The sequence below is a fragment of the Sinohyriopsis cumingii genome, chromosome 15 (genome assembly GCF_028554795.1).
Source record: "Sinohyriopsis cumingii isolate HCF-2022 chromosome 15, ASM2855479v2, whole genome shotgun sequence".
NCBI lineage: Eukaryota > Metazoa > Mollusca > Bivalvia > Unionida > Unionidae > Sinohyriopsis > Sinohyriopsis cumingii.
This window is the reverse complement of record NC_142975.1, coordinates 12499316-12571404: the sequence shown is the minus strand read 5'-3', so window position 1 is coordinate 12571404 and position 72089 is coordinate 12499316. Positions and strand designations below refer to the sequence as shown.

General features: G+C 34.9%; 1 protein-coding gene across 1 annotated transcript; it reads left to right on the top strand.

The window, feature by feature from the left end:
- The first annotated feature begins 16068 nt into the window (after nucleotides 1-16068).
- Nucleotides 16069-62863, top strand: LOC149781274 (uncharacterized). The gene is made up of 2 exons (XM_089935361.1): nucleotides 16069-16401; nucleotides 61643-62863. Exons 1-2 carry the CDS (start codon nucleotides 16246-16248, stop codon nucleotides 61808-61810), a joined length of 324 nt encoding a protein of 107 aa, XP_089791487.1. The 5' UTR covers nucleotides 16069-16245; the 3' UTR covers nucleotides 61811-62863.
- The last annotated feature ends 9226 nt before the right edge of the window (nucleotides 62864-72089 follow it).

Sequence of the window (72089 nt, the reverse complement as noted above, 5' to 3'; positions counted from 1 at the left end):
ATCTTCTATACTACGACCTGTTATGACGGTTGAAAGATATCATCAGTTGAGTGGACTTCATTAAACCGTGATTTCTTTACTCTATCACACATTTTTTTCTACTTAAAAATAAGGTGATCAAAGTGCATATACATAATACATATTTTTGTGCCAGGAAATGATTAACTTTCATGTCAGCTTTCTATTAACAGCAATGCCTTGCTATTACGAACTACGAAACTCAATCAAATAATTTAATTCACAATGACACAATATCGTTGTGGAAGCGATCATTTATTAGCAGATTGTCAGCGTTTAAAGATCTATCAATGAAAGTGTTGTGCATTGTAAGGTGGTGGAGAATAGTTTCCTAAATTGGACCCTGTTGAATGCCTTCACTTATGCAATTATTTGACTTTTCAGCTATCATTGCTTAATGTTTCAAGATATGGATATATTTTTGAATTTTGGTATTTCGGGTTTATATTGTTCTTGAAACAGATGTAAGGAGTGCACAATTCTCCATACTAACTTCGCAGTATGTCGACAGTGAAATACCAATTGTCAGCTAGTAAAATGAACAATACTCATATAGCAACAGACATGCAGATTCAAGACAGGTAGATTATCTAAAAAATGGCATGGATGGAGGCAATTTTGAATTGCATCAAGTTGTTTAGTTCACATAGTTTCTTAATATTATTACCTTGGAAAGGGGTTGTGTTTGTAATGTGATCATCAAGGTGTCAACAAATAACCGTCAGACGTGATATGTGCAGGTATAAATTTGGGATGCATACAATTCTTTTGCTTTGAACTGCCATTGATTTGTCAGGTCAAAAGAATAACTTTTATAAGCCTTGTGGTAATGTGGCTATCCAAATATATGAGTCTTTTTGTCCCCACTTGTGTATTATTTTTTTTATGAAATTTTATATTAGGCAGGCGAATTCATCTCTTGCACCGTAAAACTTGTTTAGCACGGCATTGGAAAACATGCATCAATTATCTGAAGTTGTCAGTATGTGTTGTCAATAACATTTTTAAAGTCAGCGTATGCTTTTAAAGGACTCATTCAATTTTCGATGCCGTACATTGTTTTTATTGTTTCAACCAAAATAATCTTAATATTTTTGCCGTATTATAAACTCGGAAACATATAATTTCATTTTCGCACTCTCCAATGAATAAATAAATAAATAAATAAATAAATAAATAAATAAATAAATAATGTGTAACTAAAATTACCATATATTGTATCTAAGATGAAGTAAGAAATCACAGGGTAATGTTCTTTTTGGATTAAGGCGTGTATACATTACCTCCTGTGCGCCTGCATTACACGTTTTCTCCTTTGTACTCGGTTTTTGTTTTCGTTGAATTTTTTAATAAAAAAAAATATTTTATTGTCACAATAGGATACAATATAATGGGATTAGGCACAAGTTCTAAGAACTTTAATTAGCCCCCTTCCATTATGACACAAGTATTGTAACATATTCAACATGACAACATGATAATGAAAAATAATTGGTTTAAGAGAGAGAGAGAGAGAGAGAGAGAGAGAAGTACTATTACAGTAATGGCGATATGTGTAATTTAAATGATCCAGTAGCGGTTATATATTTGCGTATATGATGTGAAATTCCGTATTGTTAATTTGCAACGCCCTTTCCCCAAAGCAGTATATCTAAGCTAACAGTTGCATATGACATTGAAAGTAAATTTCTTATCAACTTGTATACTGTACCGTGGACTGAACATGAAAAAGTACATGGTTGTTTCGATACCACAGCATGAACCAAAAGGAGTGTCACACGGACACGGTAAAGATCTTTTAACTTGACAGCTTTCAGTGAACTTACATTTGTAATGGTAAATCATGGTATGTCCATGGTACTGGTATTTATATTTATAACCATAAGACAGTTTAACCTATTAGCCTGACAAAATGAATGCATAATAATGTCAAATCGTTAAAGTAATCGTCATCGGCAACTTCTGAAATTCAGTCTCTGATCTATAATTTAATTACATTATAGATACACCTGCTCTGTGCGTTCTGTAATGCGTTCCAAAAATGGATCACAGTAGAAGGTAGACCAGACCCTTGGTAAGTTGTTGTTGTTGTTGTTGGGTTTAACACCATTTTTCAGCACATGATAGGCTATGTATGGCTGCCAGTATTAATGGTGGAGGAAGAACCCAGGAAAACCCCGGGAAGAACCACCGACCCACGAGAAGCTACTGCCAAGCTTTCTCACATACCCACATTGGCCGAATCCTAGACTCGAACCCACGCAGACAGAGGTGAGATGGCAGTGATCCGTAACGGAGAGCGCTTTAGACCACTCGGCCACTCGGGGCCCCACCCTTGGTAAGGAATGTATGCATTTGAAGCATAAGAAAACAACATAAAACAGTCACAATAACACAGTAGCTCTAGTCAAAATATCAATGTATTATGTATTTTTTTTTTCTAAGACAAAAATAGTCACAACTGCACAGTTCAATCATAGATACCTCACTTTCACTTGGCAAGTATGCTCTCAAAGCCTATTTGTTGAAATTAGGCCAGGGTCCGAAATTGCTGTATAACAGAGCTTACACAACTTACAAGCGCTCAATACAGTAATATTCGCAATGCTATATACTTATCAAAGATAAAAAGAAAAGGACTAAAGTACTAAAGCTTACCAGGTTACTGTTTCCTCCAATTATCCGCCGAGGGTAGAGAGCGGACGTTCGCAAAATAATTGCATACATTAATAACAATGAGAAGATTTGTCGTAGCATCATTATCTTTCACTCGATGGACAAGGTCTCTGTGACTTTCCTTGTTCTGTTAATCCTATAAAAATTTCTTTTCCTTAGTGAAGAGATTCTTATTTATACCTAAAATGAAAATGAAATAATTGTTTCGCTTGAGGTGGATTCTACATGAAAAACCCGAAGTAATACATTATATGCCAATTTGCTGCCAAAACTCTATCATCTTGAACAAAGTGTCATTCTGGATTCCTTCTCATTCAGTCGGGTTCTCTAATAACACGTTTTAATTTAAAAGACGCATGATGTATAGCCTAATAACCGCCATTGGTTACATTTGCAATTACTGTTTCTTCATGGAGAGAATGATTTAAATGCGCTCGGACCTTGTATAAAAATGTCAACAAAAGCGAGCAATTTGTCTTAGGCGTTTTGCAATACATTCCTAATTAAGAGCGTCTGGTGTAATTTCCCCAGAGGGTCGGAAAGTTACGAGACTTGAGTCAATGGCTAATCTGTACAGCTAAAGTAGCTAAAAATACATACAGGCATAAATGCAATATAGCCGAACTCATTACAACTATTGTTGTAAATCTATTAATTTGAATCATGTAAAATTGTAGTCATTACCGATGTACAGATTTGATGGGCTGTGCCCACATGCGTTTACAGGGTCTAATAATTTCCATAACATGGTCCTAATTTCCGAGGCATTGCATACACAGTTTGTCAAATGGGTAGTTAACCAATGCACACGTACGAGCAAACTCCTCTCTCTTCCATATGTGAGATTTGTTTATATAAAACGTTGTAACGTTATTTCTATTGTGTTATGAGACGCCATTTTCATTTTTCCCATAATTCCATTGGAGTCTGATTATTCCTGTTGTACCAAACGGTAATGGCATAGCGTTCTGTCAACGGGCAATGAGGCTTACTATTGCCACATGAGCAGGGATTAAATCTGAAGCCCCCAATTATAACACTGTTTCTTTTACAAGGTGGATGTGGTTACTGATTCCTTTCTTTGCATTAAGTGACAGTAAAATCAAATGTATTATCGTTATAAATATGTCTCGTTATCAGACGGCATCCTCTATGGCTCCAATGGACAGTGTTATAACGAGGGAAAGATGCATTTAATAACTGCCTTACAACAGTGAAACATGTACGTACCTTTACTTATTGGAATCCATTTTGAATCAGTTTGGTTTTTCCAAAAAAGAGTGATACGTAATATGTCCGGACGTTCATTGTTGATTAGTCTTGCTTGGATTTTCACTTCACCTGTAGGTTAAATAATTTTCATGCTTTTGCTTGTTTTCTTGGTTGGGTGTGTGTGTAGTGTTTTGTGTGTGTCTCGGTTGAATACACCGTATGGCGTTTTATATATATATATCTGTATTTAGTTTCGACAATATCATTTAAATATGTCAAAGTCAGACAGATTTACCAGATAATGTCTGATTGACTTTGTTTACATTTAGCCATTCTAATCTCAGATTTAATCCCTGCTCAACTTGAAGAAAAAGAAAACAAAAAACACCAAAATTTCACTATGCAAATACAGCACCAAGTTTTATACACTTCACTATGTAAAAGCTTGCTTTGGTGTTTTATGCGATACACTATACTCTGCAAAGGTTTGGTTTGGTGTGTTACGACATACACTATAATCTGTGAAGATTTGGTTTAGTGTTTTACGACATACACTATACTCTGCAAAGGTTTGGTTTGGTGTGTTACGACATACACTATAATCTGTGAAGATTTGGTTTAGTGTGTTACGACATACACTATAATCTGTGAAGATTTGGTTTAGTGTTTTACGACATACACTATACTCTGCAAAGGTTTGGTTTGGTGTTTTACGACGTACACTATACTCTGCAAAGGAGGGTTGGTTTGGTGCTTAACGATATAATCTATGCTATACAAAGGTTTGATTTGATGTTTTACAACATACATTATAGTCTGCAAAGGTTTGGTATTGTGTATTATTACATCATAGTAACACAAGTATGTTTTTTCAGACTCGAAGTAATTCGACCAAAATGCATTGCCCTGTGACATGCAATATAGCGGATCAAAGCTGATATTGGGAATTAATAATCTTTTAATCACAACCCGCTAATTTCAACAAGGGTAAAATAAAATAAATAAAAATACCATCTATATAATTGCAAATGTTAGCGTCCATTATTCAAAAAGACTGCAAAAACACTTGGTATATTTTACATTGATTAAGTAGTTAACTATTGCCGCAACATTTTATGACACATCTGATCAAAATAAATACATGATCAAATACACGCGCACATACACACGCGCGCACATACAAACATAAAAACAGTCATAATGTGATATTAGCATATCTGAAATTTCAACTGAACGATATGTTCTTTTCAGCTAACTTACAGTCAGTGGGATGACTCATTGTGTAAATAGTTCTAGAATCATTTTCGACCTTTACTTATTTTTCAGGAGTCGAGAAAACTAGCTTATCCAAAAATGAATTTTTGCTAAATTTGTAGTCTCTCTTAATGTACCTCAAATGTAGTTGCAGTCATGAACTATATAAATTATTGTTTTTTGCATTCTCTAATTGTATCTAAACGTTTAAATGACATTGAAAAACGTCGAGTGTGACTAAAGGACCAAGTCCCATTTCCACTGAAACATCCATAATTTGTCTTCATATCTTTGAGATATTGTACGTCTTTCTTGCCGATTGATTTGCTACAATTAAGTTTTCACCGAGCATTAGGTGTCATCCACTTCAAATAATCTTGTTTTGTCTCTGAGGAAAATATTGAGGATTTTATTTTACGGCTATTACACCTGCAACTGACAAAATATCACAAATAAAATAAACTTTCATTTTGAAGAAAGATTTAAAGAAAAGGAAATGTTTAACCAGTGCCGTGCCCCAAGTTCACTATACATCTCATATGTGTCTTCTACAATTTGAGATTTCTTCAAATATCATTCGTCTTGATTCCTCGAAAGTAAAAGAAATAATTTAATATGAAAATGGCACTAATAATTAGAAACAGTCATACTATCTTGAAATTTGCGGAATAGAATCTTGTTAATAGCCGCAGAACGTTTAAGAATTTGGATAATACGTATGGAATAGAATGTACAAATATAGTTAGGTATTTTCGTCTCCGCCATGTCTACTTCTTGTAAGAATAACGCTATTATCCGAAACATCATAAGGGATATACAATACCGATTTTAATACAGTATTAAATATCGATTTTAAGACAGCATAACATAATGTTATGATGACAGTATAATATATCGTTTTTAAACAGTATAAAACATACAATTTAGGAATGCATATTTTAGGACAGTATAAAATATCGTTTTCAAGACAGTGTAAATCATACAATTCATGATAGCATATTTTAAGACAGTATAAAATATCAGTTATAAGAGAAATTTAAAGAAATTTTGTGAAAATGTACAAGGCTGCATATTTATAACACATCTCAACTACATCACACATTCAGAGAAAATTTGGATTCTGTAGTATTTGTTTTATTTCGATAAAAGTATTATGTCAGTTTAATTTTGTTGCTTCAATTGAATACATCACAACTTTCATCTCTTAGCAAATATATAAATTCTGTTCACTATCGAGTGTTAAAATCTAAGTTAAAGTGAACACTCAAGTTGATGGGTGTTTTTATTTTCTTTTTACGGCAACCGGTACATTACCCAAGTAAATCAGAGACCATATATATTCATGCGCCCATGAAATGTCTTCATGCACAAGTTACGGTGTAAAAGAGGATAAGAACTATATTAGTAGCAGAAACATTAACATTTGGGTTATATATATACCTATGACCTCTGTATGCAAGATAAGACAACTGTCGCCTGCCTGCACGTTCCAGTACCCATGATGCTACTAGTCCTGCTACTATGATTGCTACTAATAGTGTTATTACTACTATTAATGCAACAGACCGCTCCGGTGGCCTAGTGGTTAGAGCCTCAAATACGGGAGGTCGTGGGTTCGATCCCCGGCCGAGTCATATCAAAGACTTACAAAAGTGGTACTAACAGCTGCCTCGCTTAGCGCTTGGCATTAAGAAGTTAGTGTTCGGACTGGTCAGCCAGGTGTCAGGATAATGTGACTGGGTGTGACATTGTGATACTTGTCTGCAGCATGATGCCCCATGGCTAGACATCACTACAGACATCGTAGTGATATGGCTGAAAAATTGTTAAAGCTACGTTAAAAATCCAAATCTCTCTTTCACACACACACACACACACACACACACACACACACATGCAACAACTACAACTAATCCTGTTAATACTAGTAGTAGTAGTAGTAGTGGTAATAGCAATGTTAGTAAACAGTAGTAGTGGTAGCAGTAATAATAGTAGTAGTAGTTGTAGTAGTAGTAACAATATTAACAGTAGTAGTTGTAGTAGTAGCAATAGTAATAGTAGTATTGGCAATAGTAGTAGTAGTTGTTGTAGTAATATTAATAGTAGCAGTGATAATAGTGGTAGTATTAATCGTATTAGTTGTACTATTAGTACAATCACGTAGTCCCAACATGACCGCGACAACAACCGATCATTTTAAAATAAAAATAGAAGTTATTTACGTGGCAGACTAATTTTGAATCAAGGTCAGGATCTAGGTCAAAATTTGGCTGTTTACGAAGGAATGATTCAGGTCAGCGGATGTTCTGGAAAAAATATCATCTCCCGTTAATACCTTTACATTACATCTAATGTAAAATGATAAAAAAAATTAAACTGATAAACAAACAATTAAATTACAATAAATATATATTAAATCAGATGCAATTAAATCAAATATACATAACAGCAGTAGTTGTAGTAGTAGCACTAGTAGTACTTATATTAGTAGTAGTAGTTGTAGTAGTAACATTAGTAGTAGTAATAGTCGTAATAATAGTAGTAATATTACTTGTAGTAGTAGTAATGATAGTGGTAGTTATAGTACTAGTAGTAGTATGAATATTATTAGTAGTAGTAGCAGCAGCTGTAGTAGTAGAAATAGTGGTAGTAGTTGTAGTAGTAGTACAACTAGAAGTAAAAGTAGTAGTAGTAGTAGTAATAGTAATAGTATTAGTAGTACTAATAGTAGTAAATGTAATAGTGTGTGTAGCATCTGTAGTAGTAGAATAATACTATTAGTGATAGTAGTTGTAGTAGTAGTACTAGTAGTATGAAGAGTAGTAGTGTTAATAGTAGTAATATTATTTGCAGTAGTAGTAGCAGTAGTAAACGTTTGGTTACTGGTGGCTGCCAAGAAGGAAGTAGTAACTGTCCATAATACTAATACTAATAATAATAATAATAAATCGTATATACATGCTTCGAATAAAACAGTCTCATATTATTTTTGACACGGTGATAAATTCTCTGTTGAGAGGCTTTATCTATCAATCTAGATGGTCAAAAAAGAATTTCTTAAATGAGGTTTTAAACTAAGTATCCTCCGGGGGTAAGGAACACATCGTACAAGCTGATATAGTAAATGAGCTTTCGAAACGGTTGGTTTTAGACTGCGGTTTGTCAGTTGTTGATCGGAGATTACGCACAGTAATTGCTGAGCTTACTTCATAATCTGAAGAAAGATTGTTGAAACACTTATTGATTCCTGTAAAATAAAGAATACGTTTCGTATGGGTAGCCATTAAATATCACTGGACAACAAATTTTTACGAAAGTCATGTTACTGAAATAAAATTAGTCAATTCTTATCAATTGTTATGTGCTGAACACGAATATGACAGTCAAATTGCAAAATTGGCTCTAGTTTTTTTGTAATCTGCAAGAAATTAATGTTTACATAACGAAATGCATTCCAATAGTAAAAGGTCAACTGTAATAGCCTACCTATAAAAAATCAAGTCATTGACTACATCTTAGATTTCTTCGCCTGTCTCTTGTACAGCTGTTCGGGAGCATCTCTGAGGAGTGTCCAGCAGTAGTCAGCCAGCATTGTAGTGGACCATTTTCCCTGCTATCTTTGTTCCATTGTTGCGATATCTTGATGAAAACGTTCGCCGTGTTCATCACTAACAATACCACAGTTGCTAGGAAAGAAATCCAAATGGGAATGAAGGAAGTGAATCTTTAGAGACATATTGCAGCCAAGTTTCTTATACTTCATCAACATGTCTTCTACTAGTTCCTTATAGTTTTCTGCCCTAACATTTCCGAGGAAGTTTGTAGAAACTAGGCGAAAAGCATTCCATGCTTGTTTCGCGTCACCTTCCAGCAAGTTGTTGAACCGGTCATCTTTGAAAAGCTCTCGAATCTGAGGACCCACAAAAACTCCCTCTTTAATCTTTGCTTCACTGAGTCGAGGGAATTTTTCATGCAGGTATCGGAATGCTGGCAAAGTCCGGTCAATGGCTTTCACGAAGTTCTTCATCAAACCTAGTTTGATGTGAAGGGGTGGTAGCAAGATTTTCTGAGCCTCAACCAGAGCTGGGTGTTGGATATTCTTCTCTCCAATGGCTACATTCTGCCTGTGAGTCCATTCCTTCCTCATGTAGTGCATTTCCCTTGCTCGGCTATCCCACTCGCATAAGAAACACATGTATTTTGTATATCCTTGCTGCAGTCCCATTAAAAGGGCAACTACCTTCAAATCACCACAGAGGTGCCAGCTGTACTTGTTATACTCAATGGAATTCAGTAGCTGCCTTAAGTTATCGTATGTCTCTTTCATGTGGACAGCATACGCTACTGGAATAGATGGAAGAATGTTTCCATTGTGCAAAAGCACAGCCTTGAGACTCAGTTTCGAAGAGTCCACAAATAGTCTCCATTCTTGTGGGTCATGAGTGATTTTTAAAGCATTCATGAGGCCCTCAATATCGGAACAGAATATCAGATTACTTTCCTTTCTGAAGAAAGGCTCCAATTGCTGGTGGCGCTTTCGATATGCAGTAATTGTGACATCTTCTAGAAGATTCCATTGTTGGAGTCTTGATCCTAGCAATTCTGCCTTGTTCTTTGATAAGTCCAAATCACGAATCAGGTCATTTAGTTCTTCCTGTGTTATTCTGTGTGGGGTTGATGATGCACCACAGTGAAAATCTGGATCACTGCATGCTGATGGACCAGGAGAAGAACAGGTCGACTCACCTTTGTCTTCGTCAGATGAATCAAGAGAATATTCTGCTGGAGGTTCTGGAATAGGAAGTCCCTCACCATGTGGAACTGGTCTCAATGCAGACGGAATGTTTGGGTAGACTATTCTCGACTTCTTTCGCTTCGTTATTCCGCCGGAAAGAGGAGGAACCAAGCAGAAGTAACAGTCATTTAGGTGGTTGCTTGGCTCTCTCCACACCATTGGGACTGCAAACGGCATTGATGACCTTTTGCAATTCAACCACTGTGAAAGCTGTGTTGTACATGTAGCACAGCATATATGCGGAGCCCAAGGCTTGTCTTGGTCACCAACCTTGCATCCGAAGTAAAGATGATATGCCTTCTTCACTTGAGAATTGATACTTTTCTTCTGGTTGGCAAATGTCACTTCCCCACAAATATAGCAAAAATTGTCCGCGGTATTAACACACTTTCGAGGCATTACTGTTCTTTATTGCACGTAAATGGATAAAATAATAAGTTTTATGTAACAGTAGCTTGAACTGTCTCGCACAACGTCTAAAATATTTTAAATGCTGAACCTATCTGATTGGGCTTTATATAGTACACTGCTTACGTCAGCTTCAGCAGCCGCCTGGCATTAGTATAATAGGCCTACACATGTATAGTACACTGCTGACGTCAGCTTACTTCAGCAGCCGCATGGCATTAGTATTGCATTGCATCAGAAAATGATGCAATCAACTGTGGATGATGTGAGCATGATGGTATTATGCAATGTTACATCATTATTCCGGATGTTGCTGCAGTCCTACTGGAGAAATTTACACAGTGAAACATAGAAAATGAGGTATATGAATATCTTCAAAACGAGAGCCAATACAAATTTTTCACGGTTATATTCGTGTTCGGCACACCAAAATACTACAGATTAGGGCCTTTTCAAGTCAGTAATGATTTCACTGTTGACCAGTGTATTCAAGGAACTCGTAATAGAAAGTTTCAGAATTATTCGGGCGGCCCTTTCCTGGAGTGTGTCAGTTTTTTATAGACTATAATTGCATGCGTTTCCCCATAATGGTACAGCCGTAGTCTGTCAATGGTAGTATATATCCAGATAAATAAAAGTTCAACTGACAGGGGAGGTAGAAAATTTGACAATAAGTTTATTAGGGTTATTCTTTTGACTATCGTTGCACATATGTGATCGTATGTGTATTCCAACTGAGATGTTGATCGATGTAGATATCTAGCCGTTTTTTGAATTTTAACACTAGACAAGTCCAAGTCATTTTGAGTTAGAAGTAAATCCATTTTATTAGATAGGCACGGCTTTGTATAGATTGTGATACATGTAGTTTTAGAGGCATTAATATGCATTCTGCTTTGTTTTGACAACAAAACTGACATATTAATGAGATCTATTTGAAGTTTATTATAAAACAAATCAAAAGATTTATTAGATGAATTCAGTGTAGAATCGTCAGCGAAATGATCTGTGTTACAGTACACTGGCTGGATGCAAGGCGAAGTCGTTGATAAACAGAAAAAACAAAGAAAAAAGAGGCCTTACAATAGATTCTGGACGAACACAACCTAAATTATGATTTGACTCTGAAGTATATTTACCCGTGAAAACAACCGGGCGTATATTAGTTGTTGTTGTTGCAGAGTTTAATGCCATTTTAAGCACAATATATTCTATACATGGCGGCCGGCTAGTATAAATGGTGGAAGAAGAACCCGGAAAAGACCCGGAAAGCACTAGCGACGCACGAGTAACAAATAGCAAAGCTTTCTCACGTACCCATATTGACTGAATCCGAGGTTCGAACCCATGCAGCCATGCAGACAGGTGAGATGGCAGGGATCCTAACGGAGAGCGCTTTAGACCACTCGCCATTCGAGTCCCCTGCCTCTGTTAGTAAGAAACGACGTGAAAAAGTAACTAAGTTTGAAGAAATCTTAAAACATGATAGTGTTTTTAATGAACACAGAATGGTCAACCAAATCGAATACCTCATTGTATTTGTTTTTATTTTAAAATTCAATAAAGATTGATTCAGTAAGTTCGCCCGACTGTATCGCAAGTTGTTGTTGTTGTTGTTGTAGGGTTTAGCGCCATTTTTCAGCACACGATAGGCTATACATGGCGGCCAGTATTAATAGTGGAGGAAGAACCCGGGAAACTCCGGAAAGAACCACCGACCCACGAGAAGCTACTGGCAAGCTTTCTCACATACCCACATTGGCTGAATCCGAGACTTCGATCGCAAGTAACCAGCGGGCTATACGTTTAATCAAAATAGTCTGACATGAATGTTTTTTTTCTGAACCTTATTGTGATTTAGGGAGGTGTTGGTACTTGTTTAGATGTACTAGTGATGTCATGTGTTATGTGTTTATGCTCTAATAAACAGTAACACATAAAGAGTGAAAACAACAAGCTTTTTTTTAAAAAAATTTAACAAATAATTTATTTCCCTAGAAAAATTCTGTAAAAAAAAGAACTTAAGGTTTCAAGAATCAAATCCAAAAATAACCCAAGAATAATCCAAACATAATCCAAGAATAATCCACAAATTAAATTGCAAAAGTCCTAGTAATAAATGTTCTAATAATTTCAAGTTCGAATCCTGGTGGAAAATCCAAGATGGATGACGATGACGTATGTTGTAGTCTAACTTGTAGAAATATAAATAATGACATTCCGATGCTGGAAATCCAAATTAAATTTGTAAGCAATGTCTTTCCAAAATTTCTGTGTGAGCACTCCTTAAAATATTTCCAGAGAAAAAAGAATTAATCCTTTGAAATCCAACGGATCTGAAGAAAATTATAACTCAAAATATGGCAACAAAAAATAACTTAACATCAGTGTAAAAAGCCCAAAACTGAGAAATCTCTTGCGAAACACAGGGCCACGTGACCGTGTTTACATATATAAAAAATCACGTACACAGATTATGGCCTTGATTAGACCACTGATTTTACTCTGAGAATAAATATTAAAACAATTGTTTACATCTTAAATAATGACATCGACAACAACCGATCATTTTAAGATAAAAATAGAACTTATTTACGTGGTTGCTACTAATTTTGAATCAATGTCAGGATCTAGGTCAACACCTGGTGTTTACGAAAGAATGATTCACGTCAATTGATTTTCTGGAAAAATATCATCTCCAGTGAATAAATTTACATTATAATATCACGTAATAGAATACATTTTTTTAAAACTGACAATAAATTAAATTAAAATAAATATGAATTAGATCAGACATACGTGACACATGTTTTTCAACAATTTTCGAAAGTACAGATTTTGGGTCGATAGTTCGATTTAGCATTCTTTTCGTTTCCATTATGAATTGCGAAGACATTTCTAATCTCAATGATTCGAAAAATTGTACAGGAAGTACTACTACAGTTATTTACTTCTTTCAATGACTGCAGAGACTGATAATGCCGACATCTTCAGAGTTTCGATGTGAATTCGATCTAGAACAGCTGATTGGTTAGTACCTATTTTATTGATAATATGAATAGTGTCTATTATTGCAATTTGGGGATATTGAAACTAATATAATCAGGTACCTTTTATTTCCAGAAGGCAGTAAGTTTGTCTACATTAAGCTCTGTAAAATTAGACTTGTCAAGTTTTTGGGAAATATTAATGAAAATGAGGTTTAGTTAGTTTGCATTATCGTGCTCAACCGTACAACTAGAGCCATTAACAATAATTTTGCATGGAGTCAGAAGTACTGGTTTCGTAGAAGTTAGTTCTCGAAAGTCATACCAGATGGATATATTAGTAGCGTTAGAGGCGATGTAATGTTTGAAAGAGGAGCACGTGCGTTTTACAACAAGAGTGACAGACTGATATGATTAAAGTTTCGTTTACGTCGAGCCTCGGAGATTGCATTAATGTACCTTTCTGGTTGCTATGATCGTTTAACTCTTTTGATATTTAATGTGAGCGTGTTTAATTAGTACAGCAAGAAAGCAGTGTTTCCAGACAGTTAAGCCGTAATCTTTGACTGAATCTGTGTTAGAGAAAGTAAATGAGTCGATATTTTGAGATCAATTTCAACAAAATTTTTGAAGGCATCGGTATTGCATATAGATATGTTAATTATTTTTTTCTTTGCCTTCTGCTGCTTACGAGTTACACATATGAAATAGTGATCACTTATTGAGAAACAGGTTACGTTTATTTCGTAGATGTTGTCAGGGTGGGTAGTGGAAATGTGGTCGATCGGTGTAGAAGTACCTGCTGTTTACTCTCGACGTAGCATTAATTACCCGTGTTAGATTGTCTATTTGTATACTCAGTTTCCGTGCATGTGTTCAGTAGATTACTCTGTTTCAAGATTTCGATTCGTCTCAAATTCATAATTAAGCGGATTTACTTTTTTCAAGATATTACTGTATATACATGTGTGCGTGTGTGCGTGCGTGCGTGTGTGCACGTTACATGCACATCTCAGATACACAGTAATTTAAGTTTAGAACAGATGCTGACATGTGCTTAAATTAACTAGATTTTCGATGTAACGTTTCTTTGTAGGCGCTCGGCATTAAGAGGTTAGTGTTAGGACTGGTCAGCCTAGTGTCAGGATAAAGCGAATCGGTGGGACATGATGCTACATACCTGCGGCATGATGTCACAGTACAAGACATCACTATAAAGTGCCACACTGCAGACATCGTAGTGAAATGACTGAAAAATTGTTAAAGCTACGTTACAAATCCGAATCACCCACCCACACTCACCCACGCACACACACAAGCAAGCACGCACGCACGCACGCACACACACACACACACACACACACACACACAAGCAATACACCTTTTTCACGCTATAAGTCTTTGTATGCTATACGTCTTTGTACGCTATACATCAACGACCTTCCACCTTACCCCGCAAAGAACATTATTCATCATTAGCGCATCCACACCCACCCCTCGGTAATCCCACCGCCCACTTGGGGAACCACTATTATACATCATTTCACGTTATAGATCATAGAATGCCATATCGTTATAGATCATAGAATGCCATATCGTTATAGATCATAGAATGCCATATCGTTAAAATCAAAGTTTATGATACCATTATTGCCACATTCAATATCATCTACACGATAGTCTGGTCCGATTTTAAAAGGTAACATAAATTCTTCTTTCATTGCTACAAAATCGATACAATCTATTTGAAAATTGGTAACTAGTTTTCATCCAAAATGCAAGTACATGTGCAACTAACTGATCCCTTGATAATCGCTCTCGTTAATCTACGCTAAATATTAAGAGATTAGTACTAAATTTGCTTGCCTACTGTTAGTTATTTGTTTGTCTTCTTACTTAACATTTTCCATTATTGATGAAGACATTTCATCACCGTTATCAATATCCATTAAATATGGTTCCTTATATAATGGAATATACACAAGGTATGTTAATATGCTGCGCAATATGTTAAAAAATAGTTTTTATTTTAGAGAAGGAAATATAGGTTTCATTTTCGCTTCTGACCCAAAAGCCATCAGAAAACTCCGAATGTACGTCTTTAGCTGAATATATCAAATACATTATCAGTCTGGTACTGGGAACCCGTCGAATGCTTTCTCCGCAATGCAATCAAAGAATTAAAACCATGCTTAGACATGAGACATTTAACACCATGATAACCATGCTTAGACATGAGACATTTAACACCATGCTTAGACATGAGACATTTAACACCATGATACACCATGCTTAGACATGAGACATTTAACACCATGCTTAGACATGAGACATTTAACACCATGCTTAGACATGAGACATGCGATCAGCGAGATGAACAAAAGACATTAGTTCAAAAAAGCCAAGCTGTTCAAATGCCCACGCGCTTGAAATAAAAATGTATAACGATTTCGTCCTGTAATGGAATTGATCCAATTACATTTTTCTTTTGAATGTATGAAGGACTGCGACCATTTGCACATTTTATACTATATTCTGTATTATGGCACATTAAATCACTATCTTCATTTGTATTGGCCGGACCCATAAAAGGCAAAGCCCACCACTGATCAATAGACAAGTCAAAAGTGACTATGTGGCATCAGAATTAGTGCAACTAATCCCTCCTACATCCAACTTCCTATAAATATATACTTACGTGATTTGCCGACACCTGCATACAAGAGTTCATCATCGGAAATCGCTGAAGTCATAGCGTTGTTGGGAATGCATTTCAAGTGACGTTGACAGCTTTTCTTGAAATTTTAGAAACAAGTTTGAAGAAAGTTCAGGTCAAAATTGTTAAGGAATTTTTTAAACCAGCCTGACCATTTATACGTATTGTCTTTGTAAAGAATGGAAACAGTTTTGCTACAGTCTAAACAATTTTTACTGATAATTTGTTTTGCTACGATAATGACGTTATCCACTGCCACTGCAGAAGGCGTTGACCACCTCGACATTGACGCACTTAGCGTTCCTATAGGCAAAGATGATTTTCCAGCATCTGACGTAAGTACAATTTATTTTTATTTAGGGTAATGAGCAGTTTTTCAATTTCATCTTAGCATTGCAAACCGGATGTAAATAGGAAAAGACATTATATTTACCAAGTAAAAACAAGATCTTGTCACATGCGACCTAATTTTTACCCTACCCCAATCAGGATTTATTTCTCTACACATTATGCATACATAAACACACACATGTATATTGTGATTACCTCGTACCCCAGTTCCCAAAATTTTGAAATGATCATTCAGAAATATTGGCATCAGATTGAATCTCCAGAACGTTTGCATGTTTCAAGAAGTTCCTATGCTAGCGTACCGTAAATCTAGAATTCTCATTGACCATATGCTAAGTGCCAAGGTAACTTCAAATAAAACAATAGATTCGGGCACATATTGCAGCAAAGAGAAGTGCTGCCAAATATGTGACAGGTGCCTTATCGTTCAAAAGCTGATCGACAGATGCTCATTTATTCTATTAATCAGCAGTAAGGATACTTGCAACAAAAATCTTAATTTCTCCCTCGACACGTAAGATCTGTCAATCAGTGTGTTGGACAGATATACAGACAGACAGGCAGGCACACACACACACACACACACACACACACACACACACACACACAAACGAGGGCGCGTTATCAAGATCGCAAGTATTTTATTCCTAAAATTAAGAATGAAAAGACTTTATCTTAATTCTTACCCATTAAGTTAAATACCTAGAAGAGCTATTTTGTAAAAGTTTAGTCAATTAGCTCTTGTTTCATCCTTTTGAAATCACCAAAGAAACTTATTAATATATAATCTGCGGTTTATCTTGGAGATTTGCTGAACAATGGCGAATGTTACTTGCAGTCAGTAGAAGGTAGTATTAAATCCTTCAAAAACGCTTTTTTATCGAGGTCGTTTTTTTTAAGGTGACAAAGCAAGCATGTGTTAAGAAAAGTGCACAAAGTATTACCCTAACACCATTCAGATGAAATTGTTTGCTTTGTCATTCAAAAGCAATCGCATGCATTGCCATTAAAATGTAACTGCAAGCATTGCCATTTAATGCAAAGGTACGTATTATCATTCATATGGGACTCTATGTATCTCCAGAAAATGTAGCTGCATGTATTTGTCTTTCAAATCTAACTGAATGCATTGCCTTTTCAATGTAATTTTATGTATTTCATTTTAACTGTAACTGCATGCATTGCCTTTTCAGTGTAATTGTATGTATTTCATTTTAACTGTAACTGCATGCATTACCAGTTAATGTATCTGAACTGTATGCATCGTCTTTCAAATGTGACTATGTATTGCCATAACATGTAACTGAATGTTTTGCCATATAATGTAACTGCATGGATTGTCACTCAGATGTAGCTGCATGTATTGTCACTCAAATGTAACTGCATGTATTGTCACTCAAGTATAACTACATGCATTGTAATTCAGATGTAACTGCATGTGTTGTCATTCCATTTTAACTGCACGCATTACATGTACTTTAAAAATGTATTTGTATGCATTGCCTTCTAAATGTAGCTGCATATATTGCCATTCGAATGCATAGTCAAAATGTAGCTTAATCTATGCTGAATTTTTAACATTATTGTGTCCACGTTAATGCACAATGCAGCTACACTAGTTTTGGTACATCTAAGATTATTTACAATTAGTGCAGAGAATTCATAAATGTTTAGACAACGTGCGGAAAATATATCAATAATGCAGTCAATACTAATGTCTCCTAAAGTAAACGAGTCAGTGATTGTATTATCATCAAACATGTTAATGAAAACTTAGATCAAAAAGCAAGTACTAAAAGGTTGACAGTGTATCAGATGATATATGTAATACATTCCAGTAACAGACAATACGTGTAGCACATTCCAGTATGAGATAATACATATAAAACATGCCAATGTCAGGCTTTATGTGTATAGTACATTACAGGAACAGACAATACGTATAGTACACTCCAATATCAGACAACATGTGTAGCACATTCCAGCATCAGACAGTACGTGTAGCACATTTCAGTATCTGGATATACATGTAGCACATTTCAGTATCAAACAGCATGTGTAACACATATCAGTATCAAACTATACGTGTAGCACATTTCAGTATCAAACAGCATGTGTAACACATTTCAGTATCAAAAAGCATGTGTAATACATTTCAGTATCAAACAGCATGTGTAGCACATATCAGTATCAGACTATACGTGTAGCACATTTCAGAATAGGACAACACGTGCAGCACATTCCAGCAACAAACAATACACGTAGCACATGTCACTGTTATGCAATAAGTGTAGCACATGTAAATATAAAACAATTCGTGTAGCACATGTAAATATAATACAATATTTGTTGATGATGTATATATCAGACAGTACGTGTAGCACATGCCAGTATCAGAAATTACATGTAAATAGGACACTTTGTATGGACATGCAATGCAAATATAAAGAAATGAAAATTTCGGGACAAATTAATCTTTTTTCTTGGAATTTTCTAGTGTACATAAAGTTTTTCATTGACGGGAATAATGTAATCTTTGAATTTGCAAATTTGTTTCTGGTCTATATAGATGAGATGGAAATAAAAATTGAACGTCTGATATCTCTGAAAGTGATGTCACGTGCATTTGACCTTGTTTACTGGGATTCCACATTTAATCATTTCATTAAAATGTCAAAAACAAGTAGTCGGGATATAAATTTTTTTGAACATACACACACATACACAGATATATATATATATATATATATATATATATATATATATATATATATATATATATATATATATATATATATATATATATATATATATATATATATATATATAATGATTCCTTTTAGAGATCATCGAATTCGGAGACCCTGATGGAGATTAACCTTATGAATATTTTTAAGACCAATAACGTTGAAAAAGGCATCAGGCTGCAGCTGTTCGTAATGCATCACCCTGATCCCTTTTACAGTAAGCGTTATGTCTTTTCAGTTGATATACCTCTTATGGCAGAATAAAACTCACATACCTTGTGTTAAATATTTCACGACAGGGATATGGAACTTATGAACTTATAACACAATATTAAATTACCCTTTGTTTGCATGGAATAATGTGTACATTGCTTAAAAACAAGATGTAAGTGTAGCAAATTCAATCGTTTAGGGATTCTCCGAAAAATGACAGTATTATTGACACGATTTACGATTTATGCAGTGTAGTGTCAGATTTATGAACCATTTTAACTAATGCCACCACGGTACATAATGGCTTGTATTAAGATGGAAATAAAGCAGCATTTGTGTCGATGATAGTAATACGTCAGCGTTTAACTAGATGGCATGAGTATAGTGATTTCTCGACTGGTTTTCTGTTTAGCAACGCTTTGCTCATGAACAAACCTTTTCAAGCAGGATATATATATATATATATATATATATATATATATATATATATATATATATATATATATATATATATATATATATATTCTTCTGGAAAGTGCTTAATTCAAGTTCTTTAATAATAATATACATCCAAAGACTAATACATAATTCATTTTTTCTTCACACAACCATTTATCGAGAAAATCCGTGGGTCAGTCGCCTAGATCTTACTAAAAGAGAAGAGAAGTCTTTTAGTGTTCAGTCTAAATCTTGCTGTCATCGAGGAAAACTACTCCGTATCGAGATCTGATTGGCTGGCTCATGACTGAGAGGCGTAACCTGTCACCTGATGCATCACAAATTAGTGTCAATCACTTTTAGAAAGGTTACTTTCTTTACGAATCGGAGCACCGCAAGTTCGACCAAAAACTTAGATTTCGCAAACTTCTTATATTACAGGTAGATATCTTCGAATTTCATGCAAAGGACGCAGCTACGGTGCAGCATAACTAACCGCGCTGGCTCGACCGGTTTAGAAACTATACATTCAAACATTTTGTTTCACCGGATTTGTTTTAACAAAAAATGGTTTGAGAGAATTTTATGTCACGTAACCATTAGCTTGCATTTAGTGCTAAGAGATATAGGCTACTGTAGCTTGGACCCCATCCCCCCCACTTTCTTACAAAAATATTTCTTCCATGCTGCCAAACAAAAAAAATCTGTCAGGCACAATTTATAACCTGTAGTACAAAGTTTGCGTGCGTGCGTGTATGTTTGTTTTTGTGTGTGTGATTTGGATTTTTAATGTAGCTTTAAATAAAATTCAGTCAAATCGCTACGATGCCTGCTTTGTGGCAGTTTATAGTGATGTCTAGGATTTGGGCATCATGCCGCAGACATGTAGCATCATGTCTCACCCAGCCACATTATTTTGACACCAGGCCGACCAGTTTTAACACTAACCTCTTAATGCCGAGCACATTGCAAGGCAGTTGTTAGTATCATTTTTATATGCTTTTATTATGACTCGGCCGGAGTTCGCATCCAAGGCGAACGCTCTAACCACTAGGCGTCTGGAGCGGTCACCGAGTTTGCAATCAGGCTGTAGAAATGAAATGAAAAATAGTCCCTCAGCAAATTCAGTATTCTCCATGGATATTAACTGAGTCTATGGCAACGCTTTTGCCGCTCGATGTCATTTATGTAGACCAATTTATTATTACTTTAGATGGACATTTGGGTTTGTCTTTCGCGTTTTTAATGCCTTTGAGTGACTATTTATCTGATAAGAAAATTGGTAAACACTTTCTTAAAGACCGTTATAAAATGCATTTTGTTATGTGTTTAGATGGAGTGGGTTGGGTGAACTTAATACTTAAGGCAGTGGGTTCCAACCTTAGGTAGCTAGGATAGTTCTGGAGGGTGGCGGATGGTTGCCAGTATCGGGTTCATTTTTGAGGGTGGCAAAACTTATCAAACTGTGGAAACGGGTTCGTGAGGCAAAGAGCGAAGACCTTACGCACGAAATGTGAACAAAATTTTGTTTACCGTAATTCGATGAGATCGTCAGATTTTTTCATAAAAATTCTGATAACATATTTCAAATATGTTGACTACTTTTTAAATAAATTCGTTAAACATCTGGCTGAATGTGATGTATTGTACAACATGGCAATGATCATTTGAATGTGGAAAGAAAAAAAGATAAATATCTAAGAAACAAATATGTAGTTTAATTTATACTGCCACAACATTCATAAATGATGTCAACGACATTAATCAACAGTGGAAAATGAGAAGATATGAAAAATTCCCCAAAAGACAGGTTTTATTACTATTGTGAAGTATACATGATACAAAACGCAAGTATGGTTCTTTACAATTAAACAGAATTCACTAGGTGTCACTGACTCCGGCTGGATTAGTTCATTGACACAGGTTATACTATCTCTGTTGTCAGAGACATATTTGTTTAGTATATCTCGAGACTAACACTATTTCGATATCACGTAACACAGGAATTAATCGAAAATATAAACGACCTATAATCCTACAACATAAGGCGTGTCACATGATATTTTTGTCTTGGTGGTTAAGGCATGAAGCGTGTTCCGATGTTGACTGACATCGGAACAAAAAAAAAACAACAAAATTTTCAAGAATATCTCACACATTTGGCAAACTAAAGTCATGTTACTTTAGGCGAACTTTTACTTACCTTGATATCTGTTCTCGAATAAATTCCAATTTACACACATTGGACGAATTTTCAAGTTCTGTTGACATATCATTTGGTTTGAGTGCGATGGAAGCCGAGAATGCCGAATTTTCTTAAAAGGATGACAAATATCGTGAACGAAACGAAGCTATAGTTTCCGTGTTTATTTAATTTTGTTATCTCTAAAAAAATTTAAATTATTTTATCTTTAATACATTTTTTCAAATGCAGTTATGGTAGAACGCTTGAACTTTCTAAATTTATGGTTTATAACACGTACATATTGGAATCTTCTTATTTAAAAACAAAGTGTTTGGAAAATAATCAAACCTTTAGAAAATTGTCAATTCACCGTCAAATGTAAAATGTATCATTTTCCAGGAAATAACAAGCAATAATTATTTTAAGTAACGGCTTTTGCTTTATCCCTTGATGCCTGCCGAATGTTAAGTGAAACATTCAAAGTTTCAAATCAAGCAATTTCAAATATTTTACTATCTCAATATTAAGAAGGAAATTTAAGACATGCATTGAAGTTGTGGCCTGTGATACAAAAATGTAATAAAAAGTTAGGTTAAGATCTTGAAGGAACGCTGCACAATTAAATACCAGCGATCAGTAACTGTATTCATATATTTGACCGAGAGCAAAGTTTTTGTTTCATTAGATGGGACGAAATATTTCTTGATTATAGACCGTTACAATAACATATTTCTTACTCACTGATTCAGCAACCATGCGCTCTCTCTAAAGAGGGAGTTAAAATATTTTTCATCACTCGCGCTGTTTGATACTAAGGAAATTGCGGTGTATCGGTAGTTAGTGTGCAGAACTCGTGACCGAATGAGTGCGGGTTCCAAGTCTTACCATCCGATCAACCCGAGCTGGCTACCGTGGCGTGCACCTTCATAAGACACTCTCTCAAACTGCACCCGCACTAAAGGATCATCTTGTGCCGTAGAAAACTAAAATCAAAACAAATTGTTTTATATTGGTTTTCGACTCTTAAATGTTAAGAAACGGCTATTAATATCCTGATAGCAAATTAAAGGCTAGCTACAGTATATAACAGACGCAAGAAGATGTCCTTTCAAATAACATACAAGTGACAAGTCATATACTGTCTTCTTTAGCTGGTGATAAGAATGGCAAAAAAATATACTTACAGTTTTTATGCTCATTTTGCCCCTTAACGTTACATTGTCAGAATCGTTCAATATTACCCGATACTGAACTCGTGCGCCAGTACACATATAGCATTCACGTGCATAAAGGAACTACGTTATATTGTAAACAAACAATGGACGCAGACGCCAGCACTTTTGATTTGAAAACAAATCATGTACACAAGCGTAAGAGGCGCTTTACGTTGTGGTTGTTTAAATTTGTTTCTGAATGAACTAACACAGACGTTTCGTGGACTGCCACATATCAGCTGATTTGGCACATTCCGCATTGATACAATGTTTCGGATTTAGGCTAGCTACAGTATATAACAGACGTGTGTATTTAGTTTGGAATACGGCATACAATCATTTACGTTGTTTCTTGTAGTGTATTTTGTTTATATAATTAAGCCTGAGGTAGAATAAAAAAAATGAGCATATAATAAAAAGATTACTACATTTGTATGGGAAAATATGAACTCGTTTTGAAAACAAAGTCATATGGACAGCGTTCTTTTGCATACCAGGGCCCAGCAACGTGGAATGAATTGCCCACTGAACTTAGACACAAATACACAGTGATCACATTCAAGAGGGCTCTCAAAACTTACTTATTTCGACTGCAATAACAAACTTAAAGACCTAATTATGTTTCCTACATTAAATATTCTCAGCATGTTTTTTTTTTTTTTTTAATGTTTTCTAATTTCATGGTGTTTGTTTTTGTAATCATATCATTATATGTTTTTTTATCTTATATGTGTTGTCTAATGTTGTAAAGCGCTTAGAGCTTCTAAAGATTAGGCGCTATACAAAGTCCTCATTAATATTATTATTATTATTGTCATTATTATTTTGTCCGATGGATATACAACACTCCCAAAGTCGTGCAATATTCCATGAAAAAAACTCGTCATATTTTCCCTTACAGATGCAGTAATCAATAATTATACGATGATATGTTTCTTACTGTTGTTGCACAAAAAACGAACAATACCTACTTACAGGTTTGTGTGTGTGTATGTGTGTGTGTGTGGTGTGTGTGTGTGTGTGTGTGTGTGTGTGTGTGTGTGTGTGTGTGTGTGTGTGTGTGTGCGCGTGCGCGAAGCAAGAGAAAACGCACATATGAAATTACATTCTCTCGAATGTTCGGTTCTTATGTTCATTACAGGGAAAAAACTATCTGTCGCACTAGCAAAAATATTTAGAGCCACCGCGCCGTTGGTTATCCTCAGAGCCCACTACCTTACCATATAAAAAGCATTATTCAGCATTAGCCCCACTTTTGGGAGCCACTGTACTAGTGTGTTGAACAGCCCTATTGATAACGAATATCGTCTGAAGGTACTTGGGAATAAGAGGGGAAAAAACCCAAGCAAACTTAGGCAGTGTCTTTGGTGTATTTCCTCGCTCGGAAATAAGGGGAAAGAAAGCCAAGCAAACTTAGGCAGTGTCTTTGGTGTATTTCTTCGCTCGGAAATAAGGGGGAAAAAACCCCAAGCAAACTTAGGTGCTGTCTTTGGTGTATTTCTTCGCTCGGAAATAAGGGGGTAAAAACCCCAAGCAAACTTAGGCAGTGTCTTTGGTGTATTTCCTCGCTCGGTCTTCATGTGATCTTAAGCCTGTGTCGTTATTTTTAAGGTGCGTGTCCTTTTAGTTAACGACAGAGGACCTAACAAGCTAGTCCATTGTATGGTATCGACGAGAAACATTTAAATAATTACTTGTGTTTCCAGATAAATTATGTGCGTGTGTGGGTGTGTAGGTGCGTGCGTGCGTGCGTGCGTGCGTGTGTGTGTGTGTGTGTGTGTGTGGTCCAGACATCCAAGATCTTCAAGGTTATATTTGGACATAAATATTTGAACATTGTCACATCTATTAAGACTAAGATGAGTGGAAGGACTGAACAGTTGATTTCGCCTCGCGATTAGACAAGATCTGAATTTTAGCCCATTGTCGTTATTTTCATGATTGGAGAGAAATTAGAACATGAACGAAAAACCGAACTAAGCCAACATTCTCATCATTTGAATTAAACACTTGTTCTATATTTAATTAGTTAGGACTTTACCATAATCACCCATAAACACAGCAAAGCTGTCCTTTCCTTCGTGTATATGTTGGGGTGGGGAATCAGTAGATATACTGATAGACGATAAGCATGTTTTTCAAAGGAATTTAATATCAATAGACCTGGTAAAGTAAGGAATTAAAATACTAACTTTGTGCATGGAACCGGTGTTTAAAAAATAATGCATGTCATGCAGTCTTAGAATGTACAGTATTGCAATTTCATCTCTGTCTGTCTGTCTGTCTCTCTCTCTCTGACACACACACACGCGCGTTTGCGGCTATATATACAAAATACATATTTCCAAAGATGTTATCGATCAAAAATACATACATCTACATCACAATTGGGGATTTGTAGATTATATTTGTTCATGGCAAGAACATTATAAAAACCCTACTGTTGTGATTTTATTCCAAGATTCTTCATTGATACTAAACACATTTAGCCGTTCCGCCCCTTCCCTTTCGCCCCTCCCTTAAAGGAGATTTGCTACCAGCTGTATGAACCTGAATGAATTTATTTTGAGTGCTTTGATCACCTTGTGTATTAACAAGCCGCATAAACAATGGCGATTTTCCATTTCTCTGTCTCTGTTTTTCTCCGTGAAAAAGGTTAACATGTTAAATAGAACACATTTTCATTTTCAGCAAATGATAGATACTAGAAGTATTTAAACAAATCGAAATTAATATTGCAATATAGTCATGCGTATTTCTCCACCATGGATTTCCATTTGGGTACCCGGACTACACAGTTCAGTGGAGGTTAATCATATAATGATATAATGACCAGACTGGCAAAATGCAAATTTTGGATACTGGTTGCTTTTTTCATGCACGGTTAGACAAAGTTGGAATGGTCCATGTATTACAACTTTTTAAAGAATTGTAATTATTTTGTCTTTATTAGAAGTAATGTTTAAATATAATGACTGACTAATTTATGTATTTGTTTCTATTCACTGAAGTAATAGCCGATTTAAAAAATGTTGGCACAGCTTTTTATGGGTTCATTCTTCATGCAATTCATGCAGTTCAATGATCTCAACGACCAATTTCTAAACATCCGCGCCATCTCGAGTTCCGCATTTAAGGCCTGATGTGAAAAGAAAACATAGTCAGGTTAAAATAACGTAACTGTAACGATTTATCTAATTATTTTCGTTCCACCTCATATTTTTTTGTCATGGCCTAATGTTTTACAAAATTAAGATCGTAAACTTGGTGTAAAGCCAAATGTGGGTCCATCGACGCATGCGATACCATTAACGATTTCGTTTTAGGCATCATATGTGTTTACTCCAATGTATCAGTTTTGATAAATTTCCGTTCATTTCATTCTACCAGAATTGTAACGACTGTGTGCATTACATTACTCGTAATTACCTTCTCAAAAGGCCTATTTACCGCTACAACACATTATACTCTACGAATTAATCACGATTTACTAATCTGTTATGACATGCATTACTATATAAAATGCATTGATATTATATCGTCATTGATCTCTTAAACGTCTGGTCCAACTAATATAATATAGATTCCAAACAAATTGCATATACACAGATCTGCCAGCGCATTATGCGACAGCTGATCTGGATCTATGAAGGTTACACACGGTCGCGACTTAAAACGAGTAAACGAGGTGTAACATTGTTCAGCAACAATTTTCATTACAAACACGCGAATAAATGCGGTATAAGAGTTTCATCATGTACAATAATGCACAGCGGTCTTTTCATCCCCAAGACAGACCTGACTATCAAATTTGAGATATAATTGTGATATATGCATTTTTTAAATTACTTGTTTCATGGTGTTCTTCAAATGTTATCACTTCTTATCTCTTTACTTGTGACCATTCGGATCTTTCTTATCACTATTATGTCAGTCCGATATATCTTTCTTATCACTATTATGTCGGTCCGATATATCTTTCTTATCACTATTATATCTGTTCGATATGTCTTTCTTATCACTATTATATCTGTTCGATATGTCTTGCTGATATATATCATCTCTAATTGTTCGATATGGCTTACACGAAACAACCTAATATTTGTTCATTGATGTCATACAGAGAATTGTCTGAAAATCAATGCTATTCAACGCATAAGTTTAGCGGAGGAAAATATTTTTTACTGGACGATGGGAGAGAAATTTCAGCATATTTTGTACTGGAGAATGGGAGAAAAACTTCAACAGTACTCGAGTATGGGAGAGAACTCTAAAAGTCTACCACTATTTGTACAATAGTTTACAACCTATTATAAAAAGTGTCGAATTTTTCAATGTCGAACTTGTTGACCTTTGCCATCTAATTATCAGTCAAAAGACCAGTTATCACACTATGAATCTATCCGAATTACTGATTTATATCAATACTACTATAACACAATATTATAGTAATTTTATTACCGAGCGCCCAGTGCTGTACGAATTACATAATGAGATTCACACCATTTCTTCTTTTGTGTTTTGAATTCCAGGAGCATAACGAATGCCTCATGATGGAATTTTAAGACTGTTGTTTAAAAGTATCTGTATATTAAACAAATAAGGTGGAGGGTAGTAAAGATTCTGAAAGTTCTTTTTTTTCGGTTGAACGTAATTTCTCAACGCAAGATAGACTGGTGGATGATGAATTTTGAAAGTTGTTGAAATGTGACAAAATTATACATAGTAACTTCGTTAGATATTTATAACTATTTATAGACCTATATAACTATTTATGTTTCCGGTCAAAGTAACAGAATGTCATTTTGTTTTCCTGTTCCATATTCTGTTCTTCCCCCTCACACTGTCCATCTTTGTAGGTAAGTGGTTTGCACGAAGATGGGCAATCGCTACAACACTATAATTCTCAATAACAAGCGCCATTCTCTACTCATGGAGATGTAATTTGCATATCTCATACGAAACGCACTTTTTATATATATAAAACAAAAACAAAAACAAAACAAAACAAACTCAAATCGTATGTTGTTAACGCTTGTTAGAACACCAGTAATTGTCCACAGATGAACTTGATCATACAATAAAATTGCTTGTTCAATGGAGTCTGAGCTCAACCATCATTAAAAACATAAATTCAACATATAATGTATTTTTTTCAAGAATACAAACTAGACATTTAAAATGAAACTACGTATTGTGAACTAAATCCCAAATAGTCCGAAAAGTTATATCATAAGTCCAAAGGTATAGAGTATTCTGGAGGATTTCAGTGGTGTTCCGAATGAATTACAATCTTGAATGTGCTGATGTCACAATATTCTTGAATATTGTTGATATGCTAGCAGTCTTTTTGTATCACAATGATATAATCCAAAATGTCTTTAAGTAAATTCACAATAATCCCAAAATAGTAATTTAGTCCTAAAGTATTAATGAGTACTTTGTTATTCCAATGAATAATTTATATAAATGAATCTTCTCAAATTGAAATTGAACACAAATACAAGACTGATTCCACTTCAGATGTTTAAATAGGAATTAATATTTATGTGGTAACTTTAATGTTACGACTTAAGACTCAGTATCAGGACAAAGATGAGGGACAAAGACTCATTTCCAGAACATTCTAAGTTGTAAACTAATATCCTAAACTCAGATCCAAGTGAACATGTTTCTTACAAGTAATAATTATCTTAAAACTTAATCATAGAAAAAAATACCCACAGAATATGTTCTTTACCAAATGACCCAAACAATCTGTAATAATAGATAAAGTCCAAAATTAAAAATGGATATTGTAATGTCTGACGGGCACAAATTGTGTTAAAGCGAAGGCAATTATTGTAGAAATGATATTTCAAACATATTTTGGACTGACGGATAGAGGGAGACGAGAGCGGCGGTGTGACGTGGGAATAAAATATCATTGAAATCATATCTGTGCAGTTATTATTGCGACAAAGAGGATGACAGTTTACGGCATGTCGTTCTGAAGAATAGAGACTTTATATTTTGATATGGTTTATCTTTCAGCTGCACAGACATCTGATTTTTCAAAATGCCAAGCCAGGCATTGTTTAAATATTGCCAAACTCTTGCAACAAATAGGTGCTTAAACTGTTCTGCACTGGTAAATCAGGCAATAATTAGTAATGGGGTGAAATAAAAGTACTGGCGAAGAAGATAATCTTTTTCTTCCGACTCAAAGCATTTTTGGACGACTAAACCTAATATCGTTTTGACGGGGCGTCTTAAAGTGGAATGTGTTTTATACTTGATTAAAACTCGCTCAAGTGGAATTTAACCCGAAGGTGTACTATCAACTTCCTTTAAGCCATTTGAGACAATGATCAAGGCTGGTGTATCTTCGTTGAACGCCGATGGGTGTATCAATTGACTGAGAGGTGTCCATTCTACATGGATGTCTGCATTTGACGTGAATTAAGACAATCAATATATATCTATGTTTAATCAGAATGATTGAAGTATTAGAGTATCGTAATTTATTACAACTAGAAAATTGCTCTTTTGGAACTCAAATTATTTTCCATGATACTAAATTATATTTTGTCATACGTTGAACATATTTGCCAAACAACTTGACAGATATATAATGAAACCACATTGACAGATATAAATGAAAATACCTTGGCAGATATCATATGAAAGCACTTTGACAGATATCAAATAAAGGCACCTTGACGTATATCAAATGAAAGAACATTGACGGTGGTCAAATGAAAGCCCCATGTCAGATATCAAATGAAACCGTGACAGATAATAAATAAAAACACACTTTGTGATATTTAATCGCACATGATATGCAGGGTCTATCGACTCGATAATTTCTAAAATTCCATGAGAGGCACCATTGAAAGCATCGACTAGTAGTTAATATTTTCCATATCACTTCTAAAAGTAATACGTGTAGGCATGGAAAAAATGTCATGATGGTAAAATAATTTATTTTGATTTTTGTAGTGTCCACATTTGAATTACACAAGCATCTAAAAATGTAAATTACCAGGACTGGTGCGGTGTTGCCATTTTCCTTCTACATGTAATATGAATAATCGCTTTCTGCAATATTACGTCAAAAACATTTAACATTAACGCCATAAATTGGAGATATAATTGTTGGAGTATGTGAATTTGAGGAAGACAATGACATTAGTTATGTTTTCTCATCACAATTTTAGGAGAATAGCAAAACTACATTAATGTTTTGGGATTGCGTATTAGCGCCGCTGTGGGGACTGTTAAAACTGCAGACTCCGTTATACGATCTGGTACAAAAATTATAAAGCTGCATTCCACACCGAAACCCACTTTAAAGCTGATATAAAGAATGTGTTCCTAATTATTTACAATATCGGTCTTACCGCCCAAACCGCCCATAGCTTCATGTTCGATATTTTTTTTTTATTCCCAGTGTAACATGACCCCTATTTGAAACGAGAACTGCTTGTGGTATATGTGAGATTCAAAACGTGCACTACTTTCATCTAACGTTTGTAGATTTTGGATTTGGTCAGTCATATAATTTTACGTAGAATAGGTTTGAGGTTTGATCTGCAAATATAAAAATGTCTAATTGTTAAAAGTCTAATAGTGAACCTCAGACATCGAGGTGCATGTACTCCAGGACTCACGGTACTAATTCAGTTCCTACAGTATACCTATGCAAACACCATGATATTAAAAAATCAATGACTTAAAATTTCTGAGTGCTCATGATCAAACCTATATTCATCAGTATAGATGAAACCAGGATGCCAAATTCTGTTTAGATGAAAGGATATGAGCCGAGGCATTTTCTAGACCAGCATGAAACACGTGCTTTCTATTCCTCACCAAAGAGTCAGGTGCTAATTTTATTAATGAGTGTTCCGAACTAAAAACTGTTAAATGACTGAAATTCCATCAGTAAAAGAATGTCTCTATTTTTTTCCACTTATAACTAGGATAAGCTCTCAAAAGATTCGTTTTCCTAAAACATAACGAACATTATTAACCAATCCTAGTCAGCCTAACCCATATATACTCTATTTTATGTTCATCCATTTCCAGGCTGGTTCCCATTTTTCCACATATTTAGTACCGCGTGTCCCCCACAACCTTAGCTTTGCCGAACTTCCGGTTAATCAAGGAAGGACCGTATAAACTATTCCTGTAAACTGCTTACTATTTTGTCAGTTCGTTTACTTCGTGACTCACGCATGTTTGACTAACGTAGCCAACACCTTTTAATGCCTAATAGCCAATATTTTCATTCGCAAAATTATGTAACAATTAAATAATAAGAAACACAACAAACGTTGTAGTATGTAACAGGAGGACACACACACACACACACACAAGCACGGGCACGCACGCAGACACGCACGTGTACAAAAAGGCACAATAATGAATAGCATTTTACGATATTTCAGATACTAGGATGAAAAACAAGGTATTGGAAATCAATTACTTTCTTGTCGCAGATATTTATTTGTTCTAAAATGTATCCGTTTTTTCGTCATTAGCAGAGGCAAACAAATGTTTAACACATTTACATTTATGTCGCTTGAAAACTACCTTTGTAGGAGTAGCTGATGGAGGTTTCATCCGCTTAAAAGCACCAACCGTATATACTCACATATATATCAGATAAAGCGGGAAACAGTGCAATGTGCCGGTAGTTCTCTGTCTATACAGATTGTTAGGAATAATCGGTTGAACCAAGATGAACACACACACACACACACACACACACACACACAAACACACACACACGGTTTTTCAGACTGTCACGTTTGCTCAGCTCTGGTTAGCAAGTCGTGTATAAACAAAGGTATTAATACAAGCCATGGTTTGATGTGTGAACTTTGTCGCAGGCTAGAGTTAATATCTTACGCAAGATCTTATAAGATCCGGCAGGCGTTAGATCGAGCGACTTCCCACCTATGTGTTAAAGCTTTGTCCTAAGATCAGAGGAACCGCGAGGGGGATACGGGGCGTGTTCTAAATCCGTCCCCACGTTTACAGACAGCGTGAAGAACATTGTCCGCTAAGTTTGATTGGATCGGGTCAAAGCGACATCCCATCGGAATTGTCATAACAATTCGACCCGAATTATAACTTTTAGTTAGCAAATGAAAATTTAGTCTTGCCTAGGAAGATTGTTGAGCAAAATAGGGTTACTGCGAGGGGGCCACTCGTAATTTGGCAGTAAAACGTAGAGAGGAGATTCCAAGGAAAGACAACGCTTCATAAAGAACAGAAAGTTATTTGCTCGATGCTTGCAGAATATTACGGCATTGTAATTGTAATTATGTGTAGTATGTATACTTAATTACTAGGACCGTTCAGTACGTAGAATTACCTTTGTAGTGTTAAATTTACATGCGTATTTGAGAAAAGATTTTGAATCTTATGTAGAGAATTATGAAGATTTTTAGCTTGTGGTCAGAATTAATTTTCTTATTCGCTAATAGGCTGTTACTTCGTAGTAAACTAGTGCATTTATTAATGTGATATGTTAGAATTTACACATGCCTCAATTGTGAATTTGGAAAATGGTTGAAGTGTGTAAAAATAGTTACTATGGATGTATGGATATATCAGAGCATATATATTTGAATATTTGTGTACTTTGTTTGAATTGTAATGCAAAGAAATGCGACTGATTTTTGTGATATTGTTTAGTATTTATAGGTTACTGCATTTGTATGGGAAAATATGAACGAATTTTTGGATGGAATACTGCACGACCTTGGGAGTGAAGTATATCCTTCCGACAAAACGAGTTCATATTTTCCCATACAAATGCACTTACCTTTATATTATATGCTCATTTTCTATTCAACCTAAGGCTTAATTAGATAAACAAAATACACTACAAGAAACAACGTAAATGAATGTATGCCGCATGACAAACTAAATACACAAGCGCATATTCATCATTACACAAATCAACATTATTACTGCGCACTTAACTACGCCCAGATAAATTTGAACTTAGTCGCGCGCTTGACATAACTTTCGAAAGAAAATGTCGTGTCTAATTAAAATTACAGTACAATTTCGAAATGTGTAATCCAGATCGAGAACCTATGACATGGCTCATGTAATTCGGTTTTGCAGAATTAAGAAAATATATTTCGAGGAAATTCGGGATGTAAAACTGTAAGTATATTTTATTTTGCCATTCTTATCACCAGCTAAAGAAGAGAGTATATGACTTGTCACTTGTATGCTATTTGTAAGGACCTTATCTTGCGTCTGTTACATATTGAAGCTAGCCTAAATCCTGAACATTGTATCAACGCGGAATGTGCCAAACAGCTGGTATGTGGCAGTCCACGAAACATCGGCTTTTGTTCATTCAGAAACAAATTTAAACAACCACAGCGTAAAGAGCATCTTACGCGAGGGTGCATGATTTGTATACAAATCAAAAGTGTTGGCGTCTGCGTCCATTGTTTGTTTACAATAGAAAGTAGTTCCTTTATGCACGTGAATGCTATATGTGCATTGTCGCGCGGTTTCAGTATCAGCTAAAGTTAACGGGGGAAAAATGAGCATATAATAAAATGGGATTAGGAATATATACTGATGTTACTCGATTTATTGATGTATGTATGTATGAGAAGTAGTTGATAATGTGCTTTTATTACGACGTTGTTTTACAATACAAGTACGTATGCGTATTTCTTGGTGGATGAATGCGTTACCAAAGAAATTTAATAGCCGTTATCTGATGATAGGCTGGGTGTAGTGTGGGATGAGAGAGCTAAGGAAAATATTGTACCGTCCTTGTGTTTTTACAAGAAGCTTTTTGGGGGACAGAACTTCCGGTTCAGTTAATTCCCGAGTCTATGAGAGGGGAGACGGAAGTAAGACTAGCAGAGCAGTCTGAGTCGACAATTCTAGTCGGTGGAGAGAGCCCAGGAAGAGTAAGTGGAGAAGGAGGAGGAGCATAGAGAAGCCGAGGAGGGGAAGGAATTTGGAGAAAGTCGGGAGGAAGAGGGGAAGGAATTTGAGGAATAGGATATAAGAATACACAGATGAGTAGAATACAAGGATAGGTGGAAAGCAATCTCACACTATTAATCAAATGATGCAATCGGCTATCACTGGGTCGAGCGGAAGTAGAGTACTTGAGAAATTTGAAGCACATGACTATTGAATTACTATTAAATTGTTAGTCATTGAATTTCACTTTTTTGCATATTCAATCATTTAACCGTCGGCATTCCTCACTGGGGGCTCTGAGCCTTACATATATCTTTCACTAATTTAACTTCCAACCAAAATGGAGCCTGGGTGGGACTTATGTAATAATTTAAATAGAATATTGGGATCACCCCACTCCAACCAAAACAGACATACCGCAGTGGCGGCATAATAACCCGTCACGTCACACAGACACTGGCCCATGGTTGGTGACTTAAAGAAAGTAACAAGCCCGGACTCAAACCCCACAAGCTCGGACAATAATTTCCATGTGCCCAAAATTTGCCTTTTTTTCAGTGTTGCTTTTCATACATTGTTGCAATGGCTACACTTCAAGTATGACCAAACAAACTATAAAAAAATAATAAAAATATTAAAAATAAAAAAATAAAATAACAAACAACCAAAGGTCACCCCTTCAGATCATTTTAAATTGTTTATTTGAATCTCGACGAAGTTCATGCAAGCAATACTTTACTCCAGGTACTGAGGTCAGTCATTGTTTAATTGCTCTAACGATGTCTTTCGTATTCAGTGGATCAACCGTGTTTATGTCCATTAGCATTGGAAATTTGTCTTCATTTATATACAGTTTATGTTTACACAGTTGATGTCGTTCATAGATGCCACTTAATTTAGTATCCAGTATCCAGTGTTTGATTACGTTAGTGTAGCTTGAGCATCCGACCGCACAATTATTTTTCATTAATCTTTAACTTGAAAAATATCGACCAACGCAATAGCAATTAAACAAGTCTATAAAAAAAATCAGAATGCTTACACAAATGTTTTTGTTGAAATCATTTTTATTCGGTCTTTTCCTTTTATTTTCTCAACTTCGCCGAACGTTTGCCGATTTTTATGATCGAAGATTCAAAAGCCAACACGGCCGCATTTGATCACTATATAATACTGCTCCCCACAACCCATCCTGCATTTGGCCCAAACTCTCGATATTACAAGGATAACGTATTCAATCAACGGCTTGTCATGTATTCACGTTAGCCTTAATGGCATGATGCGTACCGGTTCCACCAATCGCTGAAACAGTTCCTGCCCCCGCTAGACTGGTTCTGGCTAGTTTCTGGCACATAAATATCCAAAAATTGTATATTAGAGTCGCATGTATTGTGAAAGCCACGTGAGCACTAATTGTAGTAACACGGGAAATCTGTTACCCTTTCATAGATGATATGCTTCCCGTTGTACTTAAAGTGTACAGCTTTCGATGAAAGTATGATCAATATAGATCTTCATAAGGGTGAGGGGTATACATGGGGATACATATTAGTAATTTACTAGTTTTCCAACATCTTGTAAATAAATGTGTGCATTACATCAGCGCGATCGATGTTTTCTCTGGCAAATCGGATTCTTTTAAGACCTGACCGACAGGAACCTCACGTAGAATACAGGAGGGGCACGATCTGAAACGATAGGGGTCCAATGCGTCGTGCTATCGGGTTTTCTTTATACGGTACAAATTTAGTCCTATGTACCCCAAAAATGCTGATTAGTATTAAAATGAGAAAATGCTTTCATTTTTAATCACATATTTTCCGCTCCATTTATAACATTATATTTACTTCAATTGAAGTTAATGTAATTCTAAATATTTTGGTCGCTTAGTACGTTTTCCGTATTGTTTAAGTATATAAAAAAAGTATCCGTGAAGAAAAACACAGCTCCTTGTTCTGTTTGTCTATTGGTCATTTATTGACTTTATAATACCTTACGTTCACAAATTCCTCGTCCCTTTTATGAGATCATATTTTATCATTGGTTCGTATAATTCACCCTCCCCCCCCCCCCAAATAATATTACATTAATTAATATATTGGTAAGGTTCTTTATCTATTTGCAGTGATTTCAAATTTAGCTTGTTCATTCGACAATTTTCAGTCAAATATCGGAAATATGGGCGTAATGAAGGTAGGTCATCTAATAAAATGCGGGATTTAATCTGTAAATATGTCTGACGAATTTACGAAACTAAGGCTGCAGATAGTCAGTATGTTATTCTAAATCGTTTGTTTGCTTGACAATAAATCTTGATAATCGTTTCAGTTGGCTTTCTGCCTTTTAAAAGAAGTTACCACTCCAACTAGAATGCAACAAATAACCAAAGCTAAACAAACAGACAAAAAAAAAAAAACCAAAAAAAAAAAACCAAAAGACAACACAAAACAAAACACCAAACAGACCCGTAGTTCATAAAAAACGAAATCATCTAAAAGTCTTTTAATTTAATTGACTACTAGTGTCCATTTCCAAAAACAGAAGCATGATTAAAATATACAATTTACCGTCGATTTAGGATTTTTGGATGAGAGATTTACCTACCTTTTTGATGGCATGCGTTTGCAAAGGTTTACATACGTTTAGTATGTATCCGCACAGAACATAGACGAAACAGGCTCAATGAAAACAATCGGTTCTAGAAGTGGCATACATAGAATGACCGACATGATGTAAGTTGCCAAGTGTTGACTAAGGATTCGGTATTAAACGACATGTGGAAGATTTGCGAATATATGAAACCGCAGATGACGGTTTGGGATGCTGACTAAAAAAAAGGCCATCTGGCAAAAGATTAATACTGGCTTCAACAGATATCTCTCTAAAAGTGAAAACGGATAATCAGGCAGCCTCTATTTTTTTTTTAAAATTTTGCTTCATAAATATAAGCAAGCCCTAGAAAAGTCTACCTTGCCATAGACAATAAGCAAAAGCAAAAATAGAAATGAAAACTCTCCCTTGTTATAGAAAGCAACCCCCCCCCCAAAAAAAAGAACCAATGAAAAACTCGGGCAAAATTCATTCTTCTCACATAATTTATGTGTATCGTTCTTTTCTTGGAAACGGACAATACTTGAAAAATAATTGAATGATATAATGTGTCCTATCTAAATTTTGTGCTGTCCTACTGGAATTATGTTTATGTCCTCTAACTTTCTTTTTTATAATTATTTTTATGCAAACTTGCTTTTAGTTTCTTATTTTATAAAATGTATAAAGCACGTATGTCTAAAAAATGCAATTAAACTAATGTTACCCATATTGTTTCCTTCTGGCTGGTGAGTGCATTATTTGTCATTAAATACTGTAGGTATATTTTTGATTCAACCGGGGCACAGTGGAGATGCTTAACAAAATTAAAAAAAGCATGTTTTATATAACACTTTTCTGGCTGTTACTAAGTTTTCCGTAGTTGTTAAGAGAGTTGGGAGGCTACGAAGTGTATAGGTATATAGTCTATATGCATGGATCAGTGTTTTCTGTCATAGTTCAATTCACACAACGTTGAGAATTTTATACTATCCGTAGAACAGTCATTTTCAGGTCAGCTTCATTAAATGTAGCTAACAGTAAATAATTTGTTTCACACAAGGTATTTCAAACTAGTCAGGTAGCATTAGCTACATTTAATGACGCTGACCTGAAAATGTACTGAGCTAGGCCTGCAGATAGCATACAATTGACCATATGATGTGTGTGATGTGAGTTGGATTTTTAACGTAGCTTTAACAATTTTTCTGTCATGTCGCTACGATGTCTGCAATACGTCAGTTTATAGTGATGTCTAGCACAAGGGCATCATGCCGCAGACATGTAGAATGATGTCCCACCCAGTCACATTATCCTGACACCAGGCCGACCAGTCATTACACAACACCAATGATACAAATTAAATATAGCCTGGGGAGACGAACAGGCCGAACGGTATATTCCTTCGATACACATATTGTAATATATATTTTTTGCACACAGTGTTTACAGTTATTTTTTCTTGTACGTCGAAACTCGTTTTCTCTTAATCTGATTGGATCAAATAAGCCCACGAGATCCTTGCGCAGTATTCTCATCAACGACGAGCTGCCACCTTGGGAACTTTCATAGCCTCGACAATTGGAACTGCTCTTTTGTGTGCAATTATTTACTTTCACACAATGGACACTGCACATCTAATAGGTGAGCGAGTGGACATAACGCAATACAAACGCAATATTCATGAAAACACACGGTAGAGTGAATTTGATTTTCTCCTAGCAAAGAAGCTATGGTTCTTGCAAACTTGAGTCGCATAATGGTTCATATAACCTCATCTAAGGCTTTGCTGAGACATCAGATGCAAATAAATCGCCAGCCTAGTACCTGATTTAGGCCTGTCGATTATCCTGACATAGTTGTTGTTGTAGGGTTTAACGCCATTTTTCAGGACAAGATAGGCTATACATGGCGGCCAGTGTAAATGGTGGAGAAAGAACCTGGGAAAACCCCGGAAAGAACCACCGACCCACGAGAAGCTACTGGCAAGCTTTCTCACATACCCACATTGGCCGAACACGAGACTCGAACCCACGCAGACAGAAGTGAGGTGGTAGTGATTCGTAACGGTGAGCGCTTTATACCACTTGGCCACTCGGGGCCCCATCCTGACATAGATGATATTATTGCCAAGCAGTTTTACAAGAATGATTTAGTAAAACATCGAATGATCTAAACCTGCAGAAGGCCTTCGTCAAATAACCAGGGAAAAATGAAAACGGAGAGATCTTATGTGCAAGTGCTTTATTATTGCCCAACAAAATCAGATTGACGAGTTAAACTTTGATCCGAATTCAGTCGGGGTTTCTTGTCAGGTTTTGAAAGACTACTTCGCAAATGTGATTACCCCACCAATGTTGCATTCTGGGTCTGAATTTGAGTCAGATTGTCAAAAGCAGACAGATGGAAGTAAAGTGCGAAAGGAAGGCATGGTTTAAATTTCATCCATTAGCAATAAAGTCACCTCTCTTATGAAGTAAATGACAACGAATGCTGGTCTCCAGCTGACAAGAAATTGTCCAACCGCATCGCCCGAAAACAAATAATCCAGAAATTTAATGATCACGGCATTTCTTTTATATATATATATATATATATATATATATATATATATATATATATATATATATATATATATATATATATATATATATATATATATATACACAAATATATGGTCCCAAAAACACAATTTATTTAATAACTGCTGACACCGGAAAATATCCTCAATCCTAAGCAACAATTCGAAACTTAGCACAACTTCTGCATCCGGTAATATTCATTTCAGAGACGTAGCCAAAACTGGAATGCCATTACTTCTGCCAAATCAAATAGCGCATATGTGGCGCATGTCCAAAGCGTAATCGGCACAAATTTCAAATGAACTTTCTAAACATCTGTTTGACGTAATTAATTACTCCAGCTAGCCTAACCTAGTGATCCATGTAACAACAGCCAGGAACTTACAGGTGCGGTCTAGTTTTGAAACGTTATCATGCTCGTGAAAATTGTTATATTGATTAGAATGAGTATTGTTATTTCAATTATTATTTAATAAAAATTAAATTTCTAAATTTTAATTAGTTATCATATTGTTTCATGCTGATTAAACTCGCGTAGATGGGACTATCTTTGTACGCACACGAATTGAAGGGTGTATCATCCCAAGACTGAAAATTAGTTGTTCTTTCTTCTAGTTACCTCCACTATAAATTAAAACTATAAGATAAACAGAAACTTACATGGGTAATTAATAAGTAGTGAATTTAAGAAACTCGTTGAATATTTTCCATCTTTAGCTCACCAAGGCGAGTAAAAAGCTGGGAATTATTTATCTAGTTTCATAAATGGAGTATTACGTCATTACTCTTTTTGAGAACTTCTACTTATGCTTTTTATTATTTCTTTGTTTTAAACAGAAAACAATTTCTAAAAGATATCATTTTTAACAATGCAAATGTCCGTATGCTTTTGTCCATCGATCTTTCTCTCACAGTCCGTGTCTCGTAATACGTCAGTATGTCACTTTTATTTGTCTGTCTCTATGTATGTATGATGGTAAAACTGGCAGACAGGCAAACACATATACGGACAGATGGACGATGTAAATAATGTTAGAGTCAGTATCCACCTGTTGACACCGTTGATGATTTCCGGATCTCGAAACAAGAGAGTAAGGTCGCGAGAAACATTGCGCAAGAATCAAGAGCTGGAAAGAAGTTAGGACGGTCGACGACACGTCTTTCCTGCATTCTATTACTTCTATAACTGAGAGGAAATAATAAGTTGTACAACCTGTTTACTATTGGCTTGTGTTAGCTACTTTATCTATGGATTTTTATTTAAAAAGGTTTAAGCAAAACAAAATCATCGATTTTAGGACAGAACAAACATTTCTCCTGTTGTATGAAATTTTATTGGAAATCAAGAATGGCAAAGTAATATATCATTAGAGAACTGGATACGTTAATATCAGTATTGTTGTTATTTAGTATGAAAATGAGCCGAATCAATACTTGCTTCAATCCAAAATAATCACTGTTTCAGTTAAAAGTGATACCTCCTTATGTCCGTTAATATTAAGATTCGGTCGCTGTCCGGAAGTTTATAACTTTATTTGACTGTGCCTAGAAATAATTAATTGATAAGCAATTGAGTCAACGTTTTCAATACGTTACAATATTTAATTTAGAGTTATATTTTGAAACATTGACCGACAGTAAAATGAAATGTTACATCGTCCTTAGATAACTAATAATAGAGATAAAAAGAAGTACAGGCGAGCATCGTTGTGCAGTCGTAAGTTTGTATAGATCGATGCATTAAAAAAGACCATCAAAAAAGGCCTACATACAACAAATATTAATGTCTGATGTAAAGGAATTAGATTAAATTTTCCTATGATTTCATTATAATCCGATTCTTATATATACACCGAGAAACTGTTTGAATTCTCAATGAACATCTTCAAAGGCAATTACCAAAGAGAGATAAATCAGAAGAAAAGAATACAAATGTAAATGGTTGATTTACATAACTTTATATAATTATAGCTTTAATCGAAGTATTATTTAAAAACCTTTTACTATCGTGTCTTACTATATACTCCTAAGTGAGATATTGAAGTATATCAATGGCAGTAAAATGATACCACTACTGTAGCTATATCACATTTGGGACTAATTTTCTTTCCCCATTTAGGAAGCATATATGCCCGTATGCATGTTATTCAAGCCTGTATATCCATAATTAGGCATATCTCGTTTTTATTCTTCTTCTTCCTATAATGAAAACGCGGAAATTTATTGGTTTGAATTTTTAAAATGACGAAATGGGAACTTGTTGGTACTGAAATGTTAGCTGCAACAATGTGGATAGCCTATGTTGTACTGGGTCCTGGAGAGGAAGATCTCTATAGTTAAGTTGAAGTGATGAAAAAAAAAAAAGATACGAAACACGACGGAAATGAATAATGCAAGAAAATGGTGAATTATGGAATTATGAATTAATGAACGGCAACCGTTGTACTATAGTAATGCACACTGGTCGAAACCGCTGTGTGTTGTAATAATGCACACTGGTCGAACCCGGTGCGATATAGTCAGTCGCACTGGTTGAAACCCTTATGCTATAGTAATGAACACTGGTCGAAACCGCTCTGCTATAGTAATGAACACTGGTCGAAACAGGTGTGTTCTAGTTAATCACACTGGTTGAAACCGTTGTACTATAGAAATGCATACTGGCCAAAACCGGTGTGCTATAGTTAATCACACTGGTTGAAACCGTTGTACTATAGAAATGCATACTGGCCAAAACCGGTGTGCTATAGTTAATCACACTGGTTGAAACCGTTGTACTATAGAAATGCATACTGGCCTAAACCGGTGTGCTATAGTTAATCACACTGGTTGAAACCGTTGTACTATAGAAATGCATACTGGCCTAAACCGGTATGCTATAGTTAATCACACTGGTTGAAACCGTTGTACTATAGAAATGCATACTGGCCAAAACCGGTGTGCTATAGTTAATCACACTGGTTGAAACCGTTGTACTATAGAAATGCACACAGGCCAAAACCGGTGTGCTATAGTTAATCACACTGGTTGAAACCGTTGTACTATAGAAATGCATACTGGCCAAAACCGGTGTGCTATAGTTAATCACACTGGTTGAAACCGTTGTACTATAGAAATGCATACTGGCCAAAACCGGTGTGTTCTAGTTGATCACACTGGTTGAAACCGTTGTACTATAGAAATGCATACTGGCCAAAACCGGTGTGCTATAGTTAATCACACTGGCGAAACCGGTGTGCTATTAAAATGCACACTAGTCGAAACATTTGTACTATATTAATGTACACTGGTAAAAAACGTGATGTAAAAGTAATGCACACTTGTCGAAACCGGTGTGCCACAGTTAAGCGCACTGTTTGAAACCTCTGTGCTCTTGATTAATGGCCCTTTTCCATTCCTCTCCCATCTCATCCACTGCCAAAGTAATATTATTCCGAAGGCGCTTAGAAGATCAAGTTACGAACATTTTACCTAACTTGTCTCTATATATGTTAGAATGCAGAAAACAGATTCCAGTCTATACTCTATATATGAATTAATCTGTTTTTCGCTGTCTATCTGTTGTCATGTCTCTCTGTCCAGTCACCTCTCTTTCTCCATCCCCTTCCATCCATCCAGCCAGCCATCTGTCTGTCTGTCTTTCTCTTTCTCTCTCTCAGAAATGCGCGTGTCCATATAGTAGACACTGACGTCTTTAGTGATATTTATTTTGAGTCTGTGTGGAAAAATATAGTATTTATTAAGTCGAAAACGACATATCTGTGTTTAAATGAATCGGAAAAGGAGACTGTTTTAAAATTATTTAAAATTCTTGTTATGTATATTAGTGACTTGAGCTATACCAGAAACCGCGTTATAACGAAGAGTCATCCCATTTATTACTTAGTAGGCTCCAGCCTTTCATACGTGATCGTCGTCTTCGAAGTTAATCAAGTCGTATTTTCAGCATAGTGCTCCATTTTTGTCACTCGGGCTGATATATCGGGACATGATTTTCGATCAAAGCTTCTGTGCCCTAGTGTTTGTGAGATATGTTGTTAAAACAAAAAAGAAAAGAGGCGAATGGGTTGTGTCAAATATGTTAGCCGTAGATGATTATAAATATTATTGATTTTCACCCAACCTTTTATATATAATGTGCTCTTCCTGTTTCTTAGATTAAACATCGGAATAAGAAAATAGATTATTTTGTTCGTTGCTTAATTAGGTTTCAATATCCAACACGTCTTGACAATGGTCCAACGAATAGATCTATTATCGTTATGAACGTTTACAATGATGCAGCGGTAGCCTGATTGTTATTGAACACCCATGAAACAAGGTGAACACTCTATGAAGGGAAATATCTCTATGTTTAATATCAAGCGATAAACAAACGATTGAAATCAAATGTGCATGAAAATACAGAATTAAGGAGTAATCAATCAACGAACGAGAACGGGTGATCATAGAAACGATCAAATACGACCTGATATTAAAATGCTAACGTCTTCTGTCTAATGTGTAGAGATAATGCGAATATAATTACACACCGACAGTCATTTAATCGCAAAATAATATACCCAAAGCAAACCATACAAATTAAAAATCTGCATGTTTCAGCATTTATATCCCAAACGGAAGATTCAAGAATAAATCATTCATATAATAATGACCATGTACAGATAATCCATTAAAACTATTTGCAAAAGGACAGAGTCTCACAGTCTCTAATGTTTCAGTTTTAGGATGGATTTTCGATCGGATCACAATATTTAAAATGTTAGAGCTCGTTATAAGAAATTTAAACTTATTATAAGCAAGACAAATCTCAAGCCCATAACTAAGATGCACGCGACGCGTTGATTTCATTACATTTAAATGTCCATTTCTGAATTTGATGATTCATGAGTATGACATTTTCCAAAGTCTTGTTATAATATTGTGTACCAAATTTTAGTCGGGTTTATTCATTATCTCCACGATTTTTCTCTGTTCCACAAGACAAACCAGTGCCAGATTAAACCCTGCGTAGGCCCTTAGGCAGTCGAAATCTTGGGGCCCTCCTCGCAAATTATCTCCTAATACTTTTTATCAATATTATTTTGATCCGTTGTCGCGGGGCCCCTAGGCCGGAGCCTACTCTGCCTATTTGGTAATCCGGCACTGAGACAAACCGAATACTAAAAAAGTACTAGTTGGGAATACAGTCTGTACTCTTCGTGATGAAAACGCAATGGGCTGATTCGAAGGTCATTTACCGTTAGTCGTGCCACTTTCTCAGTTCCAGAAGGCAACGAAAATAGTGAAACAGCTGGTCGGAATAACAGAGTTTAACGTTACATAGATTTTATGGTCCATTAATTACGTTTTTATTTCTTATCTGCATTTTTTTTTTCATTTTGCACATTTGCGTTTCTTATTGGCGCCATAAGCATACAAAGTTGATCTGAGCAAAGCTGGATTCAGCAATATCACACGAGAATTTCCCAATACAACGACTTATGGCTTCCTTTCCACTTAAAAACGCATACTGTCATTTAATCATTTAATATGTGGTAATTTTTATAAGCAATTTGTAAATTTTGAATTAAATCAGATTAGAAGCCAAAACAGTTAAGCTATTGACACAAACCATATTAAATATAACATTAAACGGTGCCAAAAATGACTGTGTGATATTAAATCAATTTACTTTAGTCTGCACTACTAAAACAATCAAAATGACATAATTAAGTCTCCATTTTTATAAAAATGTACATATGTGTAATGCATCCAATGTTCTTTCCCTCCCCTCAACTCTCTCTCTCTCTCTCTCATAAACATGCAAAACCTACCATATTCTATTTGCGTTAAAATAAAGTAGAATTACAAGTAAGAACTTTTTAACTAAATTGTCTATTTAGTTCATATTAATAAAGACATTATAATGTTGATTCATACATTCTGTGCTACGTTATATCAACCTATCAGCCTGTCAATCGGCATCTTACACGATGGGAACATTTACCTCATATCAGTAGGTTGAACTGCATCGATTCAATGTTGTCATATGCCGTGATCATAACATGATAAATATCTTTGGATATCGATCTCTCTTACGGTTGATTATTATTATTATTATTATTATTATTATTATTATTATTATTTCTACTCTGGCTGTATAACATCTACCGCACGTAAATCTACGGGCATAAGCATAGGTTTAAAAATGCCTCGACTATGTAAACCCGTACAGAACGCTAATTTAGAACTACATTTACAATCTAACCATGACAATTTGATTACTATCCAACACCAACTTTTTGATTACTAATCAATACCCGATGTTTCCAAACCAGATTTTTTAAATTACTGTCTAACACTATACTTTATCATTATTATCCATACACTCTTTTGACTAAAATGAAGAATACCCAGTAATCTGCTATCCAATTCCTCACACTATACCGTCAACTGACCTTGTATAGTTACGAACACTCACTCAGCTACTAATCTAACATCCCACGCCATACCATCAGCACGTGTAGTGTAGTGACTAAGATGCCACACTTATTATCCAACGTGACATGCATGGTGACCAATACCCCACACTGTATCATCAACACGCTGTGTAGTGACGAACATCAGGTCACTTCTAATCCTATACTTCGCATTTTGCGATCTTCAAGCTACATTGTAAAGACAAAACTAATTCGTTGGCCTCTATGCCTTGCATAATGTTCCTATATGGTAGCTATGACATTGCGGAAGAAAACACACACAATATTGTCGACATACCATGGAATCGGATTTAATGTAATCTTACATTATTGATTGAATTGATACAGCATTTTATACGTTCAGTGATATCCCCTTCTACAAAAAGCGCAATATTCCAGCCTGTGGTCGTTGGGAAAGTTGACAGCTACCCAGAAGAGGGGGTTCCTGTTCGATGACTTGTCGTCTATTGCATAAGCACGAACATCTTTATGTTCTTGATGAGGAAGTTCATCTTTAGCCCACACCATTGAATTCCATGAAGCTCTGTCCGAACTGTTAGTCGGGAGGTAATTAGGTTTGTAGGCAATTATTTGTTATACCATGTGATAAGTCATAAGTTGGCACTTGACATTTTCTTGAGAAAAAAATCTGTTGAACGAGAGGATGTCTTCGATGTGTTTCATATTGAACGGATTAGTCACGCAAGTCTTGATACCACTCCATGATCTTCTCTTCTGAGACGAGAGTTCATGCGTCTTCCACTCCATCATCCAACATGTCTTCTTGACTCGTCTACAAACATTTTGTCGCGCTGTGTCTAAGTAGGATGGTCAATGTGACAACAGTAACAACGTTTCCTGGTCAGTTGTGTGATTCTGTTGTGCTAAGCAAAACAGGAGACTAGGTGTTATTCTTGTTCTTTGCATCACTACGTAACTGGTGTATTTTTCTCTTGTTTTCTTTGTTACTTGTGATCTTTTTGACTGCTGTTGTTCTAGATAGAATACGATCATCTTCACCTATCTATATACATATGGGTTCCATCGTGATTAAAAGTATGCTGATTTATAAAAATTTGCATACAATATCACATTCACTGTTTTCGCGAGAGCTAGTGCAAACTGAAGTACCACACGATGCTGCTAAATTGCATACGATGGAAATGTCATTCAGCGCCGTCTTGGTATGGAGTTAAATAAAACCCAAAGAAACCATATATTCCTTGATAACTTTTGCACGAAATACCTTTGATACTGCTAGTGTCTAAATGCCATGTGGCTTCAAGAAGAATCAATTAAGTAACTATTCTGAGCAAAGTAAGGTTCTAAAAGTCTCGTACCAAATGTCTGGCTATCTCGGGAGACCATCTTTGAAGCATTGAATTCTTGGAACTAAGTATCAAAAACAATACGGGATAAAATCTTGCATCTTGATCATCGCCGGTTGCACGGCAGAGATATTTGGTTCTGACTTGGAATATTCGCAAGAATATCGGGGCCTCAAGTTTCCTTGTACTCGAAAACGTCAAATTCTATGCAACTGTTATATTTTTTACTTTTCATCTGGGCATGGTTATGAAGTTTGAATGATTTTCTATTTTTCTTACGGCTTGTCCTTGTTGTCTTATGCTGAGGAAGTAATGCCTTGACAAGAAGCGAGTAGCGAATTTAGGAGTGTTTTGGCGGTGCGGAAGTTTTCTTATCTGAGTTTTTTTTATGGCTTATTGGATGAGTATGTTTTGGAGGACGTCTTTTCCTTTAGTCAAACTTTCATCATTTAAATCATGCAATTCTCGAGTGACCATGCTTTAACATGGTACTAACGTACGAAAAACAATTGCTTTCAAATATCTCCCAAAGCATGGTCTGTTTGACGCCCTCACTATACAGAATATATTTGCTTCAATTACATGGAGATTCGTTTTTGAAAATGTAGTTTCACTGTAACGTTTCCTTTGGAGAATACAACATTTTTGTCAAGAATGGCTCCCAGCCATAGAACAGCTGCTTCCAAAGACTGTACTCAACGACAGCAGAGTACACAAACGTCAAAATACGGCCTCCCAATTAATTCAGAAGGGTTGCTAAAATACATGATGTTGTGAATGTACTTTGACTGTGGCGCTACATTTATTCATGTTTCAATTCTGAGTAGCAAACAAAATGGGTGAAACCCTGATCTACAGATTATTGGCGTCGAATATTCTAAGTCGTTTAGATCTTCATTGGTTTGCTAAACTGATAACTGAAAATGGATGAAATGGTTTTCACGAGATGTTGAGCATTGAAATAATATCCTGTAGGAATTTTCATGACATAGCTATTCCGTTGAGGATGTGATGGCGACGGTGTTTTAGGTCCGTAAATGAGAAGGTCATTTTTTGCCAACTGTTCTTGAATGTATTCGTTGAATATATTTCGAGCAGAAAAGTATTTTGATTCCCAGCCACATTCGTGACTAGAGTGGAATAAATGCTTTCTATCAATGTCACTGCCAAATGAGCTTCCTGATCTATTTGCACCACACCGATTTGGCAGCGAAAGACGCTTTGATTTTGAGGGACACATTATAAATACCACATATACAGCGGTTGTTTTGTAGTTTTTAATCAATTACTCTGAGAAAGGAATGCAAATGCAGCTGTGTTTAAAGGCATTTTGGTAATTCCTACTTCATTGTATAGTTGCTGGCTTGTCTAAGAATCGAAACAGCGAACCTTCATTTCTAGGAGTTGACCTTTACCACTGTACGTGTTATCTGATTGAGAATGCTTTCAATAGTGTACATTTACCTTCGTTTCTGGTCACGGTCACGCCAAGTAACTCGAACAAGTACAATTTATTTTAACAATCTCTGTTCATATCTTCCAGTTTAATAGACAAGAGGGTCACATTTACTTACTATTCTTGGAAAACGAAGTAATTCTGCCATCCAGTGAGATACATACTATTTGTCAAAAGTACGTCTAATTATTGCAATGTGAATCCAATCACAGGTATTTAACACGCTTTGTTTTTTTTTTTTTTTGGTATTTGATGTTCCTAAACAACTGATCAAACACAATGAGGTGTCACCTTTCTGGAGCAGATCTGATGTTACAATGGTCCGAATGATTGTACGTTTTGACTTGAAGTGGTATTTGATATATGTTCGTGCGGAAAATATTTCCACATGCAGTCTTTCAAAGTTCTTTGAAAACATTTCACTTGTATTTTGTCAGGAATTTCAGCAGCGAAGAAATGAATATGTCTTTTGAAAATTATTTCTGAAACGCCTGATTTAGAAATACGATGCATTTGTCATGTTAGAGGACGTTGGCCATTTTGTGTAAAACCAAGTTCTAAAGCTAGAAGGTTCTCAGAACTTGACAGAGTAGCCAGTCGACCCGTTTCTGAAAGTATATTACTTTTCCAACTCTTTGATCAGAAGCTAAGTAACAAAGAACAACAAAAATCAACACGTTTTGTAAACATAAACAAAGAATTTATTTCCCTGGAATAAAAAGTGAAAATTTAAAAATTATCCCACAGAGTCATTGAAGTTCTATCACAATTCCAAATGTACGACGTTCCAGTTGATTTTCAGCGGTATTCTTAATAAATTCCAATATTAGATGTGTTGATGCGTTTATATGCCTGTAGTCTCGAACTTGGTATCGTGCTAATGGCCTGGGTTGAGGTGATGTTCTAAAAGGTATTTTGATGTATCACAATAATATCATCCAAAATATGCTTGTCTGAATTCACTATAATTCCAAATTAATGTTTCTGTCTGAAACTATTATTGATGATAACTTTGTATTTCCAGCGAATAATGATTGGAATAAAAAATTCTACCCAAACATAAATCTGAACACTACAGTTCTGCTTCAAGATGTTAAGGCAAGATAAACAAGATTGTATACACATCTGCTTGACCTAGGTCGCAGTTATCATTTACTGGAAATACTCTGTCACTTAATGGAAACTTTTATTCTAGCCTCTGTCACTTAATTAAAATTTCCATTCTAGCCACTGTCACTTAATGGAAACTTCTATTCTAGCCTCTGTTACCTAATGGAAACTTCCATTCTAGCCTATGTCATTTAATGGAAACTTCCATTCTAGCCTCTGTCACTTAATGGAAACTTCCATTCAAAAACACTTCTATAATGGAAACTTCGATTCTAGAAGTTTAATGGGTCAGAATCAAGACTGTATCTTTTTAACTCGAATTCAGGTGAACGTGATTACATTAAAAATTATCTGAATATTTAATCCACAATCCCATAGAAAGTGTTAGCTATGTATTGTGTTGTTTACAAGATAAATGTACCTGGTTAAGTACACAACGAACTTGATGCTGGACAAGGTCAAGTACAAAATACAAATGTATATAACATATAATCATGAAGAAAATCGAAAATATATTATAAATTAAATTTCCATAACAATATTGATGATAAAAAACAAATGTTAGTAACCTAAATTGTACGACGCTAATTGTACAGTTATATGCTAGTATAGATAGATTATCATCGTGGACAGTTATATGCTAGTATTTAGTATCATAGTGTATATTTATATAATTGTATAGAGTATCATAGTGTATATTTAGATAATTGTATAGAGTATCATAGTGTACATTTATATCATTATATGGAGTATCATCGTGTACAGTTATTTGCTAATATAAATTATCATCGTGTACCGTTATATACTAGTGTAGAATATCATCGTGTACAGTTATGTACTAAATAGATAATCATCGTGTATAGTTATATCACTGTATATAGTAGCATCGTGTACAACTATTTGCTAATATAGCTTATCATCGTGTGCAGCTATATGTTAGTATATATTATCATCGTGTACAGTTATATGATAGTATAGAGTATCATCGTGTGCAGATATATGATTGTATAGAGTGGCATCATGTACAATTATTTACAATTATAACGTATCATCGTGTAGAGTTATATGACTATATAAAGTATCATCGTGTACAATGATATTATTATACAGAGTATCAAAATGTACGGGGCTATTATTATATAGAGTATCATCGTGTACAGAGTTATTATTATATAGAGTATCATCGTGTACAGGGTTATTATTATATAGGTATCATGGTGTACAGGGATATTATTATATAGAGTATCATCGTGTACAGTGATGTTATTATAGAGTACCATCGTGTACAGGGATATTATTATATAGAGTATCATCGTGTACAGGGATATTATTATATAGAATAACATCGTGTACAGGGATATTATTATACAGAGTAGCATCGTGTACAGGGATATTATTATATAGAGTATCATCGTGTACAGGGATATTATTATATAGAGTATCAACGTGTAGAATTATATGATTATATAGAGTAACATCATGTACAATTATATTATTATATAGTGTCATCGTGTACAGTTATATTATTATATAGAGTATCATCGTGTACAGTGATATTATTATACAGAGTATCATCGTGTACAGTGATATTATTATATAGATTATCATCGTGTACAGAGATATTATTATATAGATTATCATCGTGTACAGTGATATTATTATATAGATTATCATCATGTACAGAGATATTATTATATAATCATCGTGTACAGGGATATTATTATATAGATTATCATCATGTATAGAGATATTATTATATAGAGTATCATCATGTGCAGGGATATTATTATACAGAGTATCATCGTGTACAGGGATATTATTATATAGAGTATCATCCTGTAGATTTTACGAATTCTTTATATGCTGAACATACATCTGTCAGAACGAATATATCGTATGACTTGACGATTACCTTGTTTGATTATCGACAATATAAAGGGTTTGCGCGGGGAGTTTCTTTAATAGCAATTGATAGCTGTATGTATATATGTATGTATATATATATATATATATATATATATATATATATATATATATATATATATATATATATATATATATATATATATAATATTTCAACCTTGACAATGGTTATTAACCAACTTTGTTGTAGACATATGGCTTAATGCCCAGTCAAGAAGGGGACCCAAATTCTCACCTTTTTATGTGCGGGTGGGGACGGGGGTAATTTCGGAATTTTCGCAAGGGGTGTGGTGCAAGATTTGGGCTGACGTTTCCTTTTACAACATTGTTATAGTTTAGTGATTGTTTGCTTCATTATAACAAATCAGTGTAGGGAAGATATTTCTCAAAGTGAGTAATTTGCCAAGAACTAGGAGCAGACGTTCAGTGTACACAAGACTGGCATTGATTCTTTTCTGAAAATGGACCCTCCCTAAAGCTTTAATACAACGAATTCTTAATGTGTTCTGAAGTAAGCGATTAGGTCATTTGAAATATTAATAAATCTGTGTATTATGAACTTGGGTAGTAAGCCTGAAATACCGATCTACGGCTTAGAAATATTGACTGATAAATCATACGAATAGGAAGCAAGAAAACGTGCAAGTGTGAAATTAGAGTCTGGTGAATGTGTCTGTTAGCTAACAAAAAGAAAAGTATTTGTGGCATTATTAAATTTTAGAACCTTTAAGTTTACGGTGACTGTTTCCATAGTTTCCTTGCAAATAAGGGAAACATCGAATTCCATCCTTCTTGCAATGTTTGTTCTTCTATCGTAGGTAGTGAGGTGCTCTTGGTGTTATGAGGTATTACGAGAGACTACAATACCTGGTTTAATGAATGGAAATAAAAAAATCTGAATACTATTGATGGTTTTCTATAGGAAATGTGTGCATGAATATCACTGCAGTAATTTCTTGAAAGGCACACTTGTTTACCAGCATTTTCAGTTGCCTATACGTTATGAATTGATGTATAACGTTTAATCTTGCACATTCTTTACAACGAAAAAACATTAAAGGTTTGCCGGAAAACACACAAATGTCACTCCAACTGTACCTGTATTTAAATGTGGAACAAAACGATTAAGAAATCAAGATTTAAAAAAAAAATACACATTAATGTCAACAAAATAATATATGTTTAACGGGCTTACATTTTGGACGCTATTATCCACACCTTTTTCCATTTATTGAACTTGCTAATGCATAGCCTACGGTGTAAACTGAATACAGTTTGTTTGCAGATTGGGCACTATCGAGCGAGAATTTATTATCAACTTACAGGATAAAGGTTTTAGGAATTCCGTTTCTATGCGATTTTACAAACTCTTTTGTAATAAAATACTAAATTTGCGCAGTAATAATACAACTATTTCGATCTATTTTTTTGCATAGTTTATGAACAATTTATAAAACTGAATCCTGATCTACCCAGGAGAATGCAATCCAGACATGATAAAGTGCTATGTCACACTCAGGTTGGTATCATCGTGTTACCAGGAAACAAAAAACATACCGATTAAGGTTGTCCGTCATCTGAGAGCGCCAGCGTTATTTGATAATTCCAAAACTCCTGCTGTGTTCCAGAAAGCATTTCTCATTAGAGTACATTGAAGCTATTTGAAGGTTTACTACGTGGGTGAATGCCATTAAACTGATAAAGTGTTGTTTCGGGCGGATTGGATTCCATTTCTGTAGTCCTTGTTATTTACACAGATCGTTGATGTAAACAAGATGCACTTTATACAGTCCAGAGGAGACAGATTCGCCACCTATTGAATTAGACGTACCCAACATTAAAGGGTTGTTTTACGACTTAAATTATCCGGCCCATTTGACATATGCATTAATACCATTATGGAGATGACACATTTGAACCTGTTGGTCAAAATGAAGTATGAGGAAATATCCAAAGAAAACGAGGTGGTAAGATTAATAAAAAAACATGAATAGGTGTGCATCTCTGATGTCTATTCGGATTCATTATGTGGAAAGCAAAGGCGAAGAGCTCGACAAAATCAATCAAATAAATATGATGCCTACGAAGAATATCTTCACCCCTTGAAACTTCCCATCTTCTATATTGTTCTTTACACGCGGACTGGGGATTAAATGACACCTCTCGATGGCTAACGTAATGCATATATAAAATGTTTGTCTCAAATAGTTTAATTCTACTTCGTGATACAGAAACGAAAATATAACAAATATATAACGAAAATATAACAAATACAGTCTATTTGCAACTCATAATCTTCGTTAATTGACTCAAAATGTTTGCTCTAAGAGTCAAGTAGAAATTCTCTCTCAAGTGTCAAGTATATAAAATCTCTATATTGTCAAGTATATACATATTCTCTCTAGTGTCAAGTATATAAATACTTTCTCTAATGTCACGTATATAAATATTCTCTCTAGTGTCAGTATATAAATATTCTCTCTAGTGTCAAGCATATGAATATTCTCTCTAGTGTCAAGTATATAAATACTTTCTCTAATGTCACGTATATGAATATTCTCTCTAGTGTCAGTATATAAATATTCTGTGTAGTGTCAGCATATAAATATTCTCTATAGTGTCAGTATATAAAGTGTCAGTATATACATATTCTCTGTAGTGTCAGTATATAAATATTCTCTATAGTGTCAGTATATAAACATTCTCTGTAGTGTCAGTATATAAATATTCTCTCTAGTGTCAGCATATAAATATTCTCTATAGTGTCAGCATGTAAATATTCTCTGTAGTGTCAGTATATAAATATTCTCTATAGTGTCAGTATATAAACATTCTCTGTAGTGTCAGTATATAAATATTCTGTGTAGTGTCAGCATATAAATATTCTCTATAGTGTCAGTATATAAAGTGTCAGTATATACATATTCTCTGTAGTGTCAGTATATAAATATTCTCTCTAGTGTCAGCATATAAATATTCTCTATAGTGTCAGCATGTAAATATTCTCTGTAGTGTCAGTATATAAATATTCTCTATAGTGTCAGTATATAAACATTCTCTGTAGTGTCAGTATATAAATATTCTGTGTAGTGTCAGCATATAAATATTCTCTATAGTGTCAGTATATAAAGTGTCAGTATATACATATTCTCTGTAGTGTCAGTATATAAATATTCTCTGTAGTGTCAGCATATAAATATTCTCTGTAGTGTCAGCATGTAAATATTCTCTATAGTATCAGTTTTTAAATATTCTTTATAGTGTCAATAATTTCTTATAGTGTCAGTATATAAATATTCTCTCTAGTGGCAAGTATATAAATATTCTCTCTAGTGTTAGTATTTATAGGTTACTGCATTTGTATGGGAAAATATGAACGAGTTTTGGGATGGAATACTGCACGACCTTGGGTGTGCAGTATATCCTTCCGACAAAACGAGTTCATATTTTCCCAAACAAAGGCAGTAACCTTTTTATTATATGCTCATTTTTTTATTCTGCCTAAGGTTTAATTATATAAAAACAATACACTACAAGAAACAACGTAAATGAATGTATGCCGCATTCCAAACTAAATACACAAGCGCGTATTCATCATTACACAAATCAACATTATTATCGCGCACAAACTCCGCCCAGATAAGTTTGAACTTAATCGCGCGCTCGACATAACTTTCGAAAGAAAATGGCGTGTCTTGTTAAAATTGAAATTTGGAGTAATATTGTGAATGAATGTGCATTGCAACAACTTTTCCATTTGATCTGGAATGAATAGATTTTGGTATTTTTCTCGATCCTAGGAAATTTCGTGATTATTGACTGGATTTGTATGTGACGATTCCACATGAAATACGTGAGATTTAATAAGCTAGGCAGAAGCGTGTTGACATCTGCAAATGTGTTTCTGCTTCTGTCATTAAATGTCTGAAATCATAAAGTAGGAAAAATATGAAGTCTTTCAATTGCAATTATCAAAATGACACTATGGAATTTAATGCTTATTACATTTTGATTGCAGTAAAGAGGATGCAATTGCACTTATCACCGAAATTACAGCACAATTTCGAAATGTGTAATCTAGATAGAAAACCTATGACATGGCTCATGTAATTCGGATTTGCAGAATTAAGAAAATACATTTTGAGGAAATTCAAGATGTAAAACTGTAAGTATATTTTATTTTGCCATTCTTATCACCAACTAAAGAAAAGCATATAAGACTTGTCACTTGTATGTTATTTGTAAGGACATTATCTTGCGTCTGTTATATAATGTAGCTAGCCTAAATCCGTAACTTTGTATCAACACGGAATGTGCCAAAGCAGCTGGTATGTGGCAGTCCACGAAACATCTGCTTTAGTTCATTCAGAAACAAATTTATAAACCACAACGTAAAGAGCCTCTTACGCGAGTGTACATGGTTTGTGTACAAAATCAAAAGTGCTGGCGTCTGCGTCCATTGTTTGTTTACAATAGAAAGTAGTTCCTGTATGCACGTGAATGCTATATGTGTATTGTCGCACGAGTTCAGTATCGGATAATATTGAACGATTCTGACAATGTAAAGTTAACGGGGAAAAAATGAGCATATAATAAATAAATATTCTCTGTAGTGTCAGTATATAAATATTCTCTGTAGTGTCAGTATATAAATATTCTCTGTAGTGTCAGTATATAAATATTCTCTCTAGTGTCAGTATATAAATATTCTCTATAGTGTCAGTATATAAATATTCTCTCTAGTGTCAGTATATAAATATTCTCTCTAGTGTCAATTATATAAATACTTGCTCTAGTGTCAGGTATATAAATAATCTCTCTAGTGTCTAAGAAACATTATTCTCTCTAGCGTCAAGTATATACATACTCGCTTGGGCATTAAGTATATAAATACTCTCTATAGAGTCGAGTAGGGAAATATTTTCTCTAGTGTCGTATATATGAATACTCTCTCTCTCTCTCTCTCATGTCAAGTATGTGAATTCTCTATAGCGTAAAGTATGTGAATTCTCTCTAGTGTTAAGTATATAAATGCTTTCTCATGTCAAGCATGTGCATTCTCTCTCCAGTGGAAAGCATTTCGATATTCCCCGAATTGTTAACTATATAAATAATCTCCTCTCTTGTGTCAGTATATAATTATTCTCTCTAGTACCTAGTATGTAAATATTTTCTAGTGTTCGGCATATGAATATTCTCTCTAGTGTTTTTATATATACACTCTAGTGTCAGCGTTATTTATTGCTTTGTTGTCTTCAATTGTATGATTGTTGTAGTAAATATATTGAAACGAGGATGGGGCCCCGAGTGGCCGAGTGGTCTAAAGTGCTCACCGTTCCGGATCACTGCCATCTCATCTCTGTCTGCGTGGGTTAGAGTCCAAGGCTCGGACAGCGTGGGTACGTGGGAAAGCCTGCCAGTAGCACTGGTCAACAGTGAAATCATTACTGACTTGAAAAGGCCCTAATCTGTAGTATTTTGGTGTGCCGAACACGAATATAACCGTGAAAAATTTGTATTGGCTCTCGTTTTGAAGATATTCATATACCTCATTTTCTATGTTTCACTGTGTAAATTTCTCCAGTAGGACTGCAGCAACATCCGGAATAATGATGTAACATTGCATAATACCATCATGCTCACATCATCCACAGTTGATTGCATCATTTTCTGATGCAATGCAATACTAATGCCATGCGGCTGCTGAAGTAAGTTGACGTCAGCAGTGTACTATACATGTGTAGGCCTATTATACTAATGCCAGGCGGCTGCTGAAGCTGACGTAAGCAGTGTACTATATAAAGCCCAATCAGATAGGTTCAGCATTTAAAATATTTTAGACGTTGTGCGAGACAGTTCAAGCTACTGTTACATAAAACTTATTATTTTATCCATTTACGTACAATAAAGAACAGTAATGCCTCGAAAGTGTGTTAATACCGCGGACAATTTTTGCTATATTTGTGGGGAAGTGACATTTGCCAACCAGAAGAAAAGTATCAATTCTCAAGTGAAGAAGGCATATCATCTTTACTTCGGATGCAAGGTTGGTGACCAAGACAAGCCTTGGGCTCCGCATATATGCTGTGCTACATGTACAACACAGCTTTCACAGTGGTTGAATTGCAAAAGGTCATCAATGCCGTTTGCAGTCCCAATGGTGTGGAGAGAGCCAAGCAACCACCTAAATGACTGTTACTTCTGCTTGGTTCCTCCTCTTTCCGGCGGAATAACGAAGCGAAAGAAGTCGAGAATAGTCTACCCAAACATTCCGTCTGCATTGAGACCAGTTCCACATGGTGAGGGACTTCCTATTCCAGAACCTCCAGCAGAATATTCTCTTGATTCATCTGACGAAGACAAAGGTGAGTCGACCTGTTCTTCTCCTGGTCCATCAGCATGCAGTGATCCAGATTTTCACTGTGGTGCATCATCAACCCCACACAGAATAACACAGGAAGAACTAAATGACCTGATTCGTGATTTGGACTTATCAAAGAACAAGGCAGAATTGCTAGGATCAAGACTCCAACAATGGAATCTTCTAGAAGAAGATGTCACAATTACTGCATATCGAAAGCGCCACCAGCAATTGGAGCCTTTCTTCAGAAAGGAAAGTAATCTGATATTCTGTTCCGATATTGAGGACCTCATGAATGCTTTAAAAATCACTCATGACCCACAAGAATGGAGACTATTTGTGGACTCTTCGAAACTGAGTCTCAAGGCTGTGCTTTTGCACAATGGAAACATTCTTCCATCTATTCCAGTAGCGTATGCTGTCCACATGAAAGAGACATACGATAACTTAAGGCAGCTACTGAATTCCATTGAGTATAACAAGTACAGCTGGCACCTCTGTGGTGATTTGAAGGTAGTTGCCCTTTTAATGGGACTGCAGCAAGGATATACAAAATACATGTGTTTCTTATGCGAGTGGGATAGCCGAGCAAGGGAAATGCACTACATGAGGAAGGAATGGACTCACAGGCAGAATGTAGCCATTGGAGAGAAGAATATCCAACACCCAGCTCTGGTTGAGGCTCAGAAAATCTTGCTACCACCCCTTCACATCAAACTAGGTTTGATGAAGAACTTCGTGAAAGCCATTGACCGGACTTTGCCAGCATTCCGATACCTGCATGAAAAATTCCCTCGACTCAGCGAAGCAAAGATTAAAGAGGGAGTTTTTGTGGGTCCTCAGATTCGAGAGCTTTTCAAAGATGACCGGTTCAACAACTTGCTGGAAGGTGACGCGAAACAAGCATGGAATGCTTTTCGCCTAGTTTCTACAAACTTCCTCGGAAATGTTAGGGCAGAAAACTATAAGGAACTAGTAGAAGACATGTTGATGAAGTATAAGAAACTTGGCTGCAATATGTCTCTAAAGATTCACTTCCTTCATTCCCATTTGGATTTCTTTCCTAGCAACTGTGGTATTGTTAGTGATGAACACGGCGAACGTTTTCATCAAGATATCGCAACAATGGAACAAAGATAGCAGGGAAAATGGTCCACTACAATGCTGGCTGACTACTGCTGGACACTCCTCAGAGATGCTCCCGAACAGCTGTACAAGAGACAGGCGAAGAAATCTAAGATGTAGTCAATGACTTGATTTTTTATAGGTAGGCTATTACAGTTGACCTTTTACTATTGGAATGCATTTCGTTATGTAAACATTAATTTCTTGCAGATTACAAAAAAACTAGAGCCAATTTTGCAATTTGACTGTCATATTCGTGTTCAGCACATAAAAATTGATAAGAATTGACTAATTTTATTTCAGTAACATGACTTTTGTAAAAATTTGTTGTCCAGTGTAGTTTCTCGTGGGTCGGTGGTTCTTCCCTGGATTTTCCATGGTTCTTCCTCCACCAGTTATACTGGCCGACATGTATAGCCTATCTTGTGCTGAAAGATGGCGTTAAACCCTAGAACAATAACAACAATAAAACGAGGATTATCTGTATTGAAATAAACACATTAATATCTGTATTGTAAAAAAATAAATAAAAAAATATACCCCACTCTCAAATTATCTTTGAAATGATAGTCAGTGCCTTAGCCGAACCTATGGTTTTATCCTTAACGGAGTTATAGAATTTGCTCGAAAATGTATTCTTTTACGTTAGTCATATGCTTTAAATGGACCATACTGTGACTCGGGTACAAGTTATTTGAGTTTCGTTATTTCACAAGTACATGTGATATTCAGATTTTAAAGCTATAACTTAATTAATACCCTTACTTTTTACAACTGTTTCTTTTCTTTAGCGTTGTTTAGCTCTAGATGTGTTCACATCGTTATGGAGTTTTCTTTATAATTCTTTGAAATATGAGGAGACTGAGGTCTAAGTGAAAGGTTTTGTCAAGTCGTGCAATCTAATTAATTCTAGAATGCTCCTTTCTAGCATATTTATTTTATGAAGAGAATTACGACCAATCATTTTTGGAATATGTGCCGTATTAAATGAATAAATGAAGAATGATGATTGAGTCATACTGAAATCAACGAAATTTTGTACTCAAGAATAAGGACAGGCCGCCTTGTCTTAGTCAGCTAAGCGCACGAACATCTCAGTTGTAGCTCGAATCCTGCTCATGGCAACACTTATTGAGTATAAGTACTTACTGAGTGCTCAAACTCGAACAAAAACAAATCAACGTCTGAAATTTAGAGACTGTGTATTTCATTTCAGGCTTCAGCTTAGCCTAGCGTACAAATAATACGATTTGCATGTACGCCGCACATCGTGCAATCTAAAATCCTATCCTATCCTGTCATAATCCTACCCTACCGTGTCCTGTCCTGTCCTATCTCCTATCCTATCCTTTCTCCTATTCGATCCGATCCTATTCTATCCTATCCTATCCTATATCATATCGTATCGTATCCTATAGTATGGTATGGTATGGCATGGTATCGTATCTTATACCATACCATACCATACCATAACATGCCATACCATATCATACCATACCATACCATAACATGCCATACCATATCATACCATACCATATCATACCATAACATGCCATACCATATCATACCATACCATACCATACCATAGCATACCATACCATAACATGCCATACCATACCATACCATACCATAACATGCCATACCATATCATACCATACCATACTATACTATATTATACCACTCCACACAACACGACACTACACCATCATAAAGCCAGACCATTTCTTGCACAATAGAGTAAATGTAACGAATCCTATTGAAGATCAGCTAGTATGTTTTATTTTTGTTCCCGGCCTCTCGCTGTAGCTTGATTCTTTTGTTTCCGGCCTCTCGCTATGTTTTACTTTTGTTCCTTGCCTCTCGCTGTTTTACTTTTGTTCCCGGTCTCTTGCTGTGTTTTAATTTTGTTCCTGGCTTCTCGCTGTAGTTTGATTATTCTGAAACATAGTGTCATCATAAAACTTAGTAGTACATACCGAAAACACGAATAACAGTTGAAAGTGGTGGATTTCGTTCATTTTATAAGAGCAAAGTGCAGGTCATCACAATGGAATCGTTGCAATAATATATACATTAATAATAATATGATAAATCTACCCACGTCCCCCAAAGAATGTTCGTATTCTTCTCCATATCATCTTTATACTCGATATTAATAAATTCTGTATTGTCTGTGAACTCTGACGCGATTTATTTTAATTTCAGATAGCGCAATATTCAGTCTTTAGACCAGTGCTGTCCAACATTTTTGACACCATGGGCCACTGAAAAATGTTTTTCTTGAAGCCGAGGGCCGCAGCAGAAAACTAAAAAGCAACGACTCTATAGCTGCTCGAGCTCTGGCGGGCCATTTAAAACCAGCTCGTGGGCCACGGGTTGGACAGCACTGCGTTAGACTAATGATGGTAGTGAACTAACCGCGCGTTCTGGTAGACATCTTGGTTTTGTTGACCGGCATCGCAAACGTCTTTATTGAAATAAATTAACTTTACGTTAAGTGAATCATCAAGCAATTACGTTTCCTTCTCATATTTCAGATGGACTACCCGTTGACCGACCAAATACGATTTCTTCCAGATAAAAGATCAACTCGAATGTTGGATCTGCTGCTGAGAGGGCGAGAAGACCGCCTGAAAAGTATAGTGCCGAGAGAACAGGAAAAGAGACAGAGACAATGTTACTGGTCTGTTATATCCTGCTTTTGAGCAGACACACAGATGAACGAACACACTAAGAACTATATTTTGTGTGAACGGGGCACCTAAAATACATTTCCAGTTAGTAATTTAGTTGAAATCAAGAGGTAAAGACGACAAATGGTCCATTTCTTCCTCCTTGTATCATAAACAAATATACTGAAAAACCACAACCTTTTTGATCTTCTAATAACTTCCAATATACAAATATGTGTATATCAACTGCACGAATTTGGATTATAACAAAACCAAATGGGTCATACCTACTAAACATGTATCTGGCTAAAATACATTTTATATCAAGCCACAAAGTGTTCAACGTTTTATGGAAACATATTGTCGTGTGTAACGAAAAGTAGGAAATGACAAGACAGTACTTAAGAAGCAGCTTAAAATGTTGAAAAGTACAAAATGTAATGGACTCTTGCCTCATATGTTGAACGTATAGGAAACAAAATGTTCTTTTCGGGATGGAGAAAGTGTCATAATTTGCATTATGTTTGTCATTTTTATTTACAAAAATGGAAGAATTATAAATTTGATTCATCGTTGCGAAATTGACTGACTTTTGTGAATAAAATAATTCTCTGTTTAGTAATAGTTTCATTTGTTATTTGTTTGAAAATTCAAAACAATTTTCATTCAGATGTCATTGAAAAGATTGTACGTCCATTTGCAAAATTTGATAAATGTAATATTTTTAACTTTTTTAATGAAATGTCTTGCAAGTATTTATGCCTTTTGACAATGTAAAATGAAAACACTTGTAATTATCCTGACATTTTAGCAGCAGTGACCATTATTGCTCTCTAAATCTGCATTGTTCAACATTTAAAAGCATTTAATAGAAATATCAAATAATTCATTCCTGACCTGAAATTATAATACACTCAATTTCAATAATTAGAAATATGCAATAATGGAAGTCATAAGATGTGGGTGTTTTGATGATCCCCAAGGAGAATTTATTTTTAGCAGTCTCCACCCAATATGATTTTATTGTGAAATAAAAAATGACTGACCATAAAAGGTTATTTGTGATGGATCAGGCTTTGCTTCTTCCGTCCTGGTTGTGTTTATTTTATTTTACTTTCCTTCTCCATCAGGAACCTGTAAGATTCCTAAATTTATATAATTCATGGTCGATTGTTAGATCTCAATTGCATGGATGAGTCTAACATTTAAGATGGATATACCTGCACCATAAGGCAACAATATTAACATTTATATCTATTATTATATTTTGTATCGCCTAAGAGCAATGACTTCTCCAAATAACTTAGCGGTGTACAGTCATCACTTACAACGAAATCACTGATCGAGAAGGTTTAGGAAGAAACATGTATAAAAAAAACCATCATTCCAGATCATGCATGCCCACTTGATAAACATCAATCAGTCAAACAAACAACGGTATATATAGCTATAACAAAGAGAAAACCACCACAATAATCAGTGACAGCGATACGTTTAAATACATATATGGAAGGCATTACAATTTACAGCCATTTTTTTTACATTTGATAACAAAGTTACAAAGAAAGTATTCACATTAAAGTACAGAACATTAAAATGAAAACTGATAGTCATAATAATGAACGTATGAGACAGAGAGATAAAGACGGTAAGGAGAAATTACCCAAACAGGAAAATAGACAGAGGAGTAAGTGTGTCATGCTTTATAGTTTAGCTGAGTTATGATAATATTAAACAAATATCTAATGGAATAAAAATATAATTTAGTTGCATTCCATTACGTTCATACAAAGTGAAAAGATATAGTTGAAGTTTGTTCATGAGGTCCAGTAAAATGCATCTGGCAGCGAATAAACAAATCCAAGTTGAAACCTTGAATCAAAACTCCTGTAGCTGTACATAGAATTTATTTAAAACTGGATAGGAACTTGCAGTCAAGATTTAAAACCCTGCACATTGCTGTGTTAAGTTTGAAATCTCTGTAAAATAAAGAAATGTATTTTTAGGACTTCTTTTGTTGTAGAATGCGCAGAAGTAAAGTTCTCAAGATTGGTGCAAACATAAACGTGTCCCAGGGACACATCATATATTAAAATGTCATCTATTAATCCACGAATATAGGAATTGCTCTTTATATTAACAATGTCCTTCTGTTGTCACGGCAACACTCTGGCCGTTTGAAAGTTATTTTCCCGTGCCGACCACAAGATTACCCGTCATTCAATCCATGCAACAATGACGGATTTAGTTCGCTCGTCAAAAACGTGCGATCTTTTAATATGTTTAGAATTGATCATAACGATTAAAGATACAAATTATATTCAATCTGCATTTATATTAAACCCTTCTGACAACGGACACTCCGGTGCCTAAACTCATTTAACAGATCGCATTTAGGCGATAATAACAAATCGACCAACATAAAAATCATTTCAAATGTGAATATTACCACCCACAAACCATTCTCGGGGAATATAATTTCCTGGTTGCGGTGTCGTAGTAGAAAGATTTGGGAAACGCTATAATGCCTTGGAGATGTAATATAAAGGACAAGCTATAATGCCTTCAAAATGTAGTATAAAGGACAAGCTATAATGCCTTGAAGATGTAGTATGAAGGACAAGCTATAATGCCTTGAAATTGTAGTATAAAGGACAAGCTATAATGCATTGAAAATGTAGTATGAAGGACAAGCTATAATGCATTGAAAATGTAGCATTAAGGACAAGCTATAATGCCTTGAAAATGTACTATAAAGTACAAGCTATAATGCCTTGAAAAATGTAGCATAAAGGACAAGCTATAATGCCTTGAAGATGTAGTATAAAGGACAAGCTATAATGCCTTGAAAAATGAAGCATAAAGGACAAGCTATAAGGCATTGAAAATGTAGTATAAAGGACAAGCTCTAATGCCTTGAAAAATGTAGCATAAAGGACAAGCTATAATGTCTTGAAAAATGTAGTATAAAGGACACGCTATAATGCCTTGAAAAATGTAGTATAAAGGACAAGCAATAATGCCTTGAAAATGTAGTATAAAGGACAACCTATAATACCTTGAAAAATGTAGCATAAAGGACAACCTATAATGCATTGAAAATGTAGCATAAAGGACACGCTATAATGCCTTGAAAATATAGTATAAAGAACAAGCTATACTGCCTTGAAGATGTAATATAAAGGAAAAGCTATAATGCCTTGAAAATATAGTATAAAAAACAAGCTATAATGCCTTGAAAAAGTAGTATAAAGGACAAGCTCTAATGCCTTGAAGATGTAGTATAAAGAACAAGCTATACTGCCTTGAACATGTAGTATAAAGGATAAGCTATAATGCCTTGGAGATGTAATAAAGGACAAGCTATAATACCTTGAAAAATGTAGTATAAAGGACAAGCTATAATGCATTGAAAATGTAATATAAAGGACAAGCTATAATGCCTTGAAAATATAGTATAAAGAACAAGCTATACTGCCTTGAAGATGTAGTATAAAAGACAAGCTATAATGCCTTGAAAATATAGTATAAAGAACAAGCTATACTGCCTTGAAGATGTAGTATAAATGACAAGTTATAATGCCTTGAAAAATGTAGTATAAACGACAAGCTATAATGCCTTGAAAATCTAGTATAAAGGACAACCTATAATGCCTTGAAAAATGTAGCATAAAGGACAACCTATAATGCATTGAAAATGTAGCATAAAGGACACGCTATAATGCCTTGAAAATGTAGTATAAAGGACAAGCTATAATGCCTTGAAAAATGTAATATAAAGGACAAGCTATAAGGCCTTGAAGATGTACTATAAAGGACAAGTTATAATGCCTTGAAAAATGTAGTATAAAGCACAAGCTATAATGCCTTGAAAATGTAGTATAAAGGACAACCTATAATGCCTTGAAAAATGTAGCATAACGGACAACCTATAATGCATTGAAAATGTAGCATAAAGGACACGCTATAATGCCTTGAAAATATAGTATAAAGAACAAGCTATGCTGCCTTGAAGATGTAGTATCAAGGAAAAGCTATAATGCCTTGAAAACATAGTATAAAAAACAAGCTATAATGCCTTGAAAATGTAGCATAAAGGACAAGCTCTAATGCCTTGAAGATGTAGTATAAAGAACAAGCTATACTGCCTTGAACATGTAGTATAAAGGATAAGCTATAATGCCTTGAAAAATGTAGTATAAAGGACAAGCTATAATGCATTGAAAATGTAATATAAAGGACAAGCTATAATGCCTTGAAAATATAGTATAAAGAACAAGCTATACTGCCTTGAAGATGTAGTATAAAAGACAAGCAATAATGCCTTGAAAAATGTAGCATAAAGGACAAGCTATAATGCATTGAAAATGTAGTACAAAGGACAACCTATAATGACTTGAAAAATGTAGTATAAAGGACAAGCTATAATGCATTGAAAATGTAGCATAAAGGACACGCTACAATGCCTTGAAAAATGTAGTATAATGGACAAGCGATAATGCATTGAAAAATGTACTATAAAGGACAAGCTATAATGCATTGAAAATGTAGGATAAAGGACAAGCTATAATGCCATGAAAATATAGTATAAAGAGCACGCTATACTGCCTTGAAGATGTAGTATAAAGGAAAAGCTATAACGCCTTGAAAATATAGTATAAAAAACAAGCTATAATGCCTTCAAAAAGTAGTATAAAGGAAAAGCTATAATGCCTTGAAAAATGTAGCATAAAGGAAAAGCTATAATGCATTGAAAATGTAGCATAAAGGACAAGCTATAATGCCTTGAAAAATGTAGTATAAAGGACACGCTATAATGCCTTAAAAATATAGTATAAAGAAGAAGCTATACTGCCTTGAAGATGTAGTATAAAGGACAAGCTATAATGCCTTGAAAACTGTAGCATAAAGGACAAGCTATAATGCCTTGAAAATGTAGTATAAAGGACAAGCTATAATGCCTTGAAAAATGTAGTATAAAGGACAAGCTATAATGGATTGAAAATGTTGCATGAAGGACACGCTATAATGCCTTGAAAAATGTACTATAAAAGACACGCTATAATGTCTTGAAAATATAGTATAAAGAACAAGCAATACTGCCTTGAAGATGTAGTATAAAGGGCAAGCTATAATGCCTTGAAAAATGTAGTATAAAGGACAAGCTATAATCCCTTGAAAATGTAGTATAAAGGACACTCTATAATGCCTCGAAAATATAGTATAAAGAACAGGCTATACTGCCTTGAAGATGTAGTATAAAGGAAAAGCTATAATGCCTTGAAAATGTAGTATAAAGGACAAGCTATAAGGCATTGAAATTGTAGTATAAAGGACAAGCTATAAGGCACTGAAATTGTAGTATAAAAGATAAGCTATAATTCCTGGAAGACGCAATATAAAGGACAAGCTATAGTACCTTGAAGATGTAGTATAAAAAACAAGCTATAATGCATTGAAAATGTAGTATAAAGGACACGTTGTAATGCCTCGAAGATGTAGTAGAAACAACACTATCTAATGCCTTGGAGATGTAATAGAAAGGACAATCTATAATGTCTTGGAAATGTAATATAAAGAACAAGGTATACTGCATTGAAGATATAGTATAAAGGAAAAGCTATAATGCATTGAAAATGTAGTATAAAAGACAAGCTATAATGCCTTGAAGATGTACTATAAACAACACGTTCTAATGCCTTGGAGATGTAACATAAAGGACAAGCTATAATGCCTTGGAGATGTAGGATAAAAGACAAGCTATAATGCCTTGAAAAATGTAGTATAAAGGACAAGCTATAATGCCTTGAAAATGTAGCATAAAGGACAAGCTATAATGCCTTGAAAATGTAGTATAAAGGAAAAGCTATAATGCCTTGAAAAATGTAATATAAAGGACAAGCTATAAGGCCTTGAAGATGTACTATAAAGGACAAGTTATAATGCCTTGAAAAATGTAGTATAAAGGACAAGCTATAATGCCTTGAAAACGTAGTATATAGGACAACCTATAAAGCCTTGAAAAATGTAGCATAAAGGACAACCTATAATGCATTGAAAATGTAGCATAAAGGACACGCTATAATGCCTTGAAAATATAGTATAAAGAACAAGCTATGCTGCCTTGAAGATGTAGTATCAAGGAAAAGATATAAGGCCCTGAAAATATAGTATAAAAAACAAGCAATAATGCCTTGAAAATGTAGCATAAAGGACAAGCTCTAATGCCTTGAAGATGTAGTATAAAGAACAAGCTATACTGCCTTGAACATGTAGTATAAAGGATAAGCTATAATGCCTTGAAAAATGTAGTATAAAGGACAAGCTATAATGCATTGAAAATGTAATATAAAGGACAAGCTATAATGCCTTGAAAATTTAGTATAAAGAACAAGCTATACTGCCTTGAAGATGTAGTATAAAAGACAAGCAATAATGCCTTGAAAACTGTAGCATAAAGGACAAGCTATAATGCATTGAAAATGTAGTACAAAGGACAACCTATAATGACTTGAAAAATGTAGTATAAAGGACAAGCTATAAAGCATTGAAAATGTAGCATAAAGGACACGCTACAATGCCTTGAAAAATGTAGTATAATGGACAAGCGATAATGCATTGAAAAATGTACTATAAAGGACAAGCTATAATGCATTGAAAATGTAGGATAAAGGACAAGCTATAATGCCATGAAAATATAGTATAAAGAGCACGCTATACTGCCTTGAAGATGTAGTATAAAGGAAAAGCTATAACGCCTTGAAAATATAGTGTAAAAAACAAGCTATAATGCCTTCAAAAAGTAGTATAAAGGAAAAGCTATAATGCCTTGAAAAATGTAGCATAAAGGAAAAGCTATAATGCCTTGAAACATGTAGTATAAAGGACACGCTATAATGCCTTGAAACTATAGTATAAAAAACAAGCTATACTGCCTTGAAGATGTAGTATAAAGGACAAGCCATAATGCTTTGAAAAATGTAGTATAAAGGACAAGTTATAATGACTTGAAAATGTAGTATAAAGGAAAAGCTATAATGCATTGAAAATGTAGCATAAAGGACAAGCTATAATGCCTTGAAAAATGTAGTATAAAGGACAAGCTATAATGCCTTGAAAAATGTAGTATAAAGGACAAGCTATAATGCCTTGAAAAATGTAGCATAAAGGACAAAGCCATAATGCACTGAAAATGTAGCATAAAGGACAAGCTATAATGCCTTGAAAAATGTAGTATAAAGGACACGCTATAATGCCTTGAAAATATAGTATAAAGAAGAAGCTATACTGCCTTGAAGATCTGGTATAAAGGACAAGCTATAATGCCTTGAAAAATGTAGCATAAAGGACAAGCTATAATGCATTGAAAATATTGCATGAAGGACACGCTATAATGCCTTGAAAAATGTATTATAAAGGATACGCTATAATGCCTTGAAAATATAGTATAAAGAACAAGCAATACTGCCTTGAAGATGTAGTATAAAGGGCAAGCTATAATGCCTTGAAAAATGTAGTATAAAGGACAAGCTCTAATGCCTTGAAAATGTAGTATAAAGGAAACGCGATAATGCCTCGAAAATATAGTATAAAGAAAAAGCTATACTGCCTTGAAGATGTAGTATAAAGGGAAAGCTATAATGCCTTGAAAATGTAGTATAAAGGACAAGCTATAATGCCTAGAAAAATGTAGCATAAAGGACAAGCTATAATGCATTCAAAATGTAGCATAAAGGACACGCTATAATGCCTTGAAAATATAGTATAAAGAACAAGCTATACTGCCTTGAAGATGTAGTATAAGGAAAAGCTATAATGCCTTGAAAATAAAGTATAAAAAACAAGCAATAATGCCTTGAAAATGTAGTATAAAGGACACGCTATAATGCCTTGAAAAGGTAGTATAAAGGAGAATCTCTAAAGCCTTGAAAAATGTAGTATAAAGGACAAGCTATAATACATCAAAAATGTAGCATAAAGGACAAGGTATAATGCCTTGAAGATGTAGTATAAAGGACGAGCTATAATGCATTGAAAATGTAGTATAAAGGACAAGCTATAATGCCTTGAAAAATGTAGTATGAAGGACAAGCTATAATGCCTTGAAAAATGTAGCATAAAGGACAAGCTATAATGCCTTGAAAATGTAGTATAAAGGACAAGCTATAAGGCCTTGAAGATGTACTATAAAGGACGAGCTATACTGCATTGAAAATGTAGTATAAAGGACACGCTATAATGCCTTGAAAAATGTAGTATAAACGACAAGCTATAATGCATTGAAACTGTAGCATAAAGGACAAGCTATAAGGCCTTGAAAAATGTAGTATAAAGGACACGCTATAATGCCTTGAAAATGTAGTATAAAGAACAAGTTATACTGCCTTGAAGATGTAGCATAAAGGACAAGCTAAAATGCTTTGAAGAATGTAGCGTAAAGGACAAGCTATAATCCCTTGAAAATTTAGTATCAAGGAAAAGCGATAATGCATTGAAAATGTAGCACAAAGGACAAGCTATAATGCCTTGAAAATGTAGTATAAAGGAGAAGCTTTAATGCCTTGAAAAATGTAGTATAAAGGACAAGCTATAATGCATTGAAAATGTAGCATAAAGGACAAGCTATAATGCCTTGAAAAATGTAGTATAAAGGACAGGCTATAATGCCTTGAAAATATAGTACAAAGAACAAGCTATACTGCCTTGAAGATGTAGTATAAAGGACAAGCTATAATGCCTTGAAAAATGTAGTAAAAGGACAAGCTATAATGCCTTGGAAATGTACTATAAAGGACACGCTATAATGCCTTGAAAAATGTAGCATAAAGGACAAGCCATAATGCATTGAAAATTTAACATAAAGGACACGCCATAATGCCTTGAAAATATAGCATAAAGAACAAGCTATAAAGCTTTGAAGATGTAGTATAAAGGACAAGCTATAATGCCTTGAAAAATGAAGTATAAAGGACAAACTATAATGCATTGAAAATGTAGCATAAAGGACAAGCTATAATGCCTTGAAAAATGTAGTATAAAGAACAACCTATAATGCCTTTGAAAAATGTAGTATAAAGGACACGCTATAATGCATTGAAAATGTAGCATAAAGGACAAGCTATAATGCTTTGAAAAATGTTGTATAAAGGACATGCTATAATGCCTTGAAAATATAGTATAAAGAACAAGCTATACTGCCTTGAAGATGTAGTATAAAGGACAAGCTATAAAGCCTTGAAAAATGTAGCATAAAGGACAAACAATAATGCCTTGAATATGTAGTATAAAGGACTACCTATAATGCCTTGAAAAATGTAGTATAAAGGACAACCTATAATGCATTGAAAATGTAGCATAAAGGACACGCTATAATGCCATGAAAATATAGTATGAAGAACAGGCTATATTGCCTTGAAGATGTAGTATAAAGGAAAAGCTATAATGCCTTGAAAATATAGTATAAAAACAAGCTATAATGCCTTGAAAATGTAGCATAAAGACAAGCTATAATGCCCTGAAGATGTAGTATAAAGGACGAGCTATAATGCATTGAAAATTTAGTATAAAGGACAAGTTATAATGCATGGAAAATGTATTATAAAGGACAAGCTGTAATGCATTGAAAATATAGCATAAAGGACAAGCTATAATGCCATGAAAATATAGTATAAAGAGCAAGCTATACTGCCTTGAAGATGTAGTATAAAGGAAAAGCTATAATGCCTTGAAAATATAGTATAAAAAACAAGCTATAATGCCTAGAAAATGTAGTATAAAGGAAAAGCTATAATGCCTTGAAAAATTTAGCATAAAGGAAAAGCTATAATGCCTTGAAACATGTAGTATAAAGGACACGCTATAATGCCTTGAAAATATAGTATAAAGAACAAGCTATACTGCCTTGAAGATGTAGTATAAAGGACAAGTCATAATGCTTTTAAAAATGTAGTATAAAGGACGAGCTATAATGACTTGAAAATGTAGTATAAAGGAAAAGCTATAATGCATTGAAAATGTAGGATAAAGGACAAGCTATAATGCCTTGAAAAATGTAGTATAAAGGACAAGCTATAATGCCTTGAAAAATGTAGTATAAAGGACAAGCTATAATGCCTTGAAAAATGTAGTATAAAGGACAAGCTATAATGCTCTGAAAATGTAGCATAAAGGACAAGCTATAATGCCTTGAAAAATGTAGTATAAAGGACACGCTATAATGCCTTAAAAATATAGTATAAAGAAGAAGCTATACTGCCTTGAAGATGTAGTATAAAGGACAAGCTATAATGCCTTGAAAAATGTAGCATAAAGG

Excerpts from the sequence above, each read along its gene's own strand:
- LOC149781274 (XM_089935361.1), top strand. The coding sequence starts at position 16,246 with ATGGAAACAGTTTTGCTACAGTCTAAACAATTTTTACTGATAATTTGT. Across the intron at positions 16,402-61,642 it reads ATGATTTTCCAGCATCTGAC|ATGGACTACCCGTTGACCGA; the intron begins GTAAGTACAATT and ends CTCATATTTCAG.